The sequence below is a fragment of the Silene latifolia genome, chromosome Y (assembly GCF_048544455.1).
Source record: "Silene latifolia isolate original U9 population chromosome Y, ASM4854445v1, whole genome shotgun sequence".
Lineage (NCBI taxonomy): Eukaryota > Viridiplantae > Streptophyta > Magnoliopsida > Caryophyllales > Caryophyllaceae > Silene > Silene latifolia.
This window is the reverse complement of record NC_133538.1, coordinates 398949915-399022003: the sequence shown is the minus strand read 5'-3', so window position 1 is coordinate 399022003 and position 72089 is coordinate 398949915. Positions and strand designations below refer to the sequence as shown.

General features: G+C 37.3%; 2 protein-coding genes and 1 long non-coding RNA gene across 3 annotated transcripts; 1 reads left to right on the top strand and 2 right to left on the bottom strand.

The window, feature by feature from the left end:
- Window positions 1-33958: 33958 nt before the first annotated feature.
- Window positions 33959-38973, bottom strand: LOC141634528 (uncharacterized). The gene is made up of 4 exons (XR_012539250.1): window positions 38716-38973; window positions 34682-34789; window positions 34516-34596; window positions 33959-34054 (listed from the first exon to the last, which is right to left on the bottom strand). It is a non-coding gene; the product is annotated as an uncharacterized LOC141634528 (long non-coding RNA).
- A 755-nt stretch (window positions 38974-39728) lies between these two features.
- On the top strand, window positions 39729-40304 carry LOC141632176 (1-aminocyclopropane-1-carboxylate oxidase homolog 10-like). The gene has a single exon (XM_074444746.1). The coding sequence runs from the start codon at window positions 39729-39731 to the stop codon at window positions 40302-40304; it is 576 nt and encodes a 191-aa protein (XP_074300847.1).
- Window positions 40305-40898: 594 nt separating this feature from the next.
- Window positions 40899-52097, bottom strand: LOC141632175 (uncharacterized). The gene is made up of 3 exons (XM_074444745.1): window positions 50979-52097; window positions 41739-42534; window positions 40899-41482 (listed from the first exon to the last, which is right to left on the bottom strand). Exons 1-3 carry the CDS (start codon window positions 52095-52097, stop codon window positions 40899-40901), a joined length of 2499 nt encoding a protein of 832 aa, XP_074300846.1.
- Between the last annotated feature and the right edge of the window lie 19992 nt (window positions 52098-72089).

Below are 72089 nucleotides of genomic sequence, written 5' to 3'. Positions count from 1 at the left end.
TATCGGGACTAATCCCCTTGATATCGTCCAAGGAATAACCCAAAGCTTTCCAGTTTTTCTTAAGCACAGCTAACAAAGAAGTCAGCTGATCATTATCAAGCTTTGCACTAACAATGACTGGATATTGCTCAGTATTGTCTAAGAAAAAATATTTTAGATAAGAGGGAAGAGGCTTATGCTCAGGGACCTTTACCTCAATGGAGCAAAGGGTACTGATTATCTGTTCCACTTGCTCTTCCTCAGCGTCGGTCAGTTCACGCTCATCTAAATCATCTATAAGCAAATCCAACACAGCATCATCGTCATCTGGGTTATCTGCACACTCATCCAAAAGCATAAGAGCTTCTAGTGGGTCCTTCATAAAAGAATCCGACCAGAAGTCATAAATAGACTCGTCAATAATATCAACTGAATAACATGTATCCTCTATCATTGGCCGAGCTAAGGTACTAGGCAGACTGAAAGTGATCGCGTCATCCCCTATTGCAAGAGTCAAACGCCCTTGTTTGACATCAATAATGGCCCCAGCTGTTGTGGACAACGCCCGCGGGAACTGCGTCCGCGGGATCCATAGGAGGCATTATCGACTCGAGGTTCCTTCGAATCGAATTAAGACAAATTAGAGTCGCCACCAAGTTTTATGGGAACTTGGAACCGTTCAAGTCAACTTTACACCTTTCATCGAAAAGCATAAAGCCAATCGACTACGAGTGATTAAAGATAAAGACTTGTATCCTATATCACTCGATTTGAATGACTCTCGTAATCCAATGGTATTTAGACGGATCCGCAAACCATAGATCTTGAGTAAGGGGTGAGGGTACGTGTTTGGAAGCCCATAAGGACACCTAACCCCGCCCGTCAATAACGGCCTCTACTAAGTCAAGTATCGGATTTCAAACAAGGTCGTAGCTACTACGATATGTGGTATGCAAACATCGTTTTAAAACCCTAACATGTGAGGTTTCTATGTCGATTTAGATGCAACTAAACTAACTTTGTCAAAGTTGTAATTTAGCATGTGGGTTGATTGATCTAACAACATACAAAACAAAGCAAACAAGGCTTAAGGGGAATGGGGGAGCCGTTGGGATCTACCCTATTACAACCCAGGCATTTCATGCCGACACAACAAGAAATTAAAGATACAACTTGATCTAAAATACAATACTATACACAAAACCATACACGACACCCTACATGACCAATTCGGCCTAGGAAAACGTGCACAAGGGGTGGCCCATGGTTTACATAACTCACGGCCTTGGGTCACTCCTCGTAATGCGTGATTTCGCTTAATCTCATCGAATTAGACATTAGGTCACACACCAAAGCATGCATTAGCATAAATCGGGCCATGTCGCTTTAAACAACATGCGATTTACTACGCTCTTACATGAATTGGAGCACAACCATCTAACCAAATGAGACTAAGGTTTTTGAAGAGGTTTTGACTCGATAAAAGTAAAACAAACTTGAAAGTTACAACTCGATGAACAAACTATAAATTACAAGCTACAAAACAACAAGATAAAGATAAAATGAACGAGAAATGGACTACAAAATACACGGCCAAACACGACCTACATATCCTAGCCTACCCTAATCCTTGGGTTAGATTCATTAGGTTAGATAGCTTTGCAAAGCGATACTGGATATACATTAGAAATCGATGATAAAAGAGGTCAGAAGGCTTCGCCTAAACCGAGTGCTCTACACAGCCTAAAGGGTCGAATTAGGTCAAGTTCGCTAGTTAAATTAACTCGTCGAGTGTTAATAAGAAGGTGCTAATCACGCACTCTTATACTAGCGAGAAATCATGTGAAAAGAGAGTTGTATTCAATTAGGTTATAGAATTGTTAACCGATTTTAAAGCTTGTGTTAAAGCACCCTAACATGTCTAATTAGGTTATTAAACCGATCTAATGTCGTCTAATTGAGTCATATGTTAACAATCAGAGGTCAAACTAACATGCAAAGGGTCCTAGGGCAGGCCGAATTGAGCGAAACAAGCGAGGGGTCAAAAGTGAGGAACAAAGTTAAAATTCGTTTTATTAATGCCCTACCTTGAACACGAGGATATGTAAATGAGAAGGGGATACGACCGACCAATCTGGCAGATTTCTTTCCCAACTCAAGTCAACGCGGGTGTTCATGGTCGTACTTTAACTCGTACTCAGACTAAACTAGTTTCATAGTTAACGATATCAAACGATGCATAACGATAAACAATATACAAATCAAACTATAAAAAAAACAAACATAAAAGAACGAAATAAAAGGGAGAAGAGGAGGATTTGATGCACCCACAACCTACATGTATCGTTGACACTGTCTTGGATCGTAATCGATTGTAGATTTGATCTCGAGAGGCCATCGTCGACGAAGGAACAAAGCAACAACACGTTTTTTGGTAAATCTGGACAGCAACTTTCAAACTGCAATTTCTCACTCGTTTCTCGGTGAAAATTAGATTTAAAAGATGTTTTGAAAACTAGAAAGAGAGTATAAAAAATATCTTAAAATAAACCACGCTCGTTCTGAGTTATTGGGCACGAAAAACGAGCACAAACAGAACTGGACAGACAAGAAAAGCCGCGAAAACAGAGTGAATGACACTCTGTTTTTCGATGGGATTCGTGTACTCTCAAGGTCAATTTGGCTCGTGAATCGTTGTCTAAGATGTATATGGATGTTATATGGTTAATTAGGATCAAGAAACTCGAATTTTAATGGAGATTTGAAGGGAAAACGAATGATATTTCGAGAGAGACACAAACTGTTTCTCAGTTTGGTTGTCTCGGTTTTGTCGAGAGTTTTGAGAGGCAGTTAGGGTTTGTTTGTGGAAATTAGTGTTGGTGAGTGACGGTATTATGTATGGAGAACTTCGAGGAATGAAAGTATGGCAGAGGGGAGGTATTTATAGGGAGTTACAGTAGGGTAAAAGAGAGCAACAAGCAGTCGGGCTGCTCTGTTTCGTTGCTGCTGTCCTGCAGCTTTCGTGAGCTCGTGTAGGGTTTAGGAGGGGTTTTTCTTGGTGTTTAAGCTAGGGTAATATGGGTAGGATACTAGGGTATGGATTAGGGTTAATGGGCACTGGTTTAAGTGGCGTTTGGAGCGGGTTTGGGGCTTGGTAATGCTGAACACAGGAAAGGGTATGGACTGGTTGTGTGGGCTGTTTGGAGCTCGAAAATAAGGAGGTACGGACGCGGGTTTGCGTGGGGTTAGGGCCTGGTTATGAGGGTGAGTGATGGGTTGGATTATGGGTCAAGAGTTGGTTCGAGTTTGCTTCGAAAATCGTGCCCAAATCAAGTTGAAAACGAGCTCAAGATCGCGTATAAAGCCGTCGTAAAAAATCGAGTTCTTCAAATACGGTTTATAAACGATATAAATTGATTTTTCAAATTAAATAACATAAGAATGATTTTTCAAATCCATTATCTATTTTATTTTCCATAAAATAAATTTAAGAAAATAAATTCAAATTAAAACAATAAAATGAATTCACTTTAAAAAACATTAATTTAAATATCATTTAAATTAATAAAATACTTCATCGACTACGCCCATTCTACGCCGTAAAACGAGCTCCAAATAATGACAATGACAACTAATGAATACTTTTGTCCTATCATCATCGGGTATTTGTCGGGTTCTCTATAAATTCCAATATCGACGGATACGGGTATCTACAGCTGTAGAAAGGAACGGTCTTCCTAATATAATTGGGGTCCGGGTGTCCTCAGCTATGTCTAAAACAAAGAAGTCTACAGGTATAAAAAACTTGCCTATTTTCACAGGCACGTCCTCTAAAACACCTAAGGGTCTCCTAACAGATCTATCAGCCATCTGTAGGGTAATATTCATCAATTTAAGATGACCCATATTCAATTTCTTGCAGATAGATAGAGCATGACACTGACGCTGGCTCATAAATCACAGAGAGCCTTATCAATAACCACATTGCCTATAACACAGGTAATAGAAAAGCTACCCGGGTCTTTCATTTTAGGTGGAGCCTTATTTAAAAGTAAATTACTAGACTCTTCCATAAATGAAACCGTCTCAAATTCACTTAGCTCTCTCTTACGCGTCACAATATCTTTCATGAATTTGGGGTAAGTAGGTACCCGGGTAACAAGTTCGGTAAAAGGGACAGTTACCTGGAGGTTCTTGACAACGTCCATAAACTTACCGTACTGTCGCTCGACCTTCGCGTCCTTCAGACGACTTGGAAAGGGTACTCTGGTAGCAATGAGTGGACCCGCGACTTTCTCTTTACCTTTATCAGTGCGTGACATCTTCACAGCAGGGGAAGATGACACGGTAGCGGAATTAAATGTCAAAATAGGGTCTCCGCTGGTTCTGGCACTCGATCGAGTACTTTGCTCACTCGATCGAGTGGTTTTATCTTGGAATTTACTCGATCGAGCTGTTTGAACCACTCGATCTAGCTCTTCTGTTTCAGACTTACTCGATCGACCATCTTCTTCACTCGATCGAGTGAATTCTTCCTCTTTTTCACTCGATCGAGTAAAAATATCAGTTGATCGAGCATCTATGAATTGGGCACTACTCGATCAACCTAGTTTATCACTCTGTCGAGTGGTTGGATGGATTATTTCACTCGATCGAGTAGATATTTCACTCGATCGACTGTCTGGACAACACGCAGCAAGGATATCGTCCAGAAACTCATGCAAATCATCGTCCGGGGTATTATGAGCTGTCACAACCCCGTCTTCTGGTATTTTTGGCCCCTCATGAGCAAGACCACTTCGGAGATTCGTTGCATTAACTGGGTCGCATGTCGGTGGATGGTTAGCTTGGTCTTTCGCGAGTGTCAATTGCGCGACTTGTTCTCTTAACTCCATGATAACATTTTCGTTCCTCTTGCATTTCCCCCCAAACTGTTGTGTTAAGTGCAACATCAAGGACTTCAATTCGGCAATTTCCCTGTTCGTAGAAGGAGAGACCGGCTGCGGCGCTGGCGTAGAAGGAGTAGAAACATTTTTCATTTCCTCATATAATTGAGAAGAAGGAACTCCTTGCTTGTATATCTGATAAGAAAGGACGCGCTCTATGCTCGCCAGACAATCAATAGGGTCATGCCCCTCCATGCCACATCTACCGCATATCTCCACATGCTCAGTAATTGCAGAAACCTGTGCACTCTCACCCATAGCCTCCGTAATCCCCACATTACCTAGACTTTTGCTAGGACTTCCCACTTCAGCTGGTACCAACTGGTTAACTTGCCCACTTCCTCGGGGATTTCCATATTCGGCAACATGGATGGCCATCTCCTCAATAAGACGCCACCCTTGGTCATCCTCCACGTTTTTGGTGAATCTCCCCTTAGCTACACTATCAAGAATAGCTCTCTGGTTTCGATATAACCCGTTGTAGAACTGGGTACAAAGAAACCAATGCTTGAAACCGTGGTGAGGCACAGAACGGACAAGCTTCTTGAACCTAGTCCAAGCCCCATCCAAGTCTTCGGTAGGCAATTGCTCAAAAGAAGTAATCTGAGCTCTCAAAGCATTGGTGCGCTGCGGTGGGAAATATCGCCTGTAAAAGGCCAAAGCAAGAGAACTCCAGTCGGTTACACCGGCTGCCTCCCTATCTAAATCCCTCAACCATTCCCGGACATCATCAGCTAAAGAAAAGGGAAAGAGAACTCCCTTCACTTTCTCATGTGTCACCCCAGCAGCAAGAGGAATGGTAGAGCAATACTCCGTAAATAGCTCTATATGCCTGCACGGATCTTCTTCAGGTACCCCCCTGAAGAGATTTCTCTCGACCAACTATATGTAGGATGGGTGGATTCCAAAAGTTCCCGACTCAGTAGTGGTTAGTAAGAAACCTTTTGGAAGGGAATCCACATTAGGCTCTGAATGGCTGGCTATATTCGGCATTCTGGCAAATAGAGTTTACAAAGTAGAGCAGGTGGAACGATGTTCTCTTATAGAACAGATAACCTGCAAAACTAATAAAAAACTTTGCAAAAATGAGATCAGTCTCAAGGAATAACTTCCTTGAGACGAGAGACAAACTTTAATAAAGCAACAAAATTGCGCCACCTCCCCGGCAACGGCGCCAAAATTTGACAGGGCAGTCGTATACCTATCAAAAATAACCAACTGGCTCTAACTAATATAGCTAGGGAAGTTGGGTCGATCTCCACAGGGAGATGGGAAAAATGTCAACTTTGTCTAAGTTCGTCACGGTAACCAAATTGGGGGGTTTTAAATGGGTTGTTCTAAACTAGTGAGAAAGATAAAGAAGAAAAGGCAAGAGAATAAGGATTACGCAAATAAAGAAAGAAGCTAAGACAGTTGGTTCACCATGATTATTCGGTCAAGCAATCTAAGTCTCTGGTCAATGCAAATATGGTCGGAGGAGCAGTGAATATCTCCTTCCGGTCTCAATTCGCCCTGAAGCACAAATAGCATAGCTTTCGCCCTCACTACGGTGCCCTAATGTTCGCTACGAGTCTTGCCCTTTCCAACCTTCCGGTCTAGGTCAAGGTTTACTACGATAAAATGACTAATTGCGTCGACTCAATTAGACAGAAACAGTTAAATGTAGCGATTAACAACAGAGACCACACAATCACAAGACCTAATATGGCAATTACTATTCCTTCATAATCATGGATTCCCTAGTCTTAGCAAGGGGGAATTAGTTACACATTACTATCGAATCAACAACGATAACATATAGATAATAAGAATTAAACATAACAATAATGAAAATGAAGGATCAAATAAAACAATAATTAAAGTAATGAGAGAAAGATAGAAACAAAACAATAATTACGATTAATAAATAAAAGGGAAAAATAATACCGATTACAAATTGGGAATCCGAGTTCTAGTGTAGAAAAGTGTAAAAGAAAGTGAAGCAGTGAAAGATGATGTAGAAGTGAATGAGGAAGAGTTACACAGTCTACTCCCTTTAGCAGCATAAGAAAATCTCCCCCTTAATCCTAATCCAAAGCCTAATTACAAAAGCCCATACGAAATTAGGCGGAAAAACTCTACTACAGGCCAAACCACTCGATCGAGCGGAAATAAATCACTCGATCGAGCAACTAAGCGACAAACCCTTCGGTCGAGTGGAAATAAACCACTCGATCGAGTAACTCCTTGTATTGCCTTCTCGATCGAGTACTATAACTACTCGATCGTGTAATCTTCTTTATGTAAAGCATTCGATTGACTGGAAAAGTAGTCGATCAAGCTATTTGAGCACGATTAGGCACTAAGACACCTTCCGAAACCAGCTCACGCGTCTTCAAAGTGACAGATTCCAAGCTCCGATTCCTTGTTCTCCAGAAATGTATGCAATTGGGACGAGTTTAGGCTTGATTTATCTTCTTTTCGGTCCATACCTACAATTTACACAAAACGAACCAAAGTAGACTAATCGGGGGTATTTGTAGCTAGATGCCACGTAAATAGTACAGAAATGCGTGTAAAAATGAGGTAAAAACCTTATATAAAATACACGCATCAAATATGGTGTACAATGTGCCTCTGTCATGATTGTCTTTTTCAACTCCTCATCATTAGGGACACACCACCTCCCATCAAAACTCGAAATACCATCTGTATAAATAGAGAATCTAGACACTGTCCCTTTCTCTACTCCAGCTCTCCACTCTACCATCTTAGGTCCAACACCTGTTTACCTCGAATATCATCATATAGATCAGGTTGCGCTGTCAAATATCCCAAGGCATCCCCTCTCTGCATCATATGTATCCCAAACCTCCCAACCTCATCTCTCAACCTCATCAAATATATAGTTGTGCACAAGGAATGTACACTCTTCCTGCTCAAAGCATCTACAACCACATTGGCTTTCCCTTCATGGTAGATAATATCCATGTCATAATCGCCAATCAACTCCATCCACCTCTTATGTCTCATGTTCAACTCCTTTTGAGTGAAGATGTACTTGAGACTCTTGTGATCTGAGAATACCTTAAAGGTCGCCCCATAAAGGTAATGTCTCCAAATCTTGAGAGCAAACACCACTGCACCCAACTCTAGATCGTGTGTAAGATAATTCTCCTCACAAGGTTTCAATTGTCTAGAAGCATAGGCAATGACTTTACCGTTCTGCATCAACACACACCCCAACCCATTCTTCGAGGCATCTGTATAAACCTCAAAGTTCTCACTCCCTTCAGGCAATGCTAGGATAGGAGCAGTGGTCAAACGCTCCTTTAATGTTTGGAACGCCGTCTCACAACTCTCATCCCAACGAAACGTGTTCTCTTTCCTCATCAAAGCCGTCATAGGTCTAGCAATCTTGGAGAAATCCTTCACGAACCATCTGTAGTATCCAGCTAAACCCAAGAAACTCCGGATCTCAGCTACATTCTTCGGTGCTTCCCACTTAGTAACTGCCTCAATCTTTGCCGGATCCACAGCTACCCTATCCTTAGAGATCACATGTCCCAGAAAAGCAACTTTCTCTAACCAGAACTCACACTTGGACAGCTTAGCATACAACTCATGCTCCCTCAAGGTCTGCAACACAATACTCAGATGTTCCTCATGTTCCTTCTTAGTCTTGGAGTAGACTAAGATGTCATCGATGAAAACCACCACAAACTTGTCCAAAAACTGACTGAAAACTCTATTCATCAAATCCATAAACACAACCGGTGCATTAGATAACCCAAAAGGCATCACCACATACTCATAATGGCCATACCTCGACGTGAAAGCTGTCTTTGGTATGTCCACCTCTCTAATCTTCACCTGATGGTACTCCGACCTCAAATCAATCTTGGAAAAGACTGATGCACCACTCAACTGATAAAACAGGTCATCTATCCTAGGCAAATGATACTTGTTCTTCACCGTCACTCAGTTCAGCTCCCTGTAATCTATGCACAACCTCAAACTCCCATCTTTCTTTTTCACAAAAAGAACTGGTGCTCCCCACGGTGATACACTAGGTCTAATGTATCCTTTCTCTATCATATCATCTAACTGTTTCCTGAGCTCCTCCAAATCCTTAGGACCCATCCGGTACGGTGCCTTAGAGATTGGCCCCGTCCCCGGTTTCAGCTCAACCGTGAAATCTATCTCCCTCTTCGGCGGCAACCCCAGAATCTCCTCTGGAAAGACATCTGAAAACTCCCCCACCACTGGTATCTAATCAACTGTCGGACTCTCTATCCAGTCATCTCTCACATGGCACAGGATCAACGGGCACCCCTTCCTCAGATAGGACTTCAAAGTCACAGCTGCAATCAACTTAACTTTGGGTTTGACAACAAACCCACGATAAGACACACTAATGCCCTTAGGACCTCTCAAAGACACTTTCTTTTGATGACAATCTATCTTTGATTTGTACTTCCTTAACCAATCCATCCCGTCTATCATCTCAAAACCGTTTAAAGGAAACTCTAGCAAGTCTACAGGTAGATCAACTTGCCCAACTATCATAGATACATCCCTAAACTTTTTCCCACATGTTACAGACTCTCCCGAAGGTATAAAAACATGCTCACTTACAGACTCATACTCTCTCAAACCCAACTGTTTAACATGACTCGAAGAAACAAACGACTGCGACGCCCCTGAATCAAACAAAACAAAGGTGTAAACACCATTAATAAGAAAGGTACTAGTGATAACATATGCGTCGTCCTCAGCTGCTTGTTTCTCCATCATAAACAGCTTTCCACTGGTCTTCTACCCACCTCCTTGGACAGTACTGGCAGAGGTAGTCGGCTTAGCACCCGACCCCTGGTTGTTGTTGGTGTTCGTAGCTGGCTTCTGATAAGAATTACCGCTATTGCGGTTACCTCCCCCGTTGCTGCTCTGACCTCCCCGGTTGTTCCGACCCAGCCGGTCTGTTGCTCGCAAAACTCGGTGCCGGCCCCTGAGAAAAACTCCCTTGTCCCGACCTCTGGTAACCTCCGTTCGCTGCACTGGTGCACTCATGTCTCTTATGGCCTACACCGCCACAGTTAAAGCAGGTCACACCCCAACTACCACCACTACTACCACGGCCACGCCCGTATGAAGCCCCAGCACTAAACCCTGAACCAGAAGAATATACTCTAGCCTGAGTGTAGTTACCCTTCTTGTAGCTTGATTGGCCACCACCCTCACTCTCAGCCTTTCTTTTCTCAGCACCTCTCTCCCCGGCCATCTCTACCAACCTCTCAGCTCTCCCAGCCCTCTCATAAGCTTCCTTAATATCAGTAAGGACTCCCACGGGTAATTTATCCATTATCTTGGGGGTCAACCCCTTCTCGAACCTCAAAGCTAGGTTCTCCTCACTCAATCCTATATCCTCGGCATATCTAGACTTCTCATTAAACTGCTTGTAGTACTCAACCACAGACATCTCAGAGGTCATCTTGAACCCATCAAACTCCTCCCTCAACTTACTCCTGACATGCTCCGGCACGAACTTCCTCTTCATAGCTTTCCTAAACTCCTCCCAAGGGATAGCAGGCAGCCCCTGCTTCTCATACATCTCTCTAGCAGTCACTTTCACCTTATCCCACCACTCTCCTACTGCCTCCCTCAAGTAGAACGCAGCTTGTTCTACCCTCATCTCATCCAGACAATGTACCAGATCCAGAATATTCTCCATCTCACGATGCCAATTGTCAAGAAGAATTGGCTCCCCGGTTCCCTTATACTCTTTCGGGTTAAACCTCGCTATATAGAGACTGATTTTAGAGTGATTAACCTCCTTATCTTTCCCCACTCTCTCTAGGGCCTCCGTAAGAGCATCTTGATTCTTCAACATCTTAACTATATCGTCAACGTTCATGCTCTCAGCTCTCGCATACAAAGCGGTTTTCTTTGGCGGCATCTTGAAACTATATAAGACAAGGTAGATATAAACATACATACTATAACCCAAAACACGAAAACAACCTGCCCAGAACCCACTCGATCGAGTGCCAAAACCTACTCGATCGAGTGCCCAACATACTCGATCGAGTGCCCCGTCTCCAGACCTCAAACATACCTTATGATCTCTAACATACTCGACCGAGCTGACAAGCCACTCGATCGAGTGCCCTCTACTCGATCGAGTCCCCCTATATACTCGATCGAGTACCCCAAAACACGGTTCTGACCATAAAAACGTCAACTATCCACTCGATCAAGTCAGACCCACTCGATCGAGCACCTCACCCACTCGATCGAGTGCCCCCCACTCGATCGAGTCATGCAGACTCGTGAATTCTACCCACATGTTATCTCACTTCCCAATCTTACATATATTACCACACTTTCAATACTATCACAAATACTCATGTTTTCTAGCGATTCTATACACAATCAACGAACAATTCTACTCATGTTATCAAAATGCCACGTTATAAACAACCAATATACTTTTCATTCAATTTACATATAAAACGTGTCTCTTCTCTTTTAACCCTATTTTCAATTCTCCACTTCCAACATCCAACAGTTCACAACACACACCGTTATTCATACATTTGAACCAACAGACAACACATACGACCTTGACACATACCCCCCTGTGACCGGTTCAAAATTGCAGGGCGAGTTCGCGACTTTAGGACGTCTCCCAAGCCTTTGCATTAGCTCCTACAACATTTACCCCGGGTTCATTTTAATTGACTCCCTATATTCAATAAATTCATTAGTTACAGGTTTCAGGATCGTCTCTCTGATACCACTTTGTGACACCCCCATACTCCGAGTGCTTTACCAGGACCACTCAGGTATAAAGATGTCACCATCTCGGTTTCCCGAGGCAATGATAATCAAAAGAAAATAAAGAAACAACATTTAAATAGTATAAAGTTTAGTGAATACAATCCAAAACCAACTGGTAAAAATACGGTTACATGTTCTTAAACCAACTGATGATCAACTAAATAAAATGTCTGACAAACTATCAAGCTACAGCGGAAGACTCTATCATCTCGTGGTGACTCATCCCAGCTAGCCCATATGTCTTGACTCATACCTGCTCAACAACTGCTCACCATCCCCGCATGGATCACCACAGTTTTTCAAAACAAAGACGGGGTAAGTACTAATCACATAATCAAATATATAATCACTATAAGACAGAAACCAACACATCCCAACCGTCACATAACCCAAACTCCATAATCACTCCTCATCACTGACTACACACTAAAGTGTGTAGTCCTGCCAGAGTACCCGTCGCAACAGGTTACTCCACTCCGCCAGTGGGGGACCGCAGCCGTTCCCACCTAAGCCCCGCTCATACCATAAAGCGCATAACCCAAATCCATTAATGTGCACATCCCTTCTGTGGCGGGTTCCACAGAAGGCAAATAATGGGCGTGAAGCCACTCCCGCAAGCGACCCCACTTAGCCAGGGATGCATCCCGAATACCACAGACAGATACAAACAATTACAACTATCAACAGTAACCAATTCCAACAACCGTCACACTACGAATACGATATTATACAACAATCACAACCAACAACCAACACATTATGTGACTAATACTTAGTAGGGAAACCCTACCTGGAGTGCAACACACGCAGACGATATCAACAGCTATATCAAAAAGCCTCCTCTACGAATCCTCCTCCTAACATATCATCACATCATCACTAACCATACAAAAACTAACACAAATCCCCAATCCCCCAAATTAGGGTTTAAACAAACTTGATTAAATAATATAAAATCGGTACGTAGATCTTACCCTCGACGCAAGGATCACAAAGATGTAAAGAACGATGAAATCCGACCTCTCAAGCTCCGGGATTTGTCAATAACACGGATGAATGCGAAGAACGTAACTTAAATCTCTTTTCAATGTAGTTAGGTTTGTAAAAGTGTATTATGAAGATGACGGAACGATTTAAATACTAATCCGTGTTATTAACAAAACCCGACAAAACATCACCCGTAAACCGAGCTACTCGATCGAGTAGCTGACGTACTCGATCGAGTACCCAGGATGCTCGATCGAGTACCCTACAGGCAGAATACTTTTCTAAAAATCAAAACACCCTTACTCGACAGAGTAAGGCCCACTCGATAGAGTACCCAGAGGCTCATAAAACCGTAGTATTACATAAAAAGTATGGGTTTGTCTATTATCTAAGTGTAGATACCCATTAGGTTTGCTAATGCATGATGAGCGCATTAGACTAAAGAGACGATATATAAGTCACCTGGGTTATGGTCCCTGGTAGCACACAATAGCCTAATCTCCCCGCATGTCATCAGTAGAGAGATCCACTTTTCGTCATGTAATTAGGTACGCTTCCGCATCTAGTATTTAATGAGTAATTTAGTATGAAGTTTATGGTGTCTATTCGATTAAATCTAACAAGTGATATCAGACCCATCTTCATATTAAATTATTTGGGCAGAATTTGAATTGTATAATTTCAATGCTTTTGTCGTCATGAATTATTTGATTATGACGATTTATGTAATTTGTATTCACGTAAGTTGTATGCAAATTCTGTGTGCGCTTTTGAAAATTGGTTCTTGATTGATTTGGATTTAACTTGTTCTATTTTCCATGCGGATAAGGCTTTACCGTTGCTTCTTTGTTCATAGTAATCTTGTCGGTTGACATCCAACTATGGGTATGGTTGTAATGGGACTAATAAACCAATTTATTAATTATGGAGATGTCCTTAACGCATGAATACATTATTAAAGAGCAAAACGTTAAGCACTTTGGAAAATCGGCGATAAGGTTATGTGTTGATGATTGACGCATGTTTATAGTTTGGGTTTCATTAAATTATGAATTAATTAAATTCGGTTTCGTACAATTCAATTTGGTATACTTATGTTAATTACTCTGTATTGGTATTTTGGTAATTCCATAATAAAGTTTCAATTGTTACCAATATGTACGGAGTACTTTTCCTTCAATTTTGCAAGATTGTTACGAATATGGTAATTTTTTTGCTCGAAATCTGTTAAGAGTTGAAAATTTGAAGGTTAAACTTAATCTTGCATGAAAGTATGTTGTTGTGGTGGCATCTTGAGAATGACACACATTTTTGTTTCCACCTACATATAGAATCACGGTTAATTTATGGAAGGTGATATACATACACGAGGTGTATGAAATTTTTTATACACGACCAATGGTATTGCGCCATATGGCAAACTAGGGTTTACTACTATAGGTTAGAGTAAGGTAAGATTAGTAAATTATCATATTGGGCTAACAAAATAACTAAATTAGTTAACAGTTTAATTGGAAGTTTTTTTAATTGTTTTTTACTTTCTTCAATTTCATTTAATTAAGTATTTTTTTATTTTATTGTTTTTATTTATTTGTTGTTTAGATTTTATAATTTTGATTATCAAATTTATATTAAAAAAAATCCAAAACGAAATTTTTATTTTATTGTTTTTATTCATCCCAATCAATTAACACATAATAATAAAAATCTATTTAGATTCATCCCAATCGATTAATCCTAATTCGATTAATGAGACCCTAATTCATTTTTATTATTCAAGTTGATGAACCCTAATTTAAATAATCAAATCGATCATTCAATTCGATTAATCAATTCGATTAAATTTGCGAAAATCAAACCCTAATTTTATTTCATTAATCAATGCTAATCAAATTCAATTAGTCAAAAATCGATCAATCAATTGATGAACCCTAATTCAAATCGTCAAAATTCAATTAACCCAAATTGATTAATCGATTCCCCAATTCAATTGTTTGCCTTTATGAGAATCTAAATGAAAATGTAAATAAATGATTAATCGAAAAAAATGTTTACGAAATCAAAATGTAGAGACAATTGTTTGGGGTAACCCTAAATTGTTTGGTAACCCTAATTGACTAATCGAAAAAAAAGGAAAAAAATGTTGCTATGGTGATTCGAACACGGGTTGTCGTTAACAGAGCATTAATGTTGGCAAGGAGATTAGTAACCATCTAAGATAGGCGTATCAGCACGTCAAAACAACGAACACAATTCATTATATTGTAATTTGAAGCTTAAAATAATTGACACAATTTGTAAATTCGGTTATTTCCTTATTTAAATTATTTGTTTCCATGATTTATAAACTGCCGTATTTAAATTATTCATTTCCATGATTTAAAAACTGCCTTATTTAAAAACTACCTCAATTATAAATTGCTTAATTTAAAAATTTGGGTTCAATTTTTAAAATTTCCTTAATTGAAAAGAAAATTATTGTAAATTGATTTGAGGAATATTTTTTAAAATATGCAATCTTATTGTAGAGAGATTTATGGGGGAAGATCTTTTTTAATTTTTTAGTAGCATTATTAATCGTGAAAGCAAAAAAAATAATTTAAAAACAAACCTATTGTTAATCAAATTCATTCCACCGTAGGAAAAAAAAACATACAAAAAGCTTACTGTAAAATGGATATTGATTTCAATATACCATGGGAAAAAGAAAACCCTAACTCAAGTAGTGAAGACAATGACTCAAGTAGTGACGACGTTGATATTTTCAATATTGTGAATGATGATGATGTCAACGATAACGACGATGATTTGGACGATTCTCCTCCAATTGTCGAAGGAGGATGGGTGCAAAGGGTATGTAATATGTTAAACATTGGAGGCAATGCTGATTCTATGGAAGTTAATCCTCCTACCAGAGGAATGGCGTTTGTGAATGGAGATGAGTTTGCTGCGTATTGTTACCTATATGCGTATAAAAACGCCTTTCAAATTTTTATTAGAACTAGTGAACTAATGAAGAAGTACCAGGAAAGAGGTGTAAAGCGCAATGGTATGAGGAAAAACCAGACTCGTTTCTACATGATGAAGCGGATCAGGTTATGTTGTGTAAGGGGGGCAAAACCGAGCAAAAAAAAATGGGTTTATAAAGATTCCAAACTTTGAGAAATGCAAATTCGTTATGGAAGCATCGTTGCAAAATGATGTTATCGTCATCGGTGCTTGTTCGTTGGAGCACAATCACGAATTAAAACCTGAAAATACTCGTCACATGGTTAGTTACAGGATGTTTGACTTATATTTTAGAAGACGAGCCTTGTTGAATGACGCCACCGGTATTTCTATTGCTAAAAACTTCAATACTTTAGTTAGAGAAGCTGGTGGGCATGAAAATTTACGCATTAATCAACGTGATATAAGGAACTTGATTAATCTTGAACGAAGACGTAGTAGAATTAATGGTGATGCAGCTGCTTTAGAAGAACGATTTATTAAGCTTAAACATGTTGATCCCGAATTTTACTATGCAATCGAGAAGGATGCCAAAGGCAAGCTACTTAACGTGTTTTGGGCCGATGGACGTTGTAGAGGAATGGCCAAGGTATTCGGTGATGTGCTTTCTTACGACGCTACATTTTGTGTTAACAGGTAAAGCAATTTGTGTCAATTATTTTACTCGTTTTATCTCAGCTATAGACAAATAAGTTTAGTGGCCTAAATTTTCATTTGCACGTAATTTTAGATTCGTGTCAATTATTTTACTTGTTTTAACAGGTTGTGTCAATTTTCATTTTCATTTTCATTTGCACGGGAAAGTTTTGTAGGAATTTGAGTGAATTGTTAATGCAAGTGTGATTGGTCACATGCCAATGTTAGCTAGCTTAGAAAGTCATATTGGTTAACGAATTCTGGTAATTGTTTTATGGCTTTGTTCTCTTTTGTCTGGAGAAGTAAGAAGCATTTATATGGTGTTAACTATCCACTTTGATGGAATACGAAATTAGATATTACCTGTGAAGTTCTTGTGATTATTTGTCTGCCTCCTGCATATAATAGTTCCAGTTACTTGATTAGAAACAGGTAAAGTTTAAGTCTTGATTGTTTGGAAAGATTCTTGTAGTTGGAAAATCAATAAGTCTCTCTTGTAATGGGTATATCCGTCACAAACTTGTGATGAGTCCAATATCACCCGCATGGGTAGATAAGACAAGAATTAAAGTAAATACTAAATCATAGATGATTTGTCTTATCCATTTATGTGGGTTTTACTTGACCCGTCACAAACTTGTGACGAATATCAACCGTCACAAATGAGAATTTATTTTGGAAAATATGGGAGTTTGTTTAAAATTGTTATACGTGAAAGTGTGAAAATAAAAGTTGAATAGCTGAGTGTGTGGGCATGGACTATGGACGGTTGTATAGGGAATATTTGTCTTCTCGTTTTCCATGTTGAACTTATGTGTCAATACACTAGCCATGGATAAAAAATTGTATATTACTTCTTTTATTCCATTCAAATTACTTTTGTTTTAATTACAGGTACATAATGCCGTTTACTCCATTTGTTGGCGTAAATCATCACGGTAGCACTGTTGTACTTGATGCCGCTTTGGTTTCACATGAAGATGCAAAGAGCTTTACTTGGGTGTTTAGGAGATGGATAGATTGTATGGGTAAAGCTCTATCAGTTATACTAACGGATCAATGCAAGGGGATGAAGAAAGCTGTGAAGAACGTATTTACTAGTACTCGTCACCGTTTGTGTCTTTGGCACATGATGATGAACGCGGTAAAGAATTTGGGAAAACATCTCAGGTATAATGAAATTAATGTTGATCTTAGGAAAATTGTTGATGACAGTGCTGATAGCGATGACTTTCAGGAGGCGTGGCATCATTTTGTCACTAAATATGATCTTAAAAAGAATAATTGGGTCATAGAGGCTTTTCAAAAACGGCATTCGTGGGTGTCATTGTATTGGAGGGACATTTTTTGTGCAGGTATGTCAGCAACGCAAAGAAGTAAACAGACAAATAGATTTTTCAAGAATTATGTCAACGTTGAAACTACTTTGTTCAAATTTTTTTGATAGTTATCAAAATGCACTAAGGTCCAAGGTCGAGCATGAATTAAAATTGAACTATGCTTGTCTCGAAAAACCAAGTCCGTATAAGAAAACCATCATTGCTGAGGAAGTCTTCCAAAGGGCTTACACAAATGACATGTTCGGGTTGGTGAAGGATGAGGTACAAGGTCTTATACACACCAATGCGGAGTGTGATATGAACATTGGGAATTTCTCAAAGTTTACTGTAACGGATGAGGTGACAACACCGTTTTGGAATCGACGAGAAAAAAATTTTGTTGTTACGTCTCAATTGGACTTCGGTGAGTTTACCTGTACTTGTAAGCTTTTTGAATTTAAAGGAATATTGGGCAGGCATATTATTCATGTACTACAGCTGAAGATAGTTCAGTATATTCCCGATAAGTACATTTTGAGTCGCTGGCGAAAGGATTTGGTTCGGGGTTACGAGCACATTCATGTTGGGTACTACAATCCTGGTGAGTCTGAACTACTTAAGCGATCTCTTGCGGCCACAATGAAGAATGACTACATATATAGGCTGGCATTACACGATGATGAGACATACGCCTTATATGAGGCCGAATCAGCGAAGGTGGTGAAGGCGTTAGAGCCACATGTCGGCATTGAGACTTTGAACGCTATAGGAGTAGGCTCCGATGTAACAAGGGTGTGGGGTCGTAAGCGATTACAGACGAAGGAGAACAGCCAACGCCACATGCTTAGGAATGCACCTCCTGCTACAGATGGGGCCTTAATAGATCCGGTTGATAAAAGAGGTTCAGGTAGAGGTTCAAGGCCTAGACAACGAACAGTAAGAAGGGCATTAAACATCGACGATGCAGGTCCTTCACAACCAACGCCGCGGCGAAGAAGGGTCAATACGAACACAGTTCGTAGCACTCAGTAAATTTTATTGATTTAAGTGTCGTTTGATTATTATCTAATAAGACTTTCTGTTTTATTTGTGTCGTATGTTTAGCAATTTTTTAAGACCGTCTGTTTTAACAATTATTAAGTCATGGTTGACGATTTCGTCTTTTTCATCAACAAATATTAAGTCTTGGTTGACGATTTCGTCTTTTTCATCAACAAATTTTTAAGACCTATTATGAAACGAATTTGCAATCATGTAGAAGCGGAATGATCCTATTAGGCGAAAAGAAAATCTCATCATAAAGTATGCTTAAGTGCAGAAACAATCTGATGCGATCCCGCTAAGTGTTCACAAATTAAGATGTGGTCGTTGGTCACGGTCGAATCAAAACACAATTTATAGCTCCACAAACAACTCTACAATTAGTAAAGAGGCAAGTAAAGGTCGGATCCCAAGGGACGGGAGTTGAAATGAGATTTCTATTGTAACTAGTGGTGTCTAAGGGGTGTCACAAATTGGGTTGATGTAGAAGGTTACTAAACTAAAATAGCAATGAAAATAAACAACCAAGATGAATTAAAGGGGTGTAAACAATTTATTAAAGGCACTAGGGTGTCATGGGATCATAGGGGAATCATGGGATATGATCATACAAACATGTTCTCAAATTATAAGCAAGCAATTATTGTTGTGATGGATTGAGTTGGGTTATATCTTACAATCCTAGGAAAGTTTGGGTCCCGGAGCCGAATCGATTAGATTGTACAACACCTACAAGTCGACTTAATCTTCCCTACTCAACAACATGCATGGTCTAATGAGACTCGAGTCGGGTTATATCTTACAAGTCTCATTGAAAAGATAGGAGATGATAGTAAATGCAAGGATTCATAGGCTTAGCATTTCATCAAATATAACATGTGCATGAGTTGAGATCAAAACAAGCAAGCAAATAAAACATGAAAGCATATTAATTTAAGCATGAATCATTCCCAATGTTGGTTTCCCCTAATCACCCATTAACCCTAGCTAAGAGACTACTCACTCATTATCATGTTGATCATGCTAGCAAGGTTGTCAATCATACCAACAATATGAAACATGATGAATAAATGAAAGTAATTAACAATAATTAAAAAAAGGGATTAAGAGATTATACCTACTAATGATTCCAATAACAAAGCAAGAATAATAGAAGTACTTGAATGCTTGATTGAGAGGTTGTCAATCTCCCAACAATAACCCAAATAATCTTCAATTACCCAAAATAAAGGATGCACAAAAGAGAGATTAAAGAACTAAAACTTGGATTAAAACTTGATTAATACTTGATTACAATATTAAAGAGAGATTTGATTGATATTAACTACACTAATTATTGATAAGAAGAACATGCTCCTCTAATTAGACTAATGGGGTATTTATAGTGGAAATTAGGGAGGATGCATTAGGGTTAACTAAGGGCTAAACTAGTAATTACACTTTTTAAGTTGAGCAAGGAGGAGCCGGTATTTTTCGAGAGAAGGGCTTCTTTCTTCGTAGCTTGGAGAAGACAATCCGTCTTTGTGCTAGAATCCGGGCGGAATAGGGTCGGGACGGGCGGATTCTGCGTTGGAATCCGAGCGGATTGAGGGGAATCCGGGCGGATTGTGGAGGGGGAATCCGAGCGGATTGTGGCAAAGCCGCTCGGATTGTGCTGCTGCGGGACGGACGGATTGGTGACAATCCGCTCGGATTGTCAGTCAGTAACAAATCTTCTTCTTTTCTTCCCTTTTCTTCATAAATTCCTTGGGGATTTTCTTGGGGACTCAAGGATCCTTTCTCAACATTGCTCTTCTACTATGATATGTACAAAGGCCTTCTAATCTTGTCTCTCCTTGATGCTTGGTCATTGAATTCGATCAATTTAGTCTCGTTTTGCCATGAAAATGCAAGATTCTTACTCCTTTCCTACCAAGGGATCAAAATCTCAAAGAATATGCAAAACAAAGAACTAAAGATAAGAAATGACCCAAATAAGCACTAAAAAGTATGGGAACAAGGCTAATTCGGGGGCTAAATATGCGCCAATTATGGTCACATCAAATATCCCCAAACCGAACCTTTGCTCGTCCCGAGTAAAGAGGTGACAAAGACTAGGACCAATACTAACATATCCTAATAATATAGCCGATATGAGACAATTAGCGGGTCTCACTCCGCCCCTTCAACTCACAACAAGACAACCATGAGGTAGGATGCCTTCTTGCAAGGCAAGGTGGGTCTTGCCAAAATGGCGACACATCCAAACTTTAAGCACACAAAAACACATAATGGATGCATCTACAAAAAGAATAGCCACTCCCTCATCAAGTGGCGGAGGCACTAAAGAGGAACAAATTTAAGAGCATGTAATCCTTCACAAATACTAGTTCAACAAATTACTAAGTCTAAGAGGATGGCACTAAATCACCTCCAAATGGTGTTAAACTAGACTACTTTCGTCCTCAATTTCCAAATGCTTTCGTCAAGAGCGATCGGATGGTGGTGGAATGATGATCCCTATGATGCTAGTAGCATATGACATGACAAGTCTCGAATTCTCTACAAAAGTAAAGGTCATGGATCGTCCCAAGCTCGACCAAGTGGCTTGACAAAAGGCTTTTGGGAATGAAATGCTCAAATCTTTATTCACAACGGGTGGATATGACTAGTATTCAAAATTGTCCTCATTTCACTTTCACATTTCAAAAATTTAAGATGGGGTTTGTCCCTTACGGGCTAGTGTCCTTTGCTTTCGCCAATCGCTTATTAGGCAACCGGTTAACCTCTAGACAATAGCTTTTCGGGGTGATAGTCACTCTGTCTGTGGGCGGCCGAATTCACAACCGTATGGGGGCCCAATTCAATGGATCCCACACCAAAGCACATCGAAGTGGTACGCCTCCATCAAAACAACTTAACTTTCTCAACTTTCAACAATTCATAACATTTGAGGTTTCCTTGGCATTACATTACTTCCACATGACAAAATTTCTTTGAAATGAGCACTTCAAGCTTATTGATAGAAAATATTTTCGGGTTGCCTTACCACAAGGTCAAACAAGGTCACCTAGACAAGTTAACCAAGTCCACATCGCATCACGGGGTTGGATAGGTGACTCACATGCAAACCCTTGACTAGGCCTTGGGTCATGGGTCAAAAGACACTAGTATGACACTATCTAGGGTGTTTTACAACCATTCTAGTAGGCAAAATCTTAAGTTGAACAAGTATTTGTAATGGCTTAGTTGCTCTTGTCAAAGTTCCTAAATAGGCATTTTTCAAAACATTTCTAACATGCAACTACATGCCATGATGCAACTAATATAAACATCCTAATGCAAGTGATTCTATCAACTAATATGACATATAAACTAAATGCAAGTCCTAAATTCACATTGTTATACCGCATCAATCAAAATAAAGCCACATAGTCATTAACATAAAGAGGAAAAAGGAGATTGGAAAGATCATACCATGCGGTCTTCAATATCCTCATGTCTCGGATGTGGCGTAGTCAATCAATGTGAACAAGGATAGAACAAACACAATATATACAAGACAATATATACAAGACTACAAAAGGAAATAAACATGTTTTTGGGTTTTCAATTTTCAAATTTTTATGATTTTTGAAATTTTTCAATTTTTTTGGATTTTTGAATAAGAGTTAAATGTTAGAATTCCCATCCCCACACTAATATGGGCATTGTCCTCAATGGCCAAAATGATGGAAATTATGCAAAGATGATGCATGATTTCTATACTAAATGCAATCTATACTAAGCTACACTACATGATGCATGGTTTTTGTTATGACGGAGAGGATAATTTAGATTACCTCCGTTGTGTATGTATTAACTTCCCCAAACCGAGTGAGACACTATTGCTAATGTCCAAGGATGGGTGTAGTTCATGCACACACTATGCTATGCATGAAACTAATTTGTCATTTTGGATTTTGAAAATGGGAACAATAGAATGAGAACACCTCAATGGTACCGAGGTGTGAGTCCTCTAATGGGGCTAGGACTACTCCAACAATGATCAAAATGAAATAAAATACAAAGATACAAGACACAAACTTCTTTTCATGAAAAATAAAGATAAAGAGGAGAGATGAGAAAACTTCACTTGAACTTAGGTGGGTGCTCTTGCTTGCTCCACCTAGTGATGAATTAGTCTCCTAGACATCGGCATCATCTCCCTCTATATCGCTATCCCAAATATCCTTTGAAGCATCACTTAAACTTGGATCCATGAATTCGTCTTCCTCACTCTCAAGCTTCACCGTGTCACCTCCACAAGAATTGCCACTCTCCTCTCCTTGTCTACCGTTCGCCCCTTCATTAGCCTTCTCCGAGTTGGGGAAGAGCAATTCCATTTGAGCCCATGAGGGGAAAGCTCCTTCCTCACTAATCCGTCCTTTTTGAGCCATCTCATGGTATTGGGGGTAAAGAGCATAGTAAGTGTCCACGGAGGTCTCATATTGACGGTAGTGTACATCTTGTAAGATTCCCGTGACAAAGTCGTCACGGGGGAGGATGAAGGGATTTGGATGGTTATATGGTTGGTAGGGAAAGGGGTAGGGAGGCACTTTTATCTTCTCATTTTGGGTTTGTTGTTCTTGTTGTTGCGGTGGTGGGTTTTGAGGTGGTGGAGCTTGCTTTGTTTGACTTGGGATGAGGTAGGAGGGCAAAGGGGACAAACTTCCTCTTCTTGGGGAGATCCGTGGTAGATCGGTTATTGGGAGATAGATCGGATCGCTCCCTTTTGTCAACCACTTTATCCGCTTATCGACCCCCTCAAGGGTTATCCAATGGTGTTGGACGACAAGGAGATCTTCATTAATTCTCGTGCTCCCCGTAAGTGGAGTGTACTCATTGTTCTCATTGAACCTTGGGTTGAAGTGCTTTGCAAGTCGAGTTATGAGTCCTCCATTCACTATGTGCTTCATTCCATCATCATCCCCATTTCTAAACTTTGCCCATTTCTCTAGCAAAACTAGAGGTGCATTGAAGTGATACCCATCTCTCCCTTGAATGTTGAGGTATGATTCCATAAACACAAGGTCCAATTGGTTCACGATGGCCGGATCTCGGCGGGCGAAGAGAGTACCCGAAAGAAATCGATATGTAAGCCTCAAGATCGGGTTTTGGATGTGAAAAGCAAGACACTCCTTGGTAAGAATGAAATCCCGGCCCGTCATGGCCCTCCATAAAGGTGCAACATTATACTTTTTGGGTTTTGATGTTCGGGTAGGCGAAACATCAAGTCCGAACACATTGGCGAACTCTACAAGGGTCATCATCCTAGAAACATTCTCCAACCTAAACTCTATGCATATCACTTTGTTCACGGTTGTAATCTTCAAAAAGCTTAAGAATTCTAGCATAAGGGACCGATAGGTTGGTTCATACATGCGAAAAAGGGTTGAAAGACCAAAAACCTCAAAGAGGGCTTCCACTTGGTGAAAAATCCCAAGCTTTCTTAAGGTAGCATGACATAGAAATTTAGTGGGAAGAATATTCTTACTTAGGAGTCGGTGGAAGACTAATCTCTGCACATCATCGAGGAATTCCACATTTGAGAAATCATCGAGCCTTGTGAGGTCTACAATCTCTACATGTTCCCTTCTAATGGTGTTGAGATGGGAGGTAGAGGAACTTCCCACCATCCTTGGTCTTCTTGCACTCCGAAAAGAGGATCTCCTTGGTGCCATTCTTGCTTCTTTTGTTGGGTTCTTTTGATTTGAGGATTGCTAAGGATGTTCCTTGTTGATTGAGTGTTGGAAACCCTAGAAAATTGGGGATTTTTGATTTTGTGGGTAAAGAGAGTGATTTGGATATGTATGGGAGTCATAAGGAGGTGGGTTTTATAGGGTAAATGGAAGGAATAGTGATGTGTCATTGTATGTGTGGTGGGGGTATTTTAATTAGGAAAAAGTCGGGTCAAGACACCGTGAGAAGACGAGCGGATTCGAGATGAAGACGCTCGGATTCTTGCTCCACGGGACGGGCGTATTCTTGACAATCCGCTCGGATTCTGCCACAGAGAAAATTCCCAAAATTTTGACGCCTCAAGACGGGCGTCCCGAGCATAAGACGCTCGGATTCTTTTAAGATGGGACGGGCGTCTTCTTGAGAAGACGGGCGGATTCCGACATGAGATTTTCTTTGAAATGCAGGTAGAAACACGGGCGTCTTTCTTCAAATCCGGCCGGATTCCTCAAGACGGGCGGATTCTTCACAGGACGCTCGGATTCGACCTCAGTCCAGAAATCTTCAATTTCTCAGCGTAGCTGGACGGACGGTTTTTCCATTATACGCCCGGATTCCAGCAAGACGGCCGGATTCCAGGGAATCCGCACGGATTCAAGCTGCGAGTTTTGACTTCTTCTCCCTTCTTAGATGCGTCCCCACACTTGAGAATTTGTTCCTTCCTTCATTCAAAATTCATTAGTAACCCTCCCTTACTTACGCTCATGAAAAGAGTTCATGCTATTATTAAAACGAATGCAATAAATACAAGTTAGAGGGTTAGTATATTTACAAGTGGTGGTTTAGGGAGGACTCCACCAAACTCTCCCTTAGATGGTCCTTTCAAGGGGGAGGAGGCCCGAGGTAGGTAGCCTCGACCTCTCCAACAAACGCTCCTTCATAGTATGGCTTCAACCTTTGACCATTCACTTTGAATTTACTTCCATCTTCCGCCTTGAGCTCGAAATCTCCATATTTCCCAACTTCGGTTATCACATAGGGACCCATCCATCTAGAGTTCAACTTTCCCGGAAAGAGTCGGTAGCGGGAATTGAATAGAAGGACTTTGTCTCCCTTGTGCAAGGCCTTTTGTCTAATTCTTTTGTCATGAAGCAATTTTGTTCTTTCTTTGTAAATCTTTGCATTCTCATAGGATTGTAGTCGGAATTCTTCCAACTCTTGGATTTGAATCATCCTTCTTTGACCGCTCAATTTGAGATCAAGATTAAGTGCTCGGATTGCCCAATAAGCTTTGTACTCCAATTCGATTGGCAAATGACATGCTTTTCCATAGACAAGCTTGTAGGGGGGGGGGGGGGCTCCTATGGGAGTCTTATAGGCCGTCCTATAAGCCCAAAGAGCATCATCAAGCTTTGTGCTCCAATCTTTCCGAGTCTTGTTCACAACTTTTTCAAGGATTTGCTTGATCTCTCTATTTGAAATTTCCACTTGACCGCTTGTTTGAGGATGATATCCCAAGCCGGTTCGATGTTGAACACCATATTTAGTCAAAAGGGATGCAAGCTTCTTCTCATGGAAATGTGTTCCTCCATCACTAATGATTGCTCTAGGAACTCCAAATCTTGGGAAAATTATCTTCTTGAAAAGCTTGGTGACCGTTTTTGCATCATCATTTGGGGTGGCAAGTGCCTCCACCCACTTTGAAACATAATCGACGGCCACAAGGATGTACTTATTCCCATTGGATGTCACAAAGGGCCCTTGGTAGTCAATTCCCCAAACATCGAAGATCTCTACCTCTAGAATGCCCCTTTGTGGCATTTCGTTCCTCCAAGATATATTCCCCGTTCTTTGACAAGCATCGCAATGAATGATGAATTCTCTTGTATCTTGGAACATTGTAGGCCAATAGAAGCCCGATTGGAGAATTTTTTGCAACGGTTCTCCTTGCTCCATGGTGCCCACCGTAGGGTGATGAATGACACCCTTCCAAGATTCCTTGGATTTCCCATTGAGGGATGCATCTCCGGTAGAGCCCATCGCTACACTCCTTGTAGAGGTTAGGGTCATCCTAAAAGTACCTCTTCACTTCGAATAGGAATCTCTTTCTTTGGTTGTGGTTCAAATTTGGAGGGAGCACTTTTCCAACAATATAATTGGCATAATCGGCAAACCATGGGGTGATGTTCCTTTCAAGTTGTGTTTGAATAGTCATCAAAATATCGTCAGGAAATGAGTCATTGATCGGGGTTTCTCCATTTTCATCATGAAACCGGATCCTTGACAAGTGATCCGCCACTACATTCTCGGCTCCTTTCTTGTCTCTTATTTCCAAGTCAAATTCTTGAAGAAGCAAAATCCATCTCAACAATCTTGGTTTTGCCTCCTTCTTTATCAAGAGATGTCGGAGAGCACGGTGATCCGAAAATACAATCACCTTGGATCTAAGCAAGTAGGAACGGAATTTATCCAAAGCATATACAATGGCAAGAAGCTCCTTTTCGGTTGTATCATAATTCACTTGGGAGGGGTCGAGGGTCTTGCTTATGTAATAGATGGCATGAAGAGCTCTCCCTACCCGTTGGCCAAGAACCGCTCCAACGGCGTAGTTGCTAGCGTCACACATAATCTCGAAGGGTAACTCCCAATTCGGGGGTTGAATGATTGGTGCCGAGATTAATGCTTCTTTGATTCTATTAAAAGTTTCAACACACTCATCAGTAAATTGGAATTGGGCATCTTTGAGCAAAAGTTGAGTGAGGGGTTTTGCTATTTTCGAAAAATCTTTTATGAAACGACGATAAAAACCCGCGTGACCGAGAAAACTTCTCACCCCTCTAACATTCACGGGAGGTGGGAGTTTCTCTATCACCTCAACTTTAGCTTTATCGACCTCGATGCCCTTTTCCGAAATCAAATGACCCAAGACAATTCCTTCATTGACCATGAAGTGACACTTTTCCCAATTTAAAACAAGGCTAACATCTTCACACTTTTGCAATACAAGAGAAAGATTATGCAAACATGAGTCAAAGTCCTTTCCATAAATACTAAAATCATCCATAAAAACTTCCATTATGGTCTCTAAGTAATCGGAGAAGACACTCATCATGCATCTTTGGAAAGTGGCGGGGGCATTACATAATCCAAAAGGCATCCTCCTATATGCAAAAGTGCCATAAGGGCATGTGAAGGTGGTCTTATGTTGGTCATCCGGGTGTATAGAGATTTGGAAGAATCCCGAATACCTGTCAACGTAACAAAAGAATTTGTTGGAGGCTAACCTCTCAAGCATTTGGTCAATGAATGGTAAGGGGAAGTGATCTTTTCTTGTTGCGGAGTTTAATTTCCGGTAGTCAATGCACATACGCCAACCGGTGATCATTCTTGTGGGTATTAATTCATTCTTTTCATTTGTCACTACCGTGGTACCTCCTTTCTTAGGTACCACTTGGACGGGGCTAACCCACAAAGAATCCGATATGGGATATATGATTCCCGCATCAAGTAATTTCATGACTTCTCCTTTGACAACTTCTTGCAAGTGGGGGTTCAATCTTCTTTGGGGTTGAATGGTAGGTCTATGGTCTTCCTCTAGATGAATTCTATGCATGCAAAAGTCGGGACTTATCCCCTTAAGGTCATCTAGACTATAACCTATAGCCTTCTCATGTTGTTTCAACACATCAAGCAATTTTTCCAATTGGTCATCATCAAGTCTATCATTAACAATCACGGGTTTCGTCTTTGATTCATCAAGGTAAGCATATTTCAAATTTGGGGGAAGGGGTTTCAAAGTAGGAGTTTGTACCTTACTTTCTTCTTTTGGAGTTTCATTGAGAATTTGCTCCATCTCCATTAAACATTCCATTCTCATAGCATACTCAACTTCACTTTCATCACCCTCATCATATTCAAATCCCATGATGGGTTCCTCTTGCTCTTGAGTTTGTAAAATATCCTCTAGGATGGATTGCTCATCCTCTATGGGTTGACATGCTTCTACTAGAATATTATGCACCAATTCGGATTGTGCACGAGTAAGTTCCTTGTTAGCTAGAGCGGCCTCAAAGAGATCCACCTCCAACTCCCAATACATGCTCTTAGCCTCACTTGCTTCTAAGGCTTCTAATGCTTGCATGGGATCCTTGAAGTAAGGGATACTCAAATGGTCCTCTACAAAAAAGTCTATGAAATCCATCTCGCAAAATATCAAACAACTCGAAAAATGATTAGAACAAACCTTCAGGAGTTTTACTTCCTCAAGGCGAAGAAAGACACAACTAATAACAATAAAAAGAAATCTAAATCAAACAAACACCGTCCCCGGCAACGGCGCCATTTTTGATGCGATCCCGCTAAGTGTTCACAAATTAAGATGTGGTCGTTGGTCACGGTCGAATCAAAACACAATTTATAGCTCCACAAACAACTCTACAATTAGTAAAGAGGCAAGTAAAGGTCGGATCCCAAGGGACGGGAGTTGAAATGAGATTTCTATTATAACTAGTGGTGTCTAAGGGGTGTCACAAATTGGGTTGATGTAGAAGGTTACTAAACTAAAATAGCAATGAAAATAAACAAGCAAGATGAATTAAAGGGGTGTAAACAATTGACTAAAGGCACTAGGGTGTCATGGGATCATAGGGGAATCATGGGATATGATCATACAAACATGTTCTCAAATTATAAGCAAGCAATTATTGTTGTGATGGATTGAGTTGGGTTATATCTTACAATCCTAGGAAAGTTTCGGTCCCGGAGCCGAATCGATTAGATTGTACAACACCTACAAGTCGACTTAATCTTCCCTACTCAACAACATGCATGGTCTAATGAGACTTGAGTTGGGTTATATCTTACAAGTCTCATTGAAAAGATAGGAGATGATAGTAAATGCAAGGATTCATAGGCTTAGCATTTCATCAAATATAACATGTGCATGAGTTGAGATCAAAACAAGCAAGCAAATAAAACATGAAAGCATGTTAATTTAAGCATGAATCATTCCCCATGTTGGTTTCCCCTAATCACCCATTAACCCTAGCTAAGAGACTACTCACTCATTATCATGTTGATCATGCTAGCAAGGTTGTCAATCATACCAACAATATGAAACATGATGAATAAATGAAAGTAATTAACAATAATTAAAAAAAGGGATTAAGAGATTATACCTACTAATGATTCCAATAACAAAGCAAGAATAATAGAAGTACTTGAATGCTTGATTGAGAGGTTGTCAATCTCCCAACAATAACCCAAATAATCTTCAATTACCCAAAATAAAGGATGAACAAAAGAGAGATTAAAGAACTAAAACTTGGATTAAAACTTGATTAATACTTGATTACAATATTAAAGAGAGATTTGATTGATATTAACTACACTAATTATTGATAAGAAGAACATGCTCCTCTAATTAGACTAATGGGGTATTTATAGTGGAAATTAGGGAGGATGCATTAGGGTTAACTAAGGGCTAAACTAGTAATTACACTTTTTAAGTTGAGCAAGGAGGAGCCGGTATTTTTCGAGAGAAGGGCTTCTTTCTTCGTAGCTTGGAGAAGACAATCCGTGCTGTGCTAGAATCCGGGCGGAATAGGGTCGGGACGGGCGGATTCTGGCGTTGGAATCCGAGCGGATTGAGGGGAATCCGGGCGGATTGTGGAAGGGGAATCCGAGCGGATTGTGGCAAAGCCGCTCGGATTGTGCTGCTGCGGGACGGACGGATTGGTGACAATCCGCTCGGATTGTCAGTCAGCAACAAATCTTCTTCTTTTCTTCCCTTTTCTTCATAAATTCCTTGGGGATTTCCTTGGGGACTCAAGGATCCTTTCTCAACATTGCTCTTCTACTATGATATGTACAAAGGCCTTCTAATCTTGTCTCTCCTTGATGCTTGGTCATTGAATTCGATCAATTTAGTCTCTATTTGCCATGAAAATGCAAGATTCTTACTCCTTTCCTACCAAGGGATCAAAATCTCAAAGAATATGCAAAACAAAGAACTAAAGATAAGAAATGACCCAAATAAGCACTAAAAAGCATGGGAACAAGGCTAATTCGGGGGCTAAATATGCGCCAATTATGGTCACATCACAATCCCTGGCCTGCATTTCTAAACTACTTGTGTACACCCGCATAGATATACTTACATACGTGCACATATGCATATTTGGAATTCCATGAGAGAGCTACCCTGAGTTGTACAGCTACTCAGCAACTGGAAGCCATGATTTCTCAAAGATTACAGCTATTGATTAATTATTGTCGACGACGGTAGATTAAAGCTATTGATTAATTCCATGAGAGAGCTTCTATAATTACGTTTCTCCCATGGGTTTGGTATATATACAAATTCGTTTCATGACCGATTTTGATACACCTAGTTCACTTATTCGTGTTTTTTAAAAGTTTGTTGTATTATTAATTTCGTGACATACAATATGAGTTTCTTCAACTAAATTTAATAAAATTGAATAAAAATGTGAGACCTAATGATTATTTTCATCTGCATAGTCAACCATGATTAACACTTGTCATACTTCTCATGCAAATTGATCACACTTCTCATTCAAATTGATCAAAATTTAATAAAAGTTAACACAATTTGCACGACTGGAAATCTACCTGATTTGCACGACTGGAAATTTTGCACGAAATTTAACCAAATCTGCCTACAACCACACGACATTATAAGAAAACACGATTTACATTGAAATACGATTGAAAACGAGACGGAAAATTACACAAACCAACCGAGTACAACAACCCTAAACCGAAATCTGCCTACTACCACCATAATCAACCGAGTACAACAACCCTAAACTGATAATTACACATGAAATTGAAAACGAGACGGAAAATTACACAAACCATCCGAGTACAACAACCCTAAACCGAAATCTGCCTACTACCACCATAATCAACCGAGTACAACAACCCTAAGCTGATAATTACACATGCAACTAGTACCATAAACTAGTACCATAATCAACTAGTACCATAAACTAGTACTAGGGGGTCAATTTACTCCTTTAGGAGGAGCGTAAATCGACCAATCTAGGCCTCCATCATCAACTTCAATTACCATAGTTGGATTAGGGTTTAATAGGAGAGTTTTTTTAATTTTTTTTTATTTTTATAGAGGGAGGGAACTTGTAAAGGAGGAAGAAGATGATAAAATTTGGGTGTAGGTAGAAGATGACGGTTTTAAAGAGAATGGGGCGTTTTGGGTGTTGTTTTATAGGGTTTTCAATTTTTTTTTTTTAAATAAAGTGAAGTGGGAAGTGGACGGTATTTTTTATATTAAAAAATTATTTTTGTTTAAAATAAATTACTAAATATTTCCGTAAAATAACGGTTTTAATCTATGATCGGTATAGTACGTAATTTCATAAGATATAACTTAGCTTAGTCCTATTTACATGAAATTTCATTTTTAACTTATAATCGTCATAACTTAGTACGTAATTTCATAAAATATCGATTTACTTATAACATATGATCTATAACTTAGCTTATTACTATTTACATGAAATGTCCATAATCGGTCAAAGAAACCCTAACTCCAAAATTTAGAAACTCTAACCCCTAAATTTATAAACCCTAACCTCTAACCCCTAAACTTAGAAACCCTAACCCCTAACTGCTAAACATAGAAACCCTAACCCCTAAATTTATAAAACCCTAACCCCTAAACTTAGAAACCCTAACCCCTAAATTTATAAACCCTAACCGCTAAACTTAGAAACCCTAACCCCTAAATTTATAAAACCTAGAAGCCCTAACCCCTAAGTTATGATTGCCATAACTTAGTTCGTAATTTCATAAGATATAACTTAGCTGATTACTATTTACATGAAATGTCATTTTTAACTTATAATCGTCATAACTTAGTACGTTATTTCATAAAATATCGATTTACATATAACATATGATCTATATAACTTAGCTTATTACTATTTACATGAAATGTCATTTTTAACTTATAATCGTCATAACTTAGTACATAATTTCATAAAATATCGATTTACTATAACATATGATCTATATAACTTAGCTTATTACTATTTACATGAAATGTCATTTTTAACTTATAATTGTCATAACTTAGTACGTAATTTCATAAAATATCGATTTACTTATAACATAAGATCTATATAACTTAGCTTATTACTATTTACATGAAATGTCCATAATCGGTCAAAGAAAGCCTAACTTCTAAATTTAAAAACCCTAACCCCTAAATTTAGAAACCCTAACCCCTAAACTTAGAAACCCTAATCCCTAAATTTATAAACCCTAACCCCTAAACTTAGAAACCAAAAACATAGAAACCCTAACTCCTAAACGTCATAACTTTTATTAAATTTTGCGCCAATTGTGTTAACTTCAAAAAATCAAAGTTAGATTAAATTTTATCAAGTTGAAAACGTAAATATTTGAATTTACCGCCAATGGTGTTAAATCAGTTTTAGTTAAGTTAATTAAAATCAAAATTTACAATTAAAAAAAATGTAGCTATTAGGAATCGAACACAGGTTGTCAATAACAACTAGTTTTTGCAAAGAGACTAGAAACCAATTAAGCAAGGGGTATCACACTAGTAGAAAAAGTCTCATTGACATCGGTTATTTTACCCTATTTACCTCGCTTTTGTGGCGATGTTTCTGGGGGCGACGTATTTAGTATTTTTAGCTAAACATCGGTTTCAGAACCGATGTAAATAGTATAAAATTAACATCGATTATGGGTGAAAAGCGATGTTACTAGTGTTTAATTACATCGGTTTTGGTCTAAAACCCATGTAAATAGTTTATTATTAACATCGGTTATAGGTGAAAAGCGATGTTAATAGTGTCTCAATTACATCGGTTTTGGTCTAAAACCGATGTAAATAGTATATTATTAACATCGGTTATAGACGAAAAGCAATGTTAATAGTGTCTCAATTACATCGGTTTTTGTTTGAAACTGATGTAATGTAAATGGCATTTTACATCGTTTTGTCTGAAACTGATGTATGAAACTGATGTAGTATGATTCAGAATGACGATTTACTCTTAAGCTATTTGTGAATTTTTACACTGTTAGGGGCCTTCAAAATGAATCAATATAAAAATAACAACCCTGCATCTCATTCCTTCCAACAATTTTAAACACAACTACATATTTATTATACCAAAAAAATATCATAGCGTATACAATTCCGTCCATTCAAAATAATTTAAAATGTACACTACAAGCTTCTACGACGCAAAATGTGTATTTTCAATTACAATTTCTAGAAATCTAAATCATACATACTCTAGACGTTCTTTCCACAATAAAGCGACCAAAGCTCTCGAACCTCGTTCATTTGTTCAATTGTCATTTGCGAACCTGAAATACACTACATACAAAAACAAGGATTATTAGGCCACACTTAGAAAATACGAACAATATCTACACATATACGAACAATATCTATACATAAAAATTCAAACAGTTCGAGACAATAGATCAAGCTACCTCTACTATGTCGTCCTCTGATGATGCGTAACGTACAGTAATATCATACATCCACTTCATAACATAATAACCGCACTCATAACTCTGCGGCTGTTGAGGGCACTACATTTATACAAAATCAATAGTAAGTAGACAGCCAACAAGGACAATCAGGTTGCTTTTGCTCGAGCATTACATTTATACAAAATCAACAGTAAGTAGACAGCTGACAAGGACATACAAATATATGTCCTTAATATTCACTTGTCAAAACCTTGAACCTTTCCTTATTTTATAAGGAACATACCCCAACATATCCTTATTTTATAAGGAACATAAACACAAAATAATAACCAAGTCTCACATGTGCCCATAAATAAGGAACATACCCTAATATAACTATAAAGGCTTCTTAACATTGCCATCATATAATTATAAAGACTCCTTAGCAATCAATACAAACAAGAAAATGGTAGCAAAGGTAGCTCAAGACTAGTTCATACCAAAGGCAATTCAAGGCACAATTCATATCAAAGGCGGCTATACTCGGCGTAATTGAATTTTTAACGAAAACAGCTACATACCTCAATCATTTTTATTTGGAGTTCATTTTTTTTTTTGACATATCACGTATTCCAGCCCTAAAACAATACCTTTTCCAAGCCCTGAAATTGAATACATGAAAAGTAATCATATTATCGATCATTCATACATATAATTTAATGTTGTTAGCTAGTCGATTGAACTTACCATGATAAGCAGCTTTTTATCTGCCATGTCTTCTTTGTCGCCTTATCCGAGTCAAAAATATATGCAATATTATCTCTAAGACAGAATACAACCAACATCCAATGCGAGCTATATTAAAAAAAAACTTATAAATCCTTTAACTAGGTCATGAGCTAAGTGATGAAATGCAGGAAAAAAAATAAGAAAATTGTAAAACTCATGCCTCATAAAAAGCACCCATCACATATCTTTTCTTTTCTTGAGCTTTTAAAGCATCTGTTAAGTATCTCTCCGTCTCAATCTCGGAATGCATATATGTGCAAATTCTATCGGGGCACAAAAATCCAACTAATTTTTCCGTCACTCCAAGTTGAGTCCCATAGTCATATAAGAAGCTACATTATTATGAGAATAAAATTCGTAAAACGTATATAAATGGATAATACAACAGCTTGAGTCCCATAGTCATATAAGAAGATACCTTCCCCAAAGTTGAAGTATGGATATATTTAACCATTCATATCTGAACATCTCCCTAATATCATCAAGCATGATCAACAGCTTCACCGGGCTTTCATAGGAATAGACCATCTTCTCGATCTCTATAGTAAACAACATATATCCTCCAGAACAAGCATAACAGATCATGTCTTCCAATCTTTGACAATGGACATCCAAACGACTTAACTCATCCTTATTTAGTGGCCCCTTTTTGCTCTTTGTTGCCTTCGCCTAAAGATTACAAGTTTTAAGAACCAAATAAGAGGGAAAAAATAATTAAACCACCTACAAGTAAATCTAACAAGTGGTTCATTGCCATTACCGCGTCCAGTTGAACCTCCTTAATACCACCACCACCACCAGACGGCCGTATCTTTGCTGAATTATCAGTGTCTTTTGGCTTAATCCGTTGAACCTTATCTTTAGCCTTAGGATCACCCTAGCAATTAGAAATAATACAACACTTAATTAGTTTCTTGACCTTTTCAAAAAAAAAATTATATATATAGTTGATAAATTAATAGTTGCATATTTTTTTACCTCGGTTGCTCCTAATAAAACCAATGATTTCGGCCCCTGTGCGAAACTTCCGACAACCTCACCAACCCTTTCATGTTCATCCCACGGAATTGGAAGTAATGCCTTCCCATCTATGATATTATCAATGAATACGTGAGCATTTTCACATGTCAATAGTGAGTTGTGCACCAACTTACCTTCTACCCATGGCCAAACTGTTCCCTCGGCGACAACGATCTCCGTCTCACCAGAAAGCCAAAGAAAGAGCATGGAACGGGATCTGCGATAATTAATAATAGGAAAATGTAAGATTTTAACTAAACTAGTATATATATATATATATATATATATATATATATATATATATATATATATATATATATATATATAAGATGTATGGTCATACATATTTTATATACCTTTAACTCAACGAAGGTATCATTAAGCTTGGTAGCATGAGTACTACTCTCGAGAGGGAGAGAGGAGGAGACGTCTGTAGTCTTGTTAATTTCGATGTCATATGACGACTTCAGTTGGATTTGATCCTTTAAAATTCGTGACACATGTTGTTTAACCAAGCTTTCTACTTTATCCATTGCATGTTTTCTCACCTCTTCCTTAAATGACGTAAAATCATCCTCCGTATACAACTTCCTATTAACTCCAGGACTATTTGATTTTCCAAAAAAGCTAGTAATACCAACACAGCCTCCAATTCCTCTTGTGAATCCAGGGCGATCAAATTTTCCAGTGGCCTTAACTAACACATCTTCTCTTCCAGAAGGAACAAACTCCCCTTTTCTCTTCATCTCCTCCCAATAATTCTGTTCAAATGAAAACAGGGTTAATATTTTAGACAAAAATAACCAGACAAAAATAACCAATAATTCTGTTCAAATGAAAACAGGGTTAATATTATATTTTAGACAACAACAACAACATTACACTAGTGCCTCAATGGCTCCCGCAAATTGCGGGGTAAGGGAGGTCGGATTTACGCAGCCTTACCCTTGTGTTAGCAACACAAAGAGGCTGTTTCTGAATGACCCAAGATGAAAATTGCGTTGAGAACTGCATCGAAGGACCGCTACTTCACAGAAGAAAGAAGAGCAGCCACTTTAGTGAGCCATTTTGATTTATTCCATTATATTCCAATTTCCATTACCAAAGAGTAATGAGTCTTCTCATCCTAAAATCCCCAAACCAAAATTTTTATGTTTCTTTTCTATAACAATTTTGCACTCCACCTGCTGATACATAATTCTCCCAGTATTTGTCCCCAAAATCGATCACAATTTCTTCAGTTGGCTACCAAAGCTCATACTTTGCATTTCACGTTCTAACCTTCTAGTACATTTTACACAATACCCTTAATTTACTTGCTCAATTTCATAATCTCATCAAACTCCGAGCAACAAGACCCATCAAACTCCCATCTTCAGCAATTCAATTGCTTCAAATCCTCAAAATAGAATAACTAACAGTTTGATCCATTATACAATATACAGCAGACATTTCGGCCCAAAAAAAAATATACGGATGTTTTTTTAGGTGTCATTCACAGGTCTGTTTCTTCAACCCTCAAAATTTCAGAATTTGTAAAGCAAACAAGTAGACAAGTAAACAATTATAGACAACTACGTACCAATACAAATAAATTATAAAATTAAAAATAAAAATAGAAATTGATATAAATTGATAAAGTAGGCTTTGAGTAATTGGGGATTTAATTAAAAGAAACAAAAAATGATTGGAATAACACTTATAATTTGGCACATTAGAGATTATATAGCTCACAAATAGGATTTATAAGGCTGATTAAAATACAATTACAACTACAAATTGCTTTTAATAAGAGACAGCACAATCTAGGGTTTGTAACAAATTGAAAATTAGAAAATGAGGACGAATAAATTAAAAATAACAAGGCATACACGGAGAACATTAAATTGTATTACAAATGCATCAATCAATACAAATCATCATGAATTTAGGCAAATATACAGACCTCGTCAGTGCCAAGCGGAAATCCGAACGTCCACAAAAGTCGGTTTTTTTAATATTATATTTTAGACAAAAATAATATTTTAGTCTATTTTGAATCTAATCTACTTTCAGTATGTCTCTCATTCCGTTGTTTAGTATATCATACTTCCCTGTTCTGCTCATTTGGAAGGCAGGAAACTGGTCTAATGGCTGTGTCAGAAAAACACCCTTACAGTGTGGGAAACAAGGTAGCGCACAAGACGGTTTTCTACTCCTGAAATATGTAAAATTACCGGACCTTGAATTGTTAAAGCTCACTTACTATTTCACTTATCAACTCTTGCGTTTGCGACGAAAGGTCCTTGGATGAAGGGGTATGTCCTTTGACCCACAAATAACTCCTATCTTCAAGAAGTTTCGTAACATTTTTCTGAGTAGCTTCGGGTTCAGCATCAAGATCATTAGCCAAGGCATCATTTAATTCTTCTTCATACCAATCCTCCATCTTACCCATATAGCCAGCTCTTCCCATATAATGTCGGTGCAAGTTACACTTTTGGGATTCCTGTGCTTTTCTACTTTTTTCCTGCAATTTATTAATTATAAAACCAATAATTTTTATTAGTAATAAACTTGAAAAAAAACCAGAGAGCTGAATATCAATTAACAAACAATAAAGTAATTCACCTTAAATTTCTCATCCATTCGTTGTTTCACAAAATCCTTCCAATCATCTGGTGTTATCCCTTTATAAAGGGACAAAGGATCATCTAAAGGCTCGGCTCTCCTTTGTTGTCTTGTTTTAGTGATAAAAGAACAAGTCAAGTTTGTCCTAAACAACCTCAAACTCTTGCCCACGTTACTTAGTACCTTCTGACGCATTGCATCATCAGTGAGGTTCCATTCGGTCTATCAAAAGAATTCATAAACATGGCTCAGAAATCCCATTAACTCAAAGATAAAAAAAAACATCAAACTGCAAACTATTGTGAAAGCAAAAACATCAAAAGTCATTAATCAAAATCAAATGTTAGTGTACGAAACACAACCTTTAAGTCTTTCCAAATTGAATCTTTAATTCCCTCGGGTACTTTGAACCAATCCTCATATGTGATCTTGATATTATTTCGGGCGATCTTACCAATATCTCTAACAAAATCTCTCCTCCATGGTCCATATGGCCTACCGTGCTTATCAAAATCAATATGCTTAGGCCCTTTATTTGGTCTTTTGGCCTTTATACCTGTTGTTGAACCTCTCCCTTTACGTTTGGGCTTCTTACAATGGTCATTTCCGCTCGTGGGGGCTTCCTTGTCCATTATATACCTTAGGAAATAAATAAAGAAAAAAAATTAGTATATACCAATTATGAAAATAATATATGAAAGAGATAAAGAAAAAAAATATAAAAAAAAATAAGTTGTTTCACTTTGGATGTACTCTTAGTTTAGTATCAGTAATTCACATGAACTAGGCAAAATATTTATCTGTATAAGAAATTTCTGGTTATACAAAGTGCAGGTGTTCACTCTTAGTTTAGTATCACTATAAGAAATTGATTGTCTTAAGTTGGTGTTAAGTTAATGTTTCCTTGCTATGATTTTGTCATGTTAGATCCCCTGACGATTAAGTTTTCACTCCTTATGCTCTTAATATGCATTTTTTATCACTACTGAACACCTGCATTTTGTATTACTACTGAAAAATCCTCTATTTACTCACAATTCTTGCAACTGAACTAGTATGCATAGGATTGAATGATACTGCTTTCCTCATGTTCAATAATTAGTACATTATCATAGGGGAGTTTATATGCAATCACCATCTCATTTTGATAAACGAAATTAATGGAGCTATTGATACCCATCTTATTAATTCATATTATTTATGTATTCATAAGTTTGCCTTCTTTTATAAATTCATCAATTTGCCTTCTTTTGTGAAGAAACAGAGAGCTATATTATTCATGTATTCAATATTAAAGGTGAATATTCTCTTATATTGTTCCTTTTCATTCAAAGTCAGTTGTTTTGTTGCTCCAACAAAATTCGTTGGACTTAAAATGTCGGCTTGTGGGCTATTGATTCAGATTTTCATTGCTTCAGAATTAGTGACGTCTACTATATTTGTTGACTCTATTTGGTTGTCTGAATGCAGAGCTGAGGTGATGGAGTGGGAAAAAGAGGTGAAGAAGTTGAGTGCGCGGCTTTTAAGTATTTTGTCAGAAGGATTAGGATTAAGTGGTGATAGACTAAGCCCGGAATCATATTTGGCGAGGATAAACATGGTTGGACAGTACTATCCATACTGTCCTAAACCCGACAAGACAATTGGGATCGCATCACACTCAGATCACGGAACCTTGACAGTTCTATTGCAGGACGATGTTGGTGGATTACAAGTCAAGTATAATGAAGAATGGATTGATCTCAAGCCAGTCCGTGTATACGCTAATCCTTTACCTAGATCAAGAATATATGTTCCCGTGTTTTTCAACCTAGCCATAACTAGTGACAAGTTATATGGACATCTACCGGAGTTGGTTTCCCCAGAAAAGCCAGCATTGTACAAGCAATTCACTATCTCATATATGAATGCAAAATTCCTTAAGAAGGAGTTGAAGGACAAGACTGTCTAACTTTGATACCAATCCATAATTTCTCCATTATTCCGTTTGATTCTTTGTACTTGTTTTTAGGATAGAGTTAAAAAAAAAATTGCAAATTAACACAATAGTCTATGAGATGGAGGAAGTTTATGATAGAGAGAGATTAGATACTTGCAAGGATTTAGGTTAATCACACAGTAAGATTGTTTTATGGAAGATTTGCTACACAGCATATTAACACAATAGTCTAACACTCTCGTCTCTCACTCAACATCATTAAGTTGCTCTGAGAATAAGTTTTTTGACAGAAATATCCACTCCCCCAAATTAAATACAAGTCTTGTCAGGATTTACAGCAAGTCCAGAAAACTGGTCTAGTAGCTATTTTTCTTAAGCAACCTGACACTTTGGAAGCGGAGGGAATCAAAGAAATGCAGAGAGTAATACATTTATGCTCAATGGGTTCTTGAGGATCGGATTTTAACCAGCAATCTGACAGGTGCAATAAAAGAAATAAAAGAAAAATGATGGCAAACGTTAGATTAATATGGGTTAAACCGTTAAAAGTATACTAGGGATTATTTTGAGAAGGACGGTAATAGGACTACCTAAAATAACCATAAACTATTTTAATTTATCAAACCATAGACCCTCATCATGATCTTGACGCAAATAACTTTCATCACGTAAATCTTGAACCGATCGACGCATGACAGAAATAGGAGGCAGTTCATCAAGTTGATCATATTCTTGTTCGTCAACTACTCCATCGACACCAAGAATACGCCTTTTCCCATAACGAACCACGGATGATCTCTTATCTAAAGGATCTTCAATGTAGAATAATTGTTTCACTTGAGATGCAAGAATGAAGGGTTCATGTATATGTCCAACAACATTAAAGTTTACCAAAATGAATCCCATATCGTCAACGGTGACACCCTTATCACAATCTACCCATTTACACCGAAATAAGGGTACACTAAAAGTTACATACTCAAGCTCCCAAATATCCTCAATTTTCCCATAGTACGCCCTTGTGATGTCTACGGGATCCTTACCCTTTCCAACATATTCTTCTGATGATGCAAGAAGAGTCACTCCACTATTTTGCATTGTACTCTTCTCATCTTGTCGGCTTGTGTAAAAGCAAAACCCATTGATATCATACCCTTCAAATGATGTGATGTTCGATTTAGGGCCATATGCTAACCAGCGTAAGTTAGCACTTACATTATGAGATTGTGTAGACAACTCACTCATCACCTTACCTTTAAACCACTCCGCAAAAGTCCGACTATGTTCATTCAACAACCACTCATCGCGTTTATGTGGATTTTGGAGCTTGATAAATCCAGTGCTCGATTAAATAGGGATGGACCTCTGTCATATGTTGTAAAACATATAAATGTGCTTTCTGAAAAGAATCGCGGTCCACGCTCATTTGTTTTTTACCCAAATTACCCTTCCCTAAGAGTCTACCTTCGTGCCGAGATATGGGAACTCCAATAGGTTGAACATCTGCCATATAGTCAACACAGAATTGGATTGTCTCACATGCAATTGTTGCTTCAACAATACTACCTTCAGGATGACAACGATTCTTCATTCGTCTCTTATAAGTACCCATATCTCGCTCCATCGCCCACATGTTTCTTTGAAACACCGGACCACAAAGTTTAATCTCACGCACTAAATGAATGACCAGGTGTACCATGATATCAAAGAAAGAAATCGGAAAGTACATCTCTAATTCACATAAAGTCACAACAACATCCGCTTGCAAGTCATCTAAGGTGTCAGGATGGATATCTTTTGAGTTGATTGCATCAAAGAAGAGGCAAAGCTTGGTGATGACTTGCCTAACATGCTTAGGCAATACGGATCTAATGGCCACAGGAAGCAGTTGTGTACGCATAACATGACAATCGTGAGATTTCATACCAACTAACTTAGAATCTTTTATGGCAACAAGATGACTTATGTTAGAGCTATATCCATGTGGTACCTTGACCCCTTTTAAAGATTCACAGACAATCATCTTCTCCTTCTTAGAAAGAGTCGTGCAAGACGGTGGTATATAGATACGTTTTCCCTTCTCAATTGGTTTTAACTCGATACGCCCCCTAGCAGCCATGTCATTTCGAGCTTTCACCCCATCCTTAGTCTTATTCGGCATATTGAGCAATGTTCCAATTAAACTATTAAACACGTTCTTCTCTACGTGCATGACATCAATGGAATGCCTCACATACAAGTGCTGCCAATATGGAAGTTCCCAAAAAATTGACCTCTTTGTATGATATACTCCATCTGGTGGAGGTACGTACGGTTTTCCAAAAACTTTAGTTATATTCTTAACCTTATCGTAGTACTCTTCTCCACTCAAAAACAAAGGGGGTTTCCTATTGTAATACTCCGTATTTATGGTCTTGGGGGTACTCTATCGAGTAGCCCTTACTCTGTCGAGTAAGGGTATGTTGCAGAATAAAATAGTTTCTGACCTGTTGGGCACTCGATCGAGTAGCTGGGGCACTCGATCGAGTAGGGGGGTACTCGATCGAGTACCTTGGGTACTCGATCGAGTGTCCGGTTTTACGGGGGAGTTTTCTCGGGTTTTGTTAATTACGCGATTAAGGTATTTAAACCAATTCGTCTTTGTTCTAAATCACTTTTTACAAAACCTAAAACCTGTTTAAGAGAGAAAGCAACTTGTCTTCTTCCTAATCGCGTTCTTGACAATTCCCGGAGTTCAGACAGTCAGTTTGCATCGTAGTTCGTGTCGTTGGATTCCTTGCGTCGAGAGTAAGCTTCTAATATAATTTATATAATGTTTTGCTAGGTTTGGTCAAACCCTAATTTGGGATTTGGGGGTTTTGTGAATAGTAAGTAATTGGTAGTCTTTATGTGTTATATGTTAGGAGGAGAATTCATAGAAGAGGCGTTTTGAGACAATTTGTAGATACCGTCTGCGTGTTGTGCTTTCCAGGTAGGATTTCCTACTCAGCATTAGTCCCATAATGGGATATTGGTGATGTCTTTGTAGTTAGTTGCTTGATATGATGATTGTGTTTGTAATGGTGTTTGTGGTTGTGTTGTTGATGGTTCTCGAGATGCGTTCTCGGCTGAGTGGGGTCACTTGCGGGAGTGATCTCACGCCCTAGTTTCGCCCTTCGTGGAACCCGCCACGAAAGGGGATGTGCACATTAATGGACAGGGTTATCGCTCGTACGATGAGCGGGGCTTAGGTGGGAACGGCTGCGGTCCCCCATCGGTGGGCGGGTCCGGTGGACGATCAGTATTGAGATGATGGGAGTTGGTGGTGTATGTGTGTGTGTGACAGTTCAATTTGTCTGTTTGTCTTATTGTTGTTATCCGTATTGATTGTGTGATTAGTACTGACCCGGTGTTGTTTTGTAAAACTGCGGTGATCCATTCGGGGATGGTGAGCAGATATTGAACAGTATAGAGATGATCTTTGAGATATTTGGGATGGCCACGACATGACGATAGAGTCTTCCATTTGTAGTTTAGTTTTATTTACATTTCGATTGAGAAAGGTAGTTTGGAATAATATATTGTACTTTCAGTTTGGTTTCGAGGATTGTACTTATTCATTAAACTACTTATAATAAATGTTGTTTTCGTTTTGTCTATTTGATTATCATACCTCGGGCAACCGAGATGGTGATGTCTTCATACCCGAGTGGTCCTGGTAAGGCACTCGGAGTATGGGGGTGTTACAAATGGTATCGAGCCACGATCCCGAAACCCGTAACCAATGAACTTAATGAATATAGGGAGTCAATTAAAATGAACCCGGGGTAAAAGTTGTAGGAGCTAGTGCAAAGGCTTGGGAGACGTCCTAAAGTCGCGGGGGTCGCCCTACAACTTTGAACCGGTCACATGGGGGAAATGTGTGTTGAGTCATGTGTGTGCTAAGTAACTTGCGTGACAATGTGATGGAATGTGTGATTTGATTGTTGGATGTTGAAGGAGAAGTTGAGAATGTGAAAGAAAGGTAATATATATATGTAGACGTGATGATGGAATAACATGTTGGATGTTTACAATGTGGCTTTAATAGCATGATGAATTGATCTTGTTGATAGTATAATAGATGCGTAGCATATGTATTATGATACCATATGATTTTATAAAGGTAGCATGTTAGTATACGACGTAATATGCGGGTAGCTCTTACGTATTGGGGGTACTTGATCGAGTAAGGCTGACTCGATCGGGTAGGTTTTTGGCGATTTTGAGTCCAGAATCGAGTTTTGGGGCACTCGATCGAGTAACTAGGGGTACTCGATCGAGTAGGGGGTCACTCGATCGAGTAGCCTAGATACTCGATCGAGTGGGTTAGAGATCAGAAGGTCTGTTTGGTTCTGGAGTTTGGGTACTCGATCGAGTACATGGGGGCACTCGATCGAGTAGCCCTTTACTCGATCGAGTGGGTTTGGATACTCGATCGAGTAGGTCCTATGCAGCGCGTTTTCGTGTTTTGAGGTTTAGTACGCGTGTTTATGTTTATCCCTTTCTTATATAGCTTCAAGATGCCGCCCAAGAGAAATGCTTTGTACGCGAGAGCTGAGGTTATGACTACGGATGACATCGTCAAGATGTTAGAGCACCAGGACGCTCTTACTGAGACCCTGAAGAGAGTGAATGAGGACAAGGATAAGAGTAAGGAGAAGGAGGTTGACCATGCTAAAGTCAGCCTCTATATTGCGAGGTTTAACCCGAAGGAGTACAAGGGAGTTGAGGAGCCTAACCATCTTGATAGTTGGCTGAGGGAGATGGAGAACATCTTTGGATTTAGTTCATTTGTCCCGATGAGATGAGAGTGGATCAGCTGCATTCTATCCGAGGGAGGCGGTGGCAAATGGTGGGATTCGGTGAAAGTGAGTGCCAAGGAGATATATACCAACCAGGGGTTACCCGCTATACCTTGGGAGGAGTTTCGTAGGGCTGTGAGGAAGGAGTTCGTGCTGGAACATGTGAGGAGTAAGTTGAGGGAGGAGTTCGATAAGTTTAAGATGACTATTTGAGATGTCGTGGTCGAGTACTACAGCGTTCAATGAGAAATCCGGATATCGAGGACATGGGTTTGAGTGAGGAGAATCGGCTTTGAGGTTTGAGAGAGGGCTAACCACGAAAATTATGGATAAGTTACCCGTGGGAGTCCTTGCGATGTGAAGGAAGCATATGAGAGGGCCGGGAGAGCTGAGAGGCTAGTGGAGATGGCTCAGGAGAGGTCGGGTGGAGAAAAGAGGAAGTCTGAGAGCGAGGGTGGTGGCCAATCTAATTTCAAGAAAGGCAACCACAATCAATCTAAGGGATTTTCTTCTGGGTCTGGGTTTAGTGCTAGGACTTCCTTTGGGCGAGGTCGTGGGAGTGTGAGCAACAGCTGGGGAGTGACCTGCTTTGGTTGTGGTGGCGTAGGCCACAAGAGACATGAGTGCACGAGCGCACCGGGATCTTTTCGAGAGACCAAGCACAGAGCTTTGCGAGCAAACGGACCCGGTGGATCATGGCCAAACCGGGGAGGTCGAGCTACCGAGTGGGAGGCAACCGCAACGGCGGTAATTTTATCGAAGACACCGATGAACAACAACAACAATCAAGGGTCGGGTGCTAAGCCGACCGCATCGCCTAGTCTTGTCAGGGAGGTGGGCGGAAGACCGATGGCAAGTTGTTCATGATGGACAAAAAGGCGGTGAGGAGGATGCGCACGTTATCACCAGTACATTCCTTGTTAATGGTATTCCTACGTTCGTTTTGTTTGATTCGGGGGCTTCTCAATCGTTTGTGTCTTCGAGTCATGTAAAACAGTTGGGTTTGAGAGTATATGAGTCTGTTAGGGAGCAAGTTTTCATACCTTCAGGTGAGTCTGTATCGTGTGGGAGGTTGTTTAGAGATGTATCTTTGATAGTTGGGCAAGTCGATTTCCCTGTAGACTTGCTAGAGTTTCCTTTTAATGGTTTTGAGATGATAGTTGGGATGGATTGGTTAGGAAAGTATAAGGCTAAGATAGATTGTCATCAAAGAGAGTGTCCCTTAGAGGTCCTAAGGGTGTAAGTGTGTCTTATCGTGGGTTTCTAGTCAAACCCAAAGTTAAGTTGATTGCATGTTGTCACTTTGAAGTCGTATCCGAGGAAGGGATGTCCTCCGATTTTGTGCCATGTGAGAGATGACCGGATAGAGAGCCCGGCAGTTGACGAGATACCAGTGGTGGGAGAGTATGCGAGATGTTTTTCCGAGGAGATTCCGGGGTTGCCACCGAAGAGGGAGATAGATTTCACCGTTGAGTTGAAGCCAGGGACGGGGCCAATCTCTAAGGCACCGTACCGTATGGGTCCTAAGGAGATGGAGGAGCTTAGGAAGCAGTTGGATGATTTGATAGAGAAGGGATACATTAGACCAAGTGTATCGCCTTGGGGAGCACCAGTTCTTTTCGTGAAGAAGAAGGATGGAACTTTGAGGTTATGCATAGACTACGGGAGCCGAACCGTGTGACGATAAAGAACAAGTATCCTTTGCCAAGGATAGATGACCTGTTTGATCAGTTGAGTGGTGCAACGGTCTTTTCTAAGATCGATTTGAGGTCGGGGTACCATCAGGTGAAGATTAGAGATGTGGATATACCGAAGACAGCTTTCACGTCGAGGTATGGCCATTATGAGTATGTGGTGATGCCATTTGGGTTGTCTAATGCGCCGGCAGTGTTTATGGATTTGATGAATAGGATCTTCAGACAGTTCTTGGATCAGTTTGTAGTGGTGTTTATCGATGACATCTTAGTCTACTCTAAGACTAAGGAGGAGCATCTGAGGATCGTGTTGCAGACTTTGAGAGATCATGAGTTGTATGCTAAGCTGTCCAAGTGTGAGTTCTGGTTAGAGAAAGTTGCTTTTCTGGGGCATGTAATCTCTAAAGATGGGGTAGCTGTGGATCCGGCGAAGATTGAAGCAGTGACAAAGTGGGAAGCACAGAAGAATGTTCTTTGAGGTGAGGAGTTTCTTGGGTTTAGCTGGATACTACAGGCGGTTCGTGAAGGATTTCTCCAAGATAGCTAGACCGATGACAGCATTGATGAGGAAAGAGAACAGGTTTCGTTGGGATGAGAGTTGTGAGACGGCGTTCCAAACCTTAAAGGAGCGTTTGACGACAGCTCCTGTCTTGGCATTGCCTGAAGGGAGCGAGAATTTCGAGGTCTATACAGATGCCTCGAAGAATGGGTTGGGATGTGTGTTGATGCAGAATGGTAAAGTGATCGCCTATGCTTCTAGGCAGTTGAAGCCTTATGAGGAGAACTACCCTACTCATGACCTGGAGTTGGGTGCAGTGGTGTTTGCTCTCAAGATTTGGAGGCACTACCTTTATGGAGCAATCTTTAAGGTATTTTCTGATCACAAGAGTCTCAAGTACATCTTCACGCAGAAGGAGTTGAACATGAGACAGAGGAGGTGGATGGAGCTGATTGGTGATTACGACATGGAAATCATCTACCATGAAGGAAAGGCCAACGTTGTTTTGATGCTTTGAGTAGAAAGAGTGTACATTCCTTGTGTACAACTCTATCTTTGATGAGGTGAGGGATGAGGTAGCGAGCTTTGGGATTCATATGATGCGAAAGGGGATGCTATGGGTGATATGACAAAGTACACATGGAGTATTATGATGATATTCGAGGTAAACAGGCTTTGGATCCTAAGATAGTGGAGTGGAGAGTTGGAGTAGAGAAAGGGACAAAGTGTCCCGGTTTTCCATTCATACTGACGGTAGCTTGAGGTTTGATGGTAGGTGGTGTGTTCCTAATGACGAGGAGTTGAAAAAGACAATCATGACAGAAGCGCATTGCACACCATATTCAGTTCATCCGGGTGGAGACAAGCTTTACAAAGATTTGAAGAAAACGTTTTGGTGGCCTGGGATGAAGAAAGAGATAGCTGAGTTTGTGTCCCGTTGTTTGACATGCCAGAGAGTTAAAGGGGAACAGAGAAGACCACAAGGTAAGGTTCAGTCTTTGGAGGTGCCTGAGTGGAAGTGGGAATCCATTTCCATGGATTTCATTGTGGGTTTGCCGAAGAGTCAACAAGGTAACAATATGATTTGGGTGATAGTGGATCGGTTGACCAAGTCAGCTCACTTTGTTCCAATGAAAGATACATGGACTAAGGCACAACTGGCTATGGCCTATCGAAAGAACGTGCTTAAGTTACATGGAGTCCCTAAGGACATAGTGTCTGACAGAGATGCGAGGTTTATATCAAGGTTTTGGAAGGAGTTGCAGGAATCGTTGGGAACAGCTTTGAAGATGAGTACAAAGACATTTCATCCTGCGACAGGATCGTGACGAGAGAACAATCAAGACTCTTGAGGATATGTTGCGAGCTTGTGTGATGGATTTTGGTGGTAGCGGGGAGCAGAGGTTGGACTTGATAGAGTTTTCTTACAACAACAGCTATCACACAGTATTGGTATGGCACCGTTTGAGGCTTTGTATGGGAGGAGATGTAGGAGTCCGATCTGTTGGGACGATAGTGCTGAGGCAGTGGTTTTAGGACCAGAGATGGTACATGAGATGGTGGAACAGATTAAGATGATCAGGGAACGGATGAGAGCAGCCCAGGATCGACAGAAGAGTTATGCAGATCTACATCGTCGGGACATAGAGTTTCAGGTTGGGGATAAGGTTCTTCTGAAGGTGTCTCCTATGCGAGGAGTTATGAGGTTTGGGAAGAAAGGCAAGCTAAGTCAGAAGTTTATAGGGCCTTATGAGATCTTAGAGCGAGTTGGGGAAGTGGCTTATCGTTTGGCTTTACCTTTGCTTTGGAGAGAGTGCATAATGTGTTTCATGTATCGCAGCTGGGAAGTATGTGAGTGACCCGTCACATGTGTTGGAGGCGAGAGAGCTTAGAGCTGGATGAGTCTTTATCATACCTTGAGATGCCTAAGCAGATCCTAGACCGAAAAGTTAAAAAGACCAGGAGTGGTGAGACAGTTTTACTTAAGATCCTTTGGTCTAACCATGAGACTGAGGAAGCTACATGGGAGGCGGAGAATATCATGAAAGAGCGTTACCCTTTCCTTTTGATCGGTATGTATGGTTACGGGGACGTAACCTTGTTTCTTTAGGGGGTAGGAGATGATCGCGAGAGTTTTTAAGAGTTTTTACACCCCTTTTATATGTTGTGTCGGTATGTTTGTCGGGATAAGTTGGGTTGGTTAGTAGCATGTTTTACGTTGTGTTTATTTTGACCTTCGAGTCGGGAAGCTTATGGGAGTACCTTTGTTTAGTAGTGGTTTGAACTTCGGGGACGAAGTTCCTTTTAAGGAGGGAAGACTGTAATACTCCGTATTTATGGTCTTGGGGGGGTACTCTATCGAGTAGCCCTTACTCTGTCGAGTAAGGGTATGTTGCGAGAATAAAATAGTTTCGACTGTTGGGCACTCGATCGAGTATTTGGGGCACTCGATCGAGTAGAAGTACTCGATCGAGTACCTTGGGTACTCGATCGAGTGTCCGGTTTTACGGGGGAGTTTTCTCGGGTTTTGTTAATTACGCGATTAAGGTATTTAAACCAATTCGTCTTTGTTCTAAATCACTTTTTACAAAACCTAAAACCTGTTTAAGAGAGAAAGCAACTTGTCTTCTTCCTAATCGCGTTCTTGACAATTCCCGGAGTTCAGACAGTCAGTTTGCATCGTAGTTCGTGTCGTTGGATTCCTTGCGTCGAGGGTAAGCTTCTAATATAATTTATATAATGTTTTGCTAGGTTTGGTCAAACCCTAATTTGGGATTTGGGGTTTTGTGAATAGTAAGTAATTGGTAGTCTTTATGTGTTATATGTTAGGAGGAGAATTCATAGAAGAGGCGTTTTGAGACAATTTGTAGATACCGTCTGCGTGTTGTGCTTTCCAGTAGGATTTCCTACTCGGTATTAGTCCCATAATGGGATATTGGTGATGTCTTGTAGTTAGTGGCTTGATATGATGATTGTGTTTGTAATGGTGTTTGTGGTTGTGTTGTTGATGGTTCTCGAGATGCGTTCTCGGCTGAGTGGGGTCACTTGCGGGAGTGATCTCACGCCCTAGTTTCGCCCTTCGTGGAACCCGCCACGAAAGGGGATGTGCACATTAATGGACAGGGTTATCGCTCGTACGATGAGCGGGGCTTAGGTGGGAACGCAGTGCGTGCCCCCAGCGGTGGTCCGGTGGACGGTCAAGATTGAGATGATGGGAGTTGGTGGTGTTGTGTGTGTGATTCAAATTGTCTGTTTGTCTTATTGTTGTTATCTGTATTGATTGTGTGATTAGTGCGACCCGGTGTTGTTTTGTAAAACTGCGGTGATCCATTCGGGGATGGTGAGCAGATATTGAACAAGGTATAGAGATGATCTTTGGGATATTTGGGATGGCCACGACATGACGATAGAGTCTTCCATTTGTAGTTTAGTTTTATTTACATTTCAGTTGAGAACAGGTAGTTTGGAATAATGTATTGTACTTTCAGTTTGGTTTCGAGGATTGTACTTATTCATTAAACTACTTATAATAAATGTTGTTTCTGTTTTGTCTATTTGATTATCATGCCTCGGGCAACCGAGATGGTGATGTCTTCATACCTGAGTGGTCCTGGTAAGGCACTCGGAGTATGGGGGTGTTACACCTATGCTCCGTTTTCCCATAAAAAGCCTTCTTCTTCTTTCGATATTGATGATTTTCAGGTAGAAAATGACGACCACCTCTGTACGAAAATTTGCCATTGTGCTCCAACCAATCAGATTCAGTGTCATCCCCGCATACCGGACATCCCTTATCAGTCTTCAGTCGGTATCCAGAAAGGTTACCATAAGCTGGGAAGTCATTAATTGTACAGTACAACATAGCATGCATTTGAAACCTAGAGCTAGTACTTGCATCAAACACCTCTACCCCATCGTTCCACAAGAGTTTCAAGTCTTCAATTAGAGGAGCCAAATACACGTCAATATCATTTCCAGGTTGCTTAGGTCCCAAAATTAGGAGTGTTAACATAATGTATTTGCACTTTGTGGTAAGCCAAGGAGGGATATTGTAAATTATCAACATTACTGGCCAACAACTATGTTGGGTACTTAAAGTTCCAAATGGATTAATTCCATCGGTGCAAAGTCCCAATCTTAAATTTCTAGGCTCTGAACCGAATTCTGGAAAGGTTCGATCAATTGTTCTCCATTGGGGAGAATCAGCTACATGCCTCAGTCGGCCATCTTTATTCCTGCCCTTTTGATGCCACAACATGTACTCCGCATCTTTTTTATTTGAAAAAAAGCGTTTAAATTTTGGTATTATTGGCAAATACCATAATGTCTTCACAGGACTCCCCTTCTTCTTGCCACCATTACCATTGTCTACCATCTTGTATCGTGACTCACCGCACTTTGGGCATTCTTTTAATTCACTATACTTTTTTGTATACAAAATACAGTCCTTCACGCATGCATGAATCTTTTGGTAAGACGTAGATAATGGGCATAGTAGTTTCTTGCATTCGTATGTGGTGGAGGGAAGCTCGTTACCTTCCGGCAACATTTGACACAAAAGTTCTAACAAGGAAGTAAAACTCTTGTCACTCCACCCATTTCCAGCTTTCAATGTGAATAGTTTCAACACAGCTAGTAAAAGAGAGAATTTAGAACCATTCGGGTATAAAGGCTTCTTGGAATTATCAACCATTCTCTGAAAAATAATAGGGCACTCCACAATATCTTCTTCAAGATCCTTCATCAACCCGTCAATATTATCATTATCAGGCTCTATATTATCATCCATATCAATATTTCAAAGATTTCATCATCATTTTCTACCCCGACATCAATCTGATCCCCATCTTTATCATTAATTCCAAAATTAACGTTGGAACAAATATCATTAACACTTTCTCCATGCCATATCAACACATTATAATCTGCTTTAAATCCTTTTAAAATTAAATTTTCCCGCAATTCATCCCTAGAATTCACCTTTTTACAATTTTGACATAAGGTACACGGACATAGGAATTGATTATCTCCATGGAGTCTTTGATGTTCGACGGCACAACTAAGAAACTCTTCTAGTCGTTCAAGATAAACAAAATCACGCTTTCCATACATCCAACTTCGGTCCATAATCTAGTTAATAAACACATATATTAATGGGTATCTACGTCAATGATGTATAATAATCACATTAAATGCACTAAACTGTTTCATGTAATAAAAATTAACCATCATTTAACGAGAAACTGAAATTGAATAAAGATATACATACCTTCAAGTGGCAATTAAGTAGCTTTGTAAGGTCGAAATAGAGAATTTTGGTGGAGAGAAAGCCTGTAAATAAGGATGATTTAACCTTTATTAAAAATTATTCAAAATAAAAGTGATAACAAAAAAAAACATAAGAAAACAGAGCACTAGACAAGTTTTGAACAGAAACAAAGAGTGTTGCCATATCCCAAAAATCTTCTGGCAACATCTGTAAAGGTTGTTAAATGTCCAAGTCGAACACTATGTTCTTTTGCACTTCACTTTAGTTCCATTAATTTTAAGTCAAATACAATTACAAGTTTTAGAGGCTAACTATGATCAACCCACTTCAATCTATGCACCACATTTGCCTGAGATGGCTGTGAGAAAATTGGGCATGACCCATCTCAATAAAACTGAATTAATCTAGATGTACAAGTGTAATGCATAAACTGCATAATCCTAGTCAATCTTTTGCAATCCTCAGTCCTTTAACTGTGGGAAAAAAAAGAGAGAAACAAATAAAAAAGTTTACATAACATTATTATACATAAAGGCCTTAAAGTTTGAGTATATTAATAAACTAACTACACCAGGATAAAGATGGACCAACCATACTAACAACAACAACTGCAGAAATGCACTCACAGGAAAGAATCTACTAAATCTACTCTCTAACTCTTTTCCACACTATATATATACTACATTTTCTTTCAACATAACATTCACTCAAACTTGTCAATTTTATTCCACAAAAATGAAATTCAAGATAGCCGTTTCTGCCACCTACCTGGAATTTTGTGACGATGAATACTACCTTGAACGGCTCTTCTTTCATCCTCTTCTTTCTTTAAACCTATATGATGAAATGGTAATATCAGAGCTTTCAGAAAATTGAGATCTACTTTTTAAGTGAATAACTTCCAAGTTTGTTTTGCACAAAAAATAAGGAACATAATAAGGTGCGCCGTGCGGCCACAAATAACATACAGAAAAGGAAAGGTTCCAAGGAGAAGTTTATTCACAAAGGCTTCAATACAGATACAAACAGGAAAAATATGCGCATCAACAAAGGGAGTACAAGATTGTGACAACACGAGGAGAGGAAATGACGACAATTAGGAATAGGGCTGAGTGTCGCAGAGGAAGGACAAAAGAAGCAAAAAATTCAACAGTTTGAGATCCAAGAGCACTTTTTCCTTATGTCTAAATAATAGAGCTCCTGAACTTGTAAGCAACTTACAATTACAACCGAAATAAACTCTACGCAGATAAGTTTAGATATAAAGCTAGCACCAGCTACATAGGGACTACAGTCCTACAGAGTATTATTTACCAGAAGCTAGAACTAACTAAAACCTAGAATCTAAATTAGATAGTATAAAATATAAGATTAAACTCCAACCACGAGTAGAAAAATGCACAACAGAAGCATACATTAATGTCGAACTAGGGAACCGGAAGATAGTCAGTCAATCTGTATTCCCTGAGAACCAAATAAGGGAAAATCAAGAGCACAAATTAGCATTACAAGCTGGAGAGATAGAAGTCGAGAGAAAGAAGAGAAAGGTGGGTAATTGCTTCTTCACTTAAATCAACAGTACATAAAAGTGTCATACACAGAAGGCTATGTTTGAGACATAGCACAGAAAGCATAATATTTTTCTGAATCAGAAAAGATGTTTCCTTCACAGTCTCTTCTCTAATTCTACCTTTATCATGTGACCTTCCCTCGTTTTTTTTCCTCTCTTCTGGGAAAGCGTCAAATTAGTAAGGGCCCAGTATGGATTTTCATACACATATCCAACAGTCTAGCGATTAAATAAGAGTGTGACCAAAGAAGTGAAGAGTCGAAGTATAGCATTTTAGAATTCAGACTGTACAAGAAGAAAAATGTAGCTGAATCTTCTGAGAATATTACAAACTCAGAAGAAAGCAAATGATAAACACAAAGGCAAAATGAGGAATAGATGTACAAGTGTAATGCATAAACTGCATAATCCTAGTCAATCTTTTAGAATCCTCAGTCCTTTAACTGTGGGAAAAAAAAAAAGACAGAAACAAATAAAAAAGTTTGGACTATTAATATAATTACACACTTACACCAATACTATCTCTATCTCTATTCTTTAATTAATCTTCTAATGTGTCAATCTTAAAATTTAGGACAAATTCACATAGGGAGAATTAAGAACAAGCTCCCAGGATGACTGAACTATTATAAAAAGTTCAAATTTTGCATATAATCAACTAACTTCCTAGCTTGACCGGTAAGGTCATTAAAATTAGTTTCATTACAATCAATTTTAAACCTTTTTTTTTGGCATTGAAGTTACTTTAGACTTTCTTTGCACAAGGAAAATTGAAGACTTGTACTGGCGACTTGTACTAGTAATCAAACATAAAGCAGCATATCTTATCCGACTTGTAAAAACACCAGAACCGTTAACAAATTGGCGGGAATGAACATTAAAAACGAGCATCAATCCCAAAATACACAGAACTAGTTTCACACGGCAACAACAAGAAGTATGTAGTTAGTAACAACAAGGGAATGAATTCTAATAATCGGAAATTGTTGTTTTCATCAGCAGTAGCATAAGACGGTGTTAATTGTAGCATAAGACGGTATTACTCCGTAACAATTAAGCAGATGGTGAGCCCTAAATCGCTATATTGAATTCTAAAAATCGCAAATAACTTCAGATTGCTTTCACATAATACACAAGTGACCAAATAGTTGACACATATAATTGACTACAGCATATGTAATTGCAAAATAATTGGAGAAACAATAAGAAAAATTTGGATGCAGGCATACCTGATTAATAGATCATACGGGGTCAAAGCAGGAAATTGATTGAGGGGTCGGCAGGTGTGCGTGACGACGGGTAGCTAAGGATTGTGGTGGCCGGATAAAGAGGAGGCGGCGACGACGAGTGCGTGGGAAGCAAAGGGTTTTTCGTGGGTGAAGGGTTTGATTGAAAGGTCGGTTAATTAATTAGATAGTATTACGTGTTTGTACTCGTTTTAGTGACATCGGTTTCAACCGATGTATTTTCAAGACCCTTAAAATAATTGTTAATGGTTATTACCTCGGATTTAAGAAAACTGATGTAATGCCAATATATTAACATCGGTTTTCATATAACCGATGTTAATATAATATAAATAACATCATTTTGATTTTTAAACCGATGTTAATAACTCTATTATGAACAATTACATCGTTTTTATTAAGAAATGATGTAACTAAGGCGATGTCAATAGGACTTTTTGTACTAGTGTCAGCACATATATTCACCAATTGTATTTCATTATATCCTAAATGTTCAACTAATGAATTTAGGGTTTATCATCTTATAATTATGTTTAAAAGAACATTATTTTTTTTACTGTTAATGTTATGGATGAGACTTTGCTTATTGATCATGTTAAGAAGAAGCTTTGCTTTGTTTCTACTGATGTTCCTCGCGATTTGCAGATTGCGAGGTCTGGTCCTTTGAGCTATGTCGCCTCAACAGTTTCAAAAATTGGTCACACTTAGATTAACTTCCTAATCAGAACCAACTCAATTAAAGAACCAATTAGAGGCCGAATTTTTTTTTTTTTGGTCAAGTTAGACGCCAAAATTTCTGCATACTATTATTTTTCTTTTTCCGTCAGTTTTTCCATTCTCAAATCGGTTGTTGTGATTTATAATTTTAACAAATAAAATACAATAATTGAAATAAACACATGAAATTAGTAACAAAATTATTATTTCATTATTAAAGTAAAAAGATTACAACAAAAATAAAACAAAAATGCAAAACGTGAAATTGAAATTCAAAACCCTAATACTGAAATTGAAATACAAAACCCTAACAAAATAATCTAAACTTAATAATAATTGGAATACTAATTGTCGTTGCCGAAATTAATGCGCCTCATTACATTTCCATGTAGGGCATAACGTCCCCTAGACCTCCATTGTGGATGCGTAGGAGGAGGGGTTCTAGGAACTTCAACGTTATCTCCATCTTCAACCCGAACAATTGAAAAGTCCGTAACAGGCATCGGGAGGTATTCACGATCACCCACTTTGACACCACTTCAATTGTTCATCCGGTAGTGACCTTGAATATTTTGCATTGAATTCTTCCTCATAGATATACCACACCTTATTTAGATTGTAAGGGGAACGGGACATAGATTTTTCTATGACTTTAGGATCAACCGAGTCCAACATTGCCCTAATAAAAAAAACGTGTTTCCATAGTGTCGGTTGTGTGAATTTTTCGCTCAATGGCAAGCTCTCTAGTTAGGTTAGCAATCTCAATAGCTTGATTAGCCATGGGAATTTGTATAGCAATGAAATCTAAAAAAAATTGTGTGAGATTTGTGACTTTGATCAGTTTTGTTTTGAGTGTGTTAGGTTTAGAACTTAATTCCATATTTATATGAAAACTAATAATGCTAATCCAATTTTCCCTCCATATTTTCCATCCCTTTTTTCCCGCCCTTTTTTTCCCTCCAAAAAAAAAAATTGTACTCGGTCAAGATTTTGGCATAAAATAAAAATTATTTCCTTAAAAACAAAACTGATATTATGAAGAATAAAATAAAATAAAATAAAGTGTGAACACAATCAATATTAAAATAAAGTGGGGAATTTGTTAAAATAGAAAAGATATGATTCCAAAAATCATTCCTAAAATAATGGACTCTACAAAAAGAATTTAAGATAATAATGGACTCTAAATAAGGAATTTAAGATAATATTTTTTAGGAAAGCAAATAATCGGATCATCTAATTACATAATTTCGAAATTATTATATTAGGCTTCTTTATCAAGCATTAAGTAAACAATATAATGTATTTTGATGCCCTAATTGATGTGCTGATACTCCTTGCTTTGTTGGTAACTAGGCTCTTTGAAATCACCATTGTGCTGCCTGTGCCACCCGGGTTCGAACCCCAATAACAACAAATTTTTTTCCCCCAATCACTTTATCAATTTTTATTATGATTAATTGAATCGAACCCCAATCACTTTATCAATTTTTATTATGATTAACTGAATTAGGGTTTTATCAATTGTTCGATTATGATTTATAGGGTTTTATCAATTGTTCGATTATGATTTATTGAATTATGGTTTATCAATATCATTAATAGAATTGAATTATGTTTTGTTAATCGATTATGATTTATAGGGTTTTATCAATTGTTCGATTATGATTTATTGAATTATGGTTTATCAATATCATTAATAGAATTGAATTATGTTTTGTTAATCGTATTAAATTAGGGTTTTCCAAGTGATTTTACCGTTCATCAGTTGATTGATCTACTATCATTATTTGAATCAGGGTGATGAATTTGATTAATATAATTGAATTAGGTTTTTGATTAATTAGATTAAATTAGGGTTCATTGATTTACACTAATTGATTCAATCGATTTTCATTACTCATTTTCAATAGAAATTTGATTAATATGAATTTGATTAATATAATTGAATTAGGTTTTTGATTAATTGGATTAAATTAGGGTTCATCGATGACAATTTTTTTTTTCCAACACTTAATCAGATTTTGATTAAAATGGTTGTTTAATCATTTATAACAAATTAAATGAAAAAAAAAACAATAAAAATATAAATGCTAATAAATGAAATTAAAGAAAATGAAAACAAATAAAACAATTCCATAATTAGTGTTAACTAGATGTAGTTAACCTATTAACCACATATGTGAAATTACAATAATAACCCTAGATTAACCCAAATAAGTTAACTCAAGTTTGCCATGTGTCGCAATTTCATTGGCCGTGTATGAATTTTTCATACACCTCGTGTATGTGTAGCCTTTTATAGGTATGAGTATGATTTCTGTTTTTCTAATTTCTTGTCATGAATGTGAATTTGTCGGTGTGTTCTTGTTGATAAGCATTACATTCTCATTGTTAATTTAGGTTTTGTTTTCTATTTTCTGGTTTATTTATTTATTTATTTATTTCTATTTTCTTGTTTTTTTATTCTTATTTACTTTAATATATTTTGACAAAAAAATGTAGGTTCTTCGTAAGTCAATATTACGCCATTTAAGCTACCCTATTTCACCCTTGGTAAAGTACGATGTATACTTAGAAGGTCTATTCGACCGACTGGGCCTTTCACGTATTTTTCACCTCATGACGTCGTGTTTTGGCAACTCGCTTGATCCATATGACTGGGTGAGCACAAAAGCGAGAGATACCCTCAGGTATTTTAATGTTGTGAGTACCCAATTTCTAACCCGTAAACCTAACCATAGATCCCATAGATCCTTTACATAGGTCATATCATGATGTCTATTTTAGTATATTACCGTCTGCGAGTCCCACTTATATAAAATAAAAAAATTACAAATCAGTACTTGCATTACGTCTTACATGCACCACTTAAGTAACAGTATATACTTGCCTTCATTAGTTTGGCAATCATTTGTACATATTGACTTTATCACCGTAGTTATCATTTTCAGTTTTTATTTCTCCAAAAAAAAATCCTTTCTTTTTGCATATAAAAAAATCGGGGTCCTTTTTCCGATTTTTGATTTATTTTAAAAGAAATTCTCTTTCTTAGATTTACTTCCATCTTTAGTATTTTTTTTTTACAATATTTTTTATTTTTAGAAAAAAAACTTGATTGTGATCTATGTAGAAACTTGAATAGTCCCACTTTACTCACTAAGGGGTCGTTTGGTTCGCTGCTTATGAATGGAATGAATTGCAATGAGAAACTATAGAATTATGGGGTTCCAACTCCATACCTTTCAAAACATGCTTGGTTCATTGGAATAATAAACATAAAGGTATGTAGTTTGAATCCATAGGAGTATGTAGTTTGAATCCATAGGGAGAATCCATTGGATATCTAACTCCATTCCAAAATGCTCCAACCAAACATTGTAATGGATCAAACCTATTCCAATCCATTCCTAAATTCTCTCACCACTTGCATATTATTCTCTCAAGCTTGACATTATCACATAAACTAGGTAGTATCCCGCGCTTTGCGCAGCCTGTTTGAAAATTTTATTATTATAATTTAAGAAAAATAATACTTGGAAAATGTGACATTTAATATCTTTACTTATAAGTAAAAATAAATTAACTTTCTCAACACTTACTTTTTTAGGTTTAACTTCAATGTTGTAAAATAAAATAGATACAGTTTTATTTATAACTAATAAGTGATAGTTAGCTATTCATAATAAACGTTATCATATAAATAATTTTGGGACTTATCAAATATCATATTAATTAAAATAAATGTATTCGAATAATGCAACAATCAACATTATATTAAGTTCTTAAGTTCGATTATTTCACGATACGTTATTTTCCAAATCAATTAATATTTATTCAAAACGATGTGAATATAATATGTTGCATTTTTCAATTTTTAATGTATAACTTGTGATGTTTATATATCAAACATATAAGATCAAATCTTAACTTATTTGAATGTTTTGGTTGTATATGTCTTGCATATGCTATGTGTCAAACAACATATTTATAAGAAATTTGCACCTTTTATTTTTTTGGAACAACTATATATAAAATAGGGTTAATTGATAAATAGTACTAATTAGTATCAAACCCTCTTCGTAGCAGCTCTTTCGAGAGCCGTAATGGTAGGACCTTCCGAAGGGTACATCATAATCAATAATTAGAAATCAATACAAAAATATTAATTTTTTTTTCTACGATAGGTATCAAGTCGCCTTAAAACCCCATCTTAACCTACCCGAAAGAAGTCCAAAAAGTCATCATTCAAGTACAAATTTTCACTCGTTATCACATTATTTAAAACCTCTTAAATCTCAAATGTATTTTCATTAAGTTTTTCATAACTTTTTCAAATATCTCACTCGTTATCACATTATCACTTGTCCAATATAATTTTTTCATTATCACATATTCGCATCATAAAAACTTATCTCTTAGTAGTTATTTTAAGTTTTGTTTTTTAATTAATACAATGACTCTTCCAAATATATTTTTCTTGATGAAATTAATGGTCTAAATATTATTATAACTTTCTCAAAATGTAACGCATTGTGAGACACTAACTTTAATCATCTATACATATCAAAATATTTTAATAAATATAATGGAAAGTATGCTCAATTGAAAGCGTTTTTTGCAATAAAGATTATGATTTACATTTTAGAATTTGTATCAAATTTTTTATTTATATAAATTTAAAATAAATCACCGTAATAATTATTTGTAATTGTATAATACATTTATTAAACTCTAATTAATACTTTGATGAGATTTATGTAGCATTTATTATGTTTATATTTAATGTCCAGCTGTAATTAATACTTGTATTTAATGCTGGGTTGACATGTGGCGCATCCACAGCGTTCCAACCTGGTTATATATATATATATATATATATATATATATATATATATATATATATATATATAAGATGTTGGGGCCTCATAATGTCACTGGCTTATATACTAATGCCACGAATAATGGGTGTAGCAAGTTTATTATTTTATATCATGATGAGACATTTTCATGCAAGCCATCAATAAACATACACGTTTTTTTGGGTACGTATTGTCCCGCCACAATGACTTAGGTAAGGAAGATCAAGCGGCCATCAATCACAATAAAAAAATTGAAATTACCTACTGCATACCTCATGTGTAAAATCTAGAGTCTGACATAGTTATATGATTTTCCATTGAAATGTTTGAAATTAATACAGGACCATCCTAGTACTCTTTCGAGTTGTATAAATAAAAAAAGAGCATATGTCCTTTTTATTAGTCACTTGTTCTACTTTTTAACCTTAACTAGTAGAATAGACTTGGAATACTTTAGGGCGTATCTCTTTAGTGTAGATCAATCGACCTCTTAGAGTCAGCCTGAACGAGGGCGTGCATTTGACCACCTTTTCCATCTCATGTGGTGTGATAATTCCTTGATCGCCGTGTCTCTAGGTGACCTCTAGGTTTGGAGACTCCCCTTTTTCCCGATTTGTCAAATTCTCCGTATTTCATATGACTACTAATCTAAATGAGCATAACTCTCTATCTACCAGATTCGTCAATTTACCATATCTCAAATGACTACCACATGAGCACAAACTCATGCGATCGACCATTTTATCCAAATATTATCATTCACTCCCATTGATGCTAGAAAACTAGCTCGAACATATTCAAACCATATTCTTAGTACACCCGTGCCCAAACATACCAAATAAAACACGGGAGTGCGCACTCCGTGCAGTTAAAACAATATAGGTGACCACTAGTCCCTTAGAATGAACTTAAAATATTAGTCCAAGTACCAATACAAGCTCAAAAATACTCACACCAAAAACTCTCATAAGTCAACGAAAATTCCAGTCAAAGTTGCAATCAACTCTAGTAACAGAAGTCTCAAAAAGTCAAAGACAAAAATATGATCTATGATCCGAATCCAGTATCAAAAGTCTCAAAAAGTCAAAGACAAAAACATATGATCTCAAATAGATACAAATCCACTCTCAAAAATTCAGAACACAAAAATTTTCAGTCCAAGTTGCAATTCAAATTCCAGAACAGTCATTTTCCCTTTCTCAGACAAGTCAATCCACAGTTTCATTGTCTCCATTCCTCTTAGGCGATCCTTTCATTCATTTAGGTGAGTGAGAGAGGCACACAGATCTCCAGTGTCTTCTAACACCATAGAACCTTCTACTTCATTCCATTTATCACCCTCGTTTAGCATCTAAGAATTCGGGGGATGTACACTAAATTTATACAGACACATAAGTATTTTGTTTCTATGGTATTAGTTTTGCATAATTAGTAGAACTTGTTACTTTAAAGAGAGCAAAACTCATCAAAATATAACTCAAATTAATAGGTCAAATAAAAATGAAACACATTCTCCACACCAGAGAATTTGCTAGGAGTTACTTTCAAAGTGATAGTGTCCATTCTTTCTACTTGGGTCACATTTGGGTCAGACCCCAGTTTTTCAAAATCTTTTCAAAAATTCGATAATCATTTTAACTGTTTTCGAAAATACTTCATTTTTGCATTAATCATACATGCATTATATCTAGGACATGCATTTGCAATTTATGTGTCATATATTTGTCACTAACTACTGCAGGTGATTACTTTGTCATTCATCTTCCAGATTCATCCAAAGTGGGGGCTTTTCATAAAATCTCATTTTTTCTCGTAAAATAAAATCTTGCTAGTTTCAAAATCAATCAATTTCCCAGCCCTTGAAATAAAATTTTGCGATTTTCAAATATATCTATTTCGAAATAAAATTTTGAAATTAAACTTGGTCGGCAGGCCCTGACATGCATTCGAAATCTTAAAATAATATTTTCTGAAGTTGCCTTTTTAGGAAATAAAATTTTGCAATTTTCAAATCAATTGGTCAGCAGGCCCTAAAATGCATTTAAATTCTTAAAATAAAATTTTCTGAACTTGCCTTTTTCCGAAATAAAATTTTGCAATTTTCAAATCAATTAGTCGGCAGCCCTGACATGCATTTGAGTTCTTAAAATAAAATTTTCTGAACTTGCCTTTTTGCGAAATAAAATTTTGCAAATCCTAGTTTGTAAAATCAAATTTTACATTCTAATCCCTTTTCAAAATAAAATTTGGAAATCCTCGGTCATCGGGCCCTGACACGCATTCGAGCTTGTAAAATCAAATTTTGCAGGTACACTCTTAAGTGAAGCAAAGTTTCACTTAACCAGATCCAGACCAGCTAAACAAAGTTTATCTATCCCAGATTGCAGACCAGCTAAACAACGTGTGGCTATTCCAGATCCCAGGACAGCTAAACAAAGTTTGGCTTTACCAGATTCCAGACCGGCGAAACAAAGTTTCGCCATGCCAGTTTCCAGATTGGTGAAACAAAGTTTTACCACTTTCATTCCAGATTAGTAAAACAAAGTTTTGCTAAGCCAACTCCAGTTTCCAGCTACTCCAGACAAGTAATATAAAAGGCCTAGGTACGTTTCTTATCCTTTATCTGTCCCGACCGGACTACTTTGACCTTCGTCTTACTCAGAGTGGGGGCTTCTGTAGACACCTCAAAATGTCTACCTAGCCTTAAGGGTACCCGATGATGAGGCTAAAACTAAATGACTAAATGAAAGTTGACAATGTTATAATTAATGGCACTTTACGCCTATTTTTCGAGAAATTCGTTAAGATGGCATAAAACCACTCATAAGCCGTCTATCCCATATTACATAATTAGCCCACTTTAACATATTATTGGCACAAAACCAATAGATAAACTGAGGAGAAATGATCATGTTACTAAGCCCGGATAGACTAAGGACGTCATTAAGTATACTTGTCAAAGCTTTGGGATCAAGTAACCAATTTTAGTAATTATAAGCCCAAAATATGTTTAATTGGAAGCCCACATACTCCACTAATCTTAATCAAAAACAAATTGAAAGAAAACAACAGGAAAAGTTTATGCCGAATGAAACGTGTACATTAACTCCAATTTGTCAAGCACTCTTTTTTTTTTTTTTTTTTTTTTCTGACAGCCGTAAAGAAAGGTATCCTACACACTACCAACCCGACTCTCAAAGTCGAATTTTATTATTACATTATTTGAATACGAAATTAAACCACAAAAGGGGAATTTGTCAAGCACTCAAGTGTTGCACAAACCAACAAAAACCAAGATGGAATCTTATCTTCTTTGAAATTTAAGATCTCCTCAAACTCCATTTCAGAGTTAGTATAAATGTTTGTTCATAGGCCAGACGAGGGACGGACAGAATTATTATCAGAAGAGGGACAAGAAACAGACGAGATTCTCGAAGCACAATTACACCGAGAGATCAAATACCAGATTCAAAAATTTAATACTCCCGAACACCGTCTTAAATATTTTGCCCCAGTTTCAAATCAAACCATACATTAAATTGTCCCACTTTTCATATAAGCGCATAAGAGCCGTTAATTTACGACAAAGTCGAAATTCATTCATAGTCAAATCCAAATAAGCCTGAGGGTATCAGATTCAAATAAGTTTTTCTTTTTTCTTTCCTTTTATTTAGCTCTTTTATTTATTTTCTCTATTTTATTGTATTGGCTAACCTAGTTAATTTATCATTGTCTCATATTTATATGTCTTGTATAAAATTATATAATTAACCTTTCTTATTGTTAACTTTCGTCAAATATACAATATTATAAATAAATAGTAGATGCCGTCAGTTTGATGGGCGGTCCGAGTGCCTAACACCTTCCCCGACCGTACCTTTACTCCCGAATCCACAATCCTTGGTTCAGATCGGAGTGACGGATTAGTCCCCATTCCAGGGAGCAAAAGGAGCCTTTTCCGTTAACTTATTTTTGTATGTTTTTTATAAAACCTACAGGCGACTCCATACCATATTTATTTATTTTCAAAAAAGGAGATTTTTTCAGGGATCTCACAATTACTAACTTTATTTCCTCCGTATATTATATTCAAAGCAAGTTAAGTGAGTTCACATGAAAGCTTGCAGAAATCAAATATACAGCTACAATTTTCATGGTATTTTGTTACATGGTATACAACAATGAGGGTAACTTTTTTTAAAGAAAAATATAAAATAATTTCTCAACTCAACATATCTTAGTATTGTCAATGTACATATCTCCATGTAGCCGTTATTTTGGCTTAGAATTGAAATTGCCATCAAGCTACTACACTACCTCTAGAGAAAGATAATTAGAATTATTATTTGAATAACTTGAATTAGACTCAAACTTTTATAATCTATAGAGTACAACTTAATGTTAATGTTTTAACTGATTTAAATTCATTTTCAATTATATTATCCTCATAATTTTGTTAGAACTGCAACATTATAACATAACATTAGTATATATCCAAATTTTGGCGATTTCTTTCTCCCAAAAACACCTACAAGGCTACATGGTCCTGACTTCTAATCTAAATAATCATCTAAGTATTGTGTTCAACTGGCTCTTTTTTAATAAAGAAAATATAAACCCTTCTGTTTTTTTTTCCGTTTCCTGGCTAGCAAATTCTATACCAGGTTAATCAATATGTGTCAATTTTTGAAATAGCAAATAATACAAAGAAAAAGTCTTTTCTTATCGGGTCAGGTACAATACCATTTGTGTATATAAGACAAAAATATTGTTTTTCCTATGCATTCGTATATACACAATTGGTATGTACTTGACCCGTTTTAAACTTAAGACCAAAAGTGCCGTCTTAAGGGAGATTTACTGTTAAGCCGAAAAATTGGTTATAGACAAGTCTGTGTCGGTTTTTTCTACTTCTTTAGCTGGAACTTTGGGAATATAATTATTAGAATGATAGAAAGAGTTATGAAAATATGGATGGTGCTCTTAGAATAATGGTTACACATGTCACAAGAAGGCGAAATAGACAAAACCCCAAGAAGAGAGGGTAAGATTATGTGGAGTATACCCCCACCAATTTAAGTAAGCCACAATAAAAGAGAAATACGGTGTTGGGTACTATTAGACCCTATAATTATTTAAGGTTGGGCAAAGACAAGATGGTTAAGTTGATTTTGTTAGGGTTTGAAGGAGCACCGAGAGCTGATATCACATTTAGAACGAAAGTTAAAGGAAAATGTGTAACAAGAATATTTTGATGAAAAAAAGAGCACAAATAATAAAATCATTGTCAGAAACGTTCCAAGTGCCATTGCCAATAACAAAGAACATCAAACACATGATTCTAGTGGGGAGGGGAGGTGCAAAAAGAAGAGATCCAAGAGGCCTAAAGGTGTACCGCGTCTATGTTCGTCGGTTATCATACTTTAGATATATAGATAAAAAGAGATGCACCAGAAAGAAGCCCAACTGCCAATTCATCCTGGATGACAAGTAGTTCGCTCCATAGGGGTAAAAACGGTACACTTGAAAGTTCATCCTCTTAACCGCTGCCCTAAATGATCACGGCCAACCCAAACAATACCCATTAAAAGAGAAGTATCACAAAAGGCGGCGACTACATACATTGATTTTGTGTCATGGGGAAGCAGGAGGGTCCCAATAGATTCGGTTGACATGTGTTTGAGGGCGTTCTTCTAAGAATATTGGCAAGAGACCAAGAAAAGCAATGACAACGAGTAGAAGAAAGCCATTACGGACCCAAACATCTAACACTGAGTTGACCAAAGGCACGTGATTAAGGAGAAAAGATCAAAGAAAATCAAGAGAGTTAGACTGATTGAGGTTTTGTAATCTAGGCTGGAGCTCAGCAAATTAAAAGAGTACGTAAAAGGTAAGCGAGAGTTGACAAGAACCCTATATATTGAAAAGTGAAGGACAATCCAATAGTATGTGAATGGTGCTCTTAAAATGATGTTGACACATGCCACAAGAAAGCGAAATAGGCAAACCATGAGAGAAGAGGGTAACATTATGTGGGAGTACGTATACCCAACCATGCAAGTCACAAGAAAAGAGAAATATAGTTCTAGGTACGAGCAGACCATAACCATTTAAAGTTGAGCCTAAAAAGAAGGGTGATGTGAGAGTTAGAGCATTGTTTAAAATAAGAGAGACCTAAGGATCAACTTTAAAATGAGCAACAAGAGGCGATATAGCAGTAAGAACAACGTTAAAAGGAAAATGAGAAATAAGAATATTTTGATGATGAAAAAAAGAGCACAAAATTAATTCATTGACAGAAACGTTCCAAGCGTCATTGACAATAATTGAGTACATCACATAAATGCATGGTTGAAGTGAGGCAGAGGACATGTTGAAAAGAAGGGATCTAAGGCCTAAGGTTATATCGCATCTACATTGGTCATTTATCATACTTTTGATACATAGATCAAGAGAGAGAAGATGTGTACGTATTGTATGTAATGCAATGTTATGTGAATTAAAATATAAATGAATTATCATTTTTATCAAAAAAACACCTCTCAAAACTACCATCTAAATGAAAAAAAATCTGTCATCAAAATGTCAATCAATCTAGCTAATAAAATCACAAGTTGAAGCAATAATAATCGTTAATAAAATTATGTTAGCATAATTTTTTTTTACAATCCTCTTTACACAATAAAACTTAAAACGTCCTTACACATTATACATTTAGTCAATTATTTTAGAATCCGTGCAACGCACAGGCAACACACTAGTTACTTTTATTTTCAAACTTGCCATGATTTTCATATCATACTTTGGAAATCAACATTCATTCATCCTATAAATTAAACAAAATAGCAACAAAAAAAGGATAAGGGCACTAGAAGATCTTCAAGCCCAGCTAAAAAAAAAAAGCAACGAAAGAAATTTATAAAGGACAAGCCAAAAATGGTTGATCCCACTGGGTAAATTTTTAATCATTCAATTTTCGCAACACTTTTTTAATCGCACAAAACTATTAACCACACATTCTTTTCTACCATAACAATCCTTAAAATGACCACTTTCACTTCTGATCACCCAACAAACTTAATTGTTTTTCGCAAGAATTCCAGTGAGCAAGGGAGGAGATTGAAGCAGCTACGGATGCCCAAGTGAATGAGTGATTGTTTATTTTAATGAGGAAGCTGGGTAGTAAAGATCCATGGGGTAGAAATTGAGCAACTTCTAATTGAATATGGTGTGGGTTTTAATTTGGATATTTTGTTTTAAGACCTTAATTTGAGGAAGAAGAATTCTAGTGTTTTAATGGTGAATGGTTGATTATGGGGAATAAGATAGGGGGACTTCACTGTAGCAAGACTCAGCAATAGAAGATCAATTATCCGGGGCAAAAATTGTAGTGTTTTAATTTGTGGTTGCCGTTTTAAAAGTGAAGGATGGCTTAGGGGAGAAGAGGGTGGTTTGGGAAGAAGAATGATGTTTTCGATTGATTTTTTTTGGTAATTTGAAGAGGGTTTTTCTGGGTTTTAATGTTTTGTACAGGGAAGTTAAAGAAGAAGAATGCCAATTTTGGTTATCTGATTTTTTTTATTTGGATCAATTATTGAACACTACCTTATAAATACACCTCTTTGCATACTACTACCTTTTAAACATTTTTTTGTAAAACACTCCCTTAAACATATGTTTTTATGTTAAACACTCCCAAAAAGCAATTTCAGGCAAAAAAATCAAGTATTTGGCGTTGACCACCGGAAGCATGTAAATTCTAGTGTTTGTCTTTAATCCAACTCCTCATTTCAGCCATTTTAAGCGCAATGACTCTCTAGTACTCAGCTTCTTCAACACTACATTAAAATTCCCCAATCTTAATTCCATTTTTCTCCTTCTTTACCAAAAATCTCATCATCTAATCCTCTTCTTCTCACTCTCATCATCTAATCCTCTCCTTCTCAATCTAATCAAGCTTTATTCATCCAGATTTGTACTTTTTCATTACTTTAGTAAATAATAATACTTAATTAAAACCCTATTTAAACTTTAGGGTTAGTTTAATAAAAAAAAAACCTAAACTTTAGATTTTTTGAATGTTTTATCAAAATCAAGTAGTATAATTAAAAAATAATTGGGTTAATTAATTTCTTTTTGCAATAAACTAGGATTAGTTTAATTTTACAATGCTTTAACAAGTATCAAGTAGTATAATTAACAAATAAACTAAGGTTACTAAAACTAAAAATCAAGTAGTATAATTAAAAATCGAGTACTATAATTAAAAATAAACTATAGTTTATTTTATTAAAAAGCTACCACTTGATATAATTTGAGTAATAAGAGAGAGAGAAAGAGAAAGAGAGAGAGAGAGAGAGAGAGAGAGAGAGAGAGATAGAGCAGGAACTTTTCGAGCGATATTAGAGAGCCCAACTTTTTTAGAGTTCCTATATATAAAATAATTTTTATATAAAATTATATCATTATCCTAATAAGTGCAGATCTAGCTTTTTTCTCTTAATAAATTATGAGAAATTATCCTAATCGAAGTATATCTAATAATTTATGAGAAAACAATCCTAATAGAAGTAGATTTAGCAATTTATGAGAAAATAATACTAATAGAAGTGGATCTAAAAATTTATCGATTATTCTTTACTAAAACAATAATAGAAAAATAACTTTATAATGAATATTTATCTTAGAAATATCTATAATGCAAAAAAAGTCATATAATAAACGTATAAAAGTGTTAAAATTGTATATTTTATAAATATACAATTACTCTTTGTGTGAAAGAAAGAAAAGAGATTCTAATTTATTACAAATATAAAATAATATTATCAAAAATCTAAGTTGTTTGATTTTAAATTCTTAGTGAAACTCGTGTAGTAATAAAGATAATTTTATTTTAAAACCTTTTTGAATATTTAAAAGATTTAAAAACAAAAGATTCTAGTTGTTAATTATAACCAAATCCGTAATTATCTTACAAAACCTTATGAAAAAGCTGATTTATTATTTAAAAAAAAATACTTCAAGAAAAAGTAACATGTCATAATAGGAAAAAGAAGTAAAAAATGACATTTACTTAGCATTTAGCTTTTACAATGGCAGTAGAAGGTGAAATATTTCTACAGTGACAGTAATAGAAATAAACAACTTCAACGATGACACGAAATAGTTTTAACTCTGACTTTCCATAACGTATCAAATGTGTATGATCAGATTACCAATAAAAAAAAAAAAAAAAAAAAAAGTCAAACTATGTTGAAAATTGGAACAAACAAAAGTTTGGAGTTGATTTAACATAAAAGGTACTTACTTCTTTTTGTATTAATTATATCAGTTGTATGACATCCAAAGACACGGTTGTATGTAGTTACCTATTTTTATTGTTGTACACCGGTCTTTAGTTAATATAAAACATTATTGCCCAAACTGTGGTTTAATTCCCCCAAAATAAACACGTGATAACTGAGGCTGATCTCAACATCTACCAATATATTACAACCTGTAAGCATACGACGGTGTAAAAGCTGAATTGTGGTACGCAAAACAACATGTATCAATTATATGTGTAAATTGTTTGGAGAATTTTTTAGATCTGATCTTAGCATTTGGCTTTTTACAATGGTGGTGGAATGAGAATTTTTTCTTTAGTGACAATATTAGAAATAAACAACTTTAATGATGATATGGAATAGCTTTGACTCTGAGTTTCTATAACGTATCAAATGTGTGTGTACTTAGATTACCAATAATATTCATAACAGATTAAAAAGTTCGAGATACCATTTAAAAATATCAAATAATAAGTCTCACATCAAAATTTTGTCAAATGAATAAAAAAATTGAATACAAATGAACAAAGTTCGAGCTACCATTTACAATTTTCTGTGAGACAAATAATCCAAGAACAATCTAACTAGGAGATTTTTATATAAAGATGTTCGACTATATAAAAATACATTAAAATAAATTTATATTATACTCAGTGTAGAATAAATTTGAACAAGCTGAATGTATGTAGTGTACGATAAATATATAGAGAAATAGTGTACACTATAGAACCGCTATTATATCACCGAAGTTTATCATCAATTAAGGATTTACGTTTCAAATTCATCTCAAATTCGTAGTAGATGCTAAAAATATATGAAATGCCAAATATGCTTAACATTGCGGTTTGTGTATAGCTAATTATTAATGTAAGATGTAAGATGAGGCTTGTATTTGTTAATAGATAATACTTGATGTAAACAAAATGAGTTATAATTTATTAATAAAATTAAGGTATTTTTTACGTAATACCCTCGTGTTTTTTTCGATTTCTATGCAGTACCTCTCATCTTTTGAAAACATCATTGCTACCCTTACATTTATTGAAAATTTATTAAAATACCTAAAAAGATCTAATCCGCCATTTTTAAATGTCTAGTTTATGCATTTTTATTGGTTTTTTGGCGATATATATTGTGTCAAACTTTAGTCACAAATTCCGTTTACTTACTCTTGAGTATATTTTCTTTGTTAAATTTAACCGTTTGAAAACTCAAATTTTATTAATTAGTTTGGGTATTTTGTGGACAATTTATAAAAGTTAACGGTACCGGTGATTTTTTTTAAAAACCGAGGGGTACCACGTAAAAATCGGAAAAATACGAGGGTACCATGTAGAAAATCTCTAAAATTAATCTCAAACTAATCAGATTTAAGAGTAGTAGCCTACTATCCCATCTCTTAGAAATAAAATATTTATTTAGCTATATTTCAAGAATAAACATACTTCTATTTATATACATTAAATAAAGTTTTAATGAGTCATATCGTTATATATATTCTATCAGATATCTTTGTATTACCTATGTTAAAAGAAGTCTCTTATTAGTTTTGTTGGACCATATAGATATATGTTTGAGTTTTGATAATGACAAGTGTGTGCTTAGTTTTATATATACTCTTGCTTGTAATCGTTTGTTTAGTCTTTGTTAGATTGACTTAGGTTTACAAGTTTAGCAAGTAATGTTAGTTTTAGCATCCTTGGCTATAACATTGAAGATTTGTGAAGCATCATTCAAGTAATGTTATAGCTGCTTGAGCTATAACATTGAAGATTCCTAAAGCATCATAG

Coding starts and splice junctions, on each gene's coding strand:
- LOC141632176 (XM_074444746.1), top strand. CDS start 39,729: ATGTCGGCTTGTGGGCTATTGATTCAGATTTTCATTGCTTCAGAATTA.
- LOC141632175 (XM_074444745.1), bottom strand. CDS start 52,097: ATGGATGATAATATAGAGCCTGATAATGATAATATTGACGGGTTGATG. Junction 42,535..50,978: donor AATATCGAAAGAAGAAGAAG/GCTTTTTATGGG, acceptor CCATATTGGCAG/CACTTGTATGTGAGGCATTC. Junction 41,483..41,738: donor AGGTAGACTCTTAGGGAAGG/GTAATTTGGGTA, acceptor TACGCTGGTTAG/CATATGGCCCTAAATCGAAC.